The sequence below is a fragment of the Amblyomma mixtum genome, chromosome 10 (assembly GCF_055824585.1).
Source record: "Amblyomma mixtum isolate Tamu chromosome 10, ASM5582458v1, whole genome shotgun sequence".
Classification (NCBI taxonomy): domain Eukaryota; kingdom Metazoa; phylum Arthropoda; class Arachnida; order Ixodida; family Ixodidae; genus Amblyomma; species Amblyomma mixtum.
In genome coordinates, this window is record NC_143021.1 from 29,616,345 (window position 1) to 29,688,215 (window position 71,871).

The window sequence follows — 71,871 nt, forward strand, 5'->3', positions numbered from 1 at the left end:
TTACGCTTTTCAGATGTCGATCAACCGAACAATGCAAAAGTGCAAGTGTGAACTCCATAAATGATGCCAGAACAGAATAAATACTGCCCTTTCTGAGAAGCATGAAAGAGCATTGCATCAAAGTGCACAAAGGTGGGCTGCATAAAAGCAACAACATGAGATGACTCGGACATGGCATCACAGACCCCAGGATGGCTGACCACACACCACTTCCACGGGGCAGGTAGCTATCAGCGGATTTCTTGGTCTACAAAAACGGCTATCCTAACAGGCAGAGGGATGCGCACTGAGAAGCCAAATGGCTATCAACAATATTCAAGTGAGTTAAGCAGAAATCAAGCTGACAATGAGATGAAATCTGTTGCCTTCAGATTTGAGCAGGAACAGAGGAAGATCCTACGCCGTCTCATTCAGTTAGCCTGTTTCAGTGCTTTCCCTAAAAACTTTGAAAATATGAGACACTACACATTTTTGCGCGGCTATGCTCAGTAAATCTGTTTTAAAAGAATACATGAGGAAGGAACCAATCAACAGCTTTACGTACGCCTACATTAGTGCACTGTACTTACAGAAATCAGGTCAACAAGTATGTAACCCCATCAGCTAAAGAATAATCACGCTTTCTTTCTTGCTCTGCAGAGCACCACTTAAGCAAAGCTTCCCATTTGTGCAAACGTTTCCTCCCTAGACAACTACTATTACACTCCACAAAGAAAAGAAGCGGCCAGCACATTTCAAACATACATTTTCAATTAGTCGGCAAGCTAAAACCTTACAATGATCAGGCATAAAAACCGAGCAGTACAAGGTTGTGTCCGATGTCAGATGCGAATGTAAACCCGATGTTTCATGGTTTCGATGATCTAGCTAGAACTGCCAGTGAAAGCCGCGCGCATCCTGTTCGTGCTCAATTCAAGTGAAAACATTTCTGGCATACGTTTCGCGTAGACAAGCTCATATGCTGCCACAAAAATATTTTTTAGCCGCTAAGTTTCGTGGAGTTCAACGTGCCGAAGCAAATCGTTCCCGCTTATTTCACATAGCGATTTGTGGACGATATGCGAACGGCAGGCGCGGTACTTGCGACCATGGTACTCAAGTATGTTGACATTCGAGAAATTATCAACACACACCACCTTTTCCTTACGCAGAACTGCCAGTTGTCTTGCTGAACTTACCGAAATGATGCTCATTGCGTGAGAAGGTTCGCCGGCACTCAGCAGGGATGCCTGCCTGAACATATGTCACTTTATGGTTCGTTAGCATTTACAGCACCTGGCAAAAGCATACGACAGGTGCAGCAGAGCACAAAAAGGACAGTAATAACACGACACACATCATTTACAACACATTTCATATCCGCGCCACGACCCTAGCACTACGTCACACAAAAGAGAACAGAGGGGAGGGAAGAGAAAAGCGCACGCAGCGCCATTACTGAAATTTTGTTGCAGGCGAAACTACGCCTTTTAATTAGAGAAAGACTAACAGTGCACAAAATCACAAGCACCAAATTTTAACTTTTTTTAAGTGCCTTGCTTTTTGACAAAAAAAAAATAGATCGTTGAGTTTTCGGCAGTGTCGTCATCTGTAGCGCTGTCACTCAAGCCTTCGCAACGGCGCGTCATTTGAACTCGCTGGTTTCAGCGTGCGCGTACGAGTCTCGTTGCGGGTCTGCACACAAGCACCTGCTGTTGAGCAATGCTAAACTTTTTTTTACGATGTAGAAAATCCATTGCCTCAGTGGAACAGAAGTGGCAAAGAAACAGATGTGGTCTGATTCAGTTGAAATATAACTGCCACATTCCCAAGAAAATAAGAGTTTCTCCAGTTACTGCAGGTGAAAAACTTGGTGATAAATGGACAGTTAACGGGCAAGTGGAAATAGCTCATCATGACAAAAAGCGCAAAAAGATGAAGAATAAGTGAAAGACTGTTAGTCTTGTGTCTTTTCATTCTGTGTCTTTTCACTCCATTCATTATGAAACCTTGACATGGAATAAAGTGGGTAAATAAGCTTCCCACTCAGTGATGGGCAGTGAAGTTGAGATACATTGGAAACTGATGATGATGCTGGGTTTTCTTGACTCAAGGGCATCTAAGGCCAAAGAGCGCCAAACACAAGGTTTTTGGTTGGCTCAGGCTAAAATATGTACTGCTCGTGTTAAAATCAATACCGGGTGTATAGAGCCCAAGAGTAGTGAGTATGTTCATGATCATAGTGTGTCAGGAGGGTGTATAAGCCAGGTAGAATGGCCTAAAGAGGTGTATAGTGGCAAAAAATTGTGTTAAGAATTGTTGCATATAAAAGACGAAGCCAGGTAGCCTCAACCGCAGCCCTTGGTTGGGAAAGAAGAGCGAGGCATCTAGCAACTACGGCTAAGCTCAGCCTTCTCCTTAGCAACGAGGAGGGGCTGAGGTTGCTTGGAGTATGAGATCGCTTGTAGAAAGCCTACATATGTTAAAATTTTGGAAACCCTATCCAATGAAAGCATGCAGTCATCACCTAAAAATAAAGAAGGGTGCAATGGTATTTTATATGTGTATAGCTCTGGGAAGTGCTGCCGTCTTTGTTTCGAATCTCGGGCACATGATTGATGCACGGACAACTGAGATGTGGGCTCCACATCTCGCGCACTGTGGTGCCGGTGTCCTTTAAAAGATGCAAGTGCGTGATGTATGTATGTCTTATCCTCAGTGTGCAGAGAGCAACTTCTTTGAATCTATTGTTTTTCCGTGGCATACCTTCCAATCGTTGGTTTTATTGTGTGCAGTTTGTTCTTGGTTCATCCCAGTCCTGCTGTCACTCATTGCGGAGTATAGTCCTCTAATATGTGGCCTGAGGTCCTGGTATGGAAGTTGGTTAACATTAATAAGACTCAGTTCAGCGGCTGACGCAGCAAGCCTATCAGCTTCTTCATTTCCATCTATGCCACAGTGACCTGGTACCCAGCATATTGCAATTTTAAGGTTCAATGTGCGCACAAACATAAAGCATTTCAAGAGGGAATTCATAATGGGGCTTTTATAGGGTTTCCCAGAGGACAGGGCTACAACCACACTTAAGGAATCACAGTAAATAACAGAGGTAGGGATTTTCTTTTGCAGGATGGACCTAACAGCCAGCAGGATACCATGACATTCTGCAGTAAATATGCTTGTGTGTCTATTCATTGTTTTTGTTTCATAAAATTGACAGCTGCGAACTGCACATGAAACTGAAGATGTTTGGTTTTGGTTTGATTCGGTTTTATTGGGGTTTAACGTCCCAAAGCTACTCAGGCTATGAGGGACGCCGTAGTGAAGGGCTCTGGAAATGTCGACCACCTGGGGTTCTTTAACGTGCACTGACATCGCACAGCACACGGGCCTCTAGAATTTCGCCTCCATCAAAATTCGGCCTCCGCGGCCGGGATCGAACCCGCGTCTCTCGGGTCAGCAGCCGAGCGCCGTAACCACTGAGCCACCGCAGCAGGGCCAAACTGAAGATGTCTTGGAGTCATCAGTGTAAAACTCTGTGCACTGATACTTTGCTTTTAGGGACATGAAGTGCTGTTTTATGCCAATTGGTGACCCATGCTTGCCAACCTCACAAAATGATCTGTCACAGACAACTGGATGCACTTCCCAGGAAGCAGTCACGTCTTTAGAAGAAGTCATTAGTATTAGAGACTGGTATGCTCATTTCTTGGAAAAGTGCGGCGACTCTAATAGGTGAAGGTGGAGTTTCAGACGGTCTTTTTGAAAACAGCAGTGTATTGGTCGGGTTTCGCATAAGCACGCTGCATGGATGGTCAGCATGAGATAATACCTTGGTGGGGTATGCTATACTTGTAAACTTCGCCGTAGTTCAAGTGACTATCAGTCCACCTTATTGTACAAACTAGCAATTGGGCTTGTACGGAAAGCGCCAGTAGCCAACCGCAGACCCCGGTGGTACATTGCATCGACCATTTTTAAGGTGGTTCTTCGAGCTGACTCGTACGCTACTCAGCCATAGTCATACATGATAGAACTACGCCATTTAGAAGATGGTTGGTTTATGGGGTTTAACGTCCCAAAGCGACTAAGGCTATGAGAGATGCCGTAGTGAAGGGCTCCAGAAATTTCGACCACCTGGGGTTCTTTAACGTGCACTGACATCGCACAGTACACGGGCCTCTAGAATTTCTCCTCCAAAGAAATTCAACCGCCGCGGCCGGGATCGAACCCGCGTCTTTCGGGTCAGCAGCCGAGCACCATAACCACTGAGTCACCGCGGCGGCCCATTTAGAAGACTCAGCAGGCAGTCTCGATCTGTACCCCACGACTGGTGTGACACGATTTTCAGAAGGTTCAGTGCCTTCATGCATTTAAGCCTTAACTGCTCAATGTGTGTGACGAACATAAGCTTTTCGTCGACTATGACGCCAAGAAATTTGTGGTCTTTTTGGACAGCAATACTCTGCCCGTTCAGTGTGATGTCGGGTTCAGGTCTAACACCACGTTTTTTTTTGAGAGGAGTACACTGACTGTCTTTTCTGTGTTGAGTTTAAATCCGTTCTTGTGTGCCCACTTTGATACTTTGTTCACAGATGGACAAATTACATGACTTGTAGCTTATTTACAAATCGTCAACATAAATAGTGTAGGATACTGATCTCGGTAGGATGCTCAATTAATTCATTTTGACCATGAAAAGCGTGCAGCAAAGAACGCCGCCTTGAGGGAAACCATTCTCATATGAAGAACTGCTTAGATAAGGAATTCCCTACATGGACCTTGAACGTTTGTTCAGACAGACAACTCTGAATGGTGATCAAATACATTGGAAACTGAGTTTTTGATTCATCATGATTGTGCAGGATAAAGGGTTCTCCCAATGATCTGCCATTATCCCTGCGCCATGCACTAGCCACAGCCACCAATCCCAGCTGATTTGCTAACCTCTGCATCCGACTTCTGGGCGTCCCTTGCTAGTTTAGTTACCTAGGAATCTAATGTGTTAGCTGAATAGACTGATAGTTATCTATTCTCTGGGTTATATGTCCCGCCCTAATCCAATTTTTTTTTCTAATTTCTTGTTTATCATTAACTTAAAACTGTACTCTAATCCACACTGCTGTCTCTCAAGCTTTCCCCATCATTTTACTCCTAACAACGGGCTGCATTGTCCCAGTTATTTTAAAATCTGTTCTGCTAATGTCCATTTTTCATCCTCTCAGACAAGTGATGGCAGGGTGCAGCTGTTAACTATCTGCCTTTCGATCTATATTTTCTTGCAAGGGTTATTAGCAAACTGTTGTTCGTTACACTACCTGTGCAGCTGCTACATCGCTGCTCACACCAAGCGTGTGCCCCGATGCTTGACCCGCATGAGTGAAGTGTAGGCATCAGAAGAACATTTATTGCACTCGAAGCAAAGCTTTTACAGCCATGAAAAGGAAGGGAAGGAGGGAAAGTGCACACTCCTATCACTTGGTGCATACATGCACAACTAGACTGTGCTGCACAACGATAAGCTAGTGCGGCTGTCCGTGGTTACTACAACAGTGTATTCCAAATATACCCCTACCTGTCCTTATTTTCGAGGTAATTTCTTTCTCATGGTCCAGATCCAGAGTGACTACTTGGCTTAGATGCTGTACAATGTCAGTGCATGTTAAAGGACCCTAGGCAGTCACAATTAATCCGAAGCTCAACCCCATGGCATCTCTAGCCCCACAAAAGACAGGTCTCTCATAGGCCATGTGCAGCTTTGGGATGCTAAACCTCTGCATACCATACCAATATCTCTCTAACCGTCGTAAACTGTTGTCCTTTTCACGAACTGTTAAAAATTTTCCTCGCATAATTTTGAGCCTACCACTGCACTTTGTTTAGGTCTTCAAGCATGCACTGTAAATTCATCCTCTGAACATCAATGTCTGACTGGAATGTGACAATTTGATTGGGACCTGAAAAGGACATTTGACAGCTCAAATGGGAGTCGAATTGCAAATCCAAAATCAATTGGGTTGTCCAGCTTTAACTGTAATGCCAATTTCAATCTAATTGATACCAAATATGGTACCATTTATCTTTCTTTACAGGGACACATTCGTCTGCTGGGGGCTCTGTTGAATTCATAAGATGTGGAGGGGGTGGAGCAGAGGGACAGTAGCCTCGCAGAGAGGTTGCGGAGTAAGGTGGAGTGAGAGGCTGTGCATGAAGCCAGGTCTTGACAGAATCGCCTACCAGGCTCTCCACAATCGCGACACACTAGAGCGCAAGTGCCTTCTGGATACATTTAACTCTATCTGGGAATCTGGTGCCAACCAGACAATTGGCTCGTTGCAGTTGTCACCCCCCATCCTCAAGCATGGCAAGCAAGAAAGAAACCCTCTTAACTATCTACCCATACATCTCACCTCTGCAGCTTGCAAGGTCATCGAACATAAGTTTCTGCGCTGCCTCACCTGCTTGCAAGGGCTTTTAACTTTTTCCACGAAACTGGAAGCAACTTTCGGCAATTTCGCTGATTCTAAAACAGCACAAACAAGACAAGGACGACGGAAGGAAACGTACAACAACAGCGCTCGTGTTGTACGTTTCCTTCCGTCCTCCTTGTCTTATTTGCACTGTTTTAGAATGAGTACCTACCAACTCGCCCAGGCTTCTACTTTGGCTATTCCATTGCACTGCCGACTCAGTCAACGATGTTGTTTCTAATCTCGAACAGTCCCTACGTAGAAACCACACAGCCTTCCTCTTTTTACTTGAAATCCAAAGTGCTTTTGACCTCATCCCACACTCCGCACTTTCACAACATGGAGTCTCGGGCCATCTCCTCCTTCTTCTCCGCCTGGACTTTTCACGTCAGAGAAGGACATTGCCTAAGCTCCAGCAGGACCCAACCCAGGGGAGTTCCTCATGGTTCTGTTCTTTCACCTTTGCTCTTTAACCTAGTACTCTCACCCCTTCCTAAGGAAACTCCCTCTGTCGTCCACACAACTACATATGCTAAAGACATCGCTCTTTCGACAACGTCAGACCTTGAATCTCTTGGCCTCTCACACTCCACAGCCAAATCCAAGACCGTCCTGCGGCTCGAAACACCTTCCCCAACCTCCTCCTTCGCAGCGCCTCTATTCCCTGGCTTAGCAAAGTCTGATACCAAGGCCTACTCATAGACTCCAACCTAAAACAGGTAACTACCACTTCTAGATCTATTGCAGAATTGCGCTAAGTCAACCGTGTGCTCCAACAGCTGAACGAAGGTTCTGCCAGGGCTCTGCAACCAGCCCAACCTGCAGAGGCTGTACGTCCTATGAGACATTAGAACACATCTTTTACTGCCCTTCTTTCTCTATACCACTTGCTTCCCTTCTCCAAGGTTGCAGAAACCTAGGTTTACCTGCATCCAGCTTCGATGACCTACTCTTTCCCAAATGCAGCAGGTCCTCACACTTATCTGCCCTCCTCATCTTTTCCCCCTGCAGGGGCATCTGCAAGATGTAGATGATGGTGCGTTGCGACGCCATGCCTTTCCGAGCATCCGCAGGGACATCCCTGCAGGGGGATGATGGCAAGCAGTGTGCCACTACGGACCAGAGCACCCATGTTTAGCCGTGCGCGGCAGCGCCGTGTCCGGGGAAAAGGAGATCCTGAAGGTTGAGCCGATGTCGAGCGTTTAGACCTTTAAGGCGCCTCGGAAGAGGCAACACACTACTTTGTGTTGCCTCCCGACCCGACCGGGGGAAATCGACAATCACCTTTTCCTATTCTCTATCTTTCACTTTCCTATCTCTTTCTCAACTCTCCTAGTGGTCCTGGGAGACTTCAACACACCCCACACCACATGGGCCTACAGCACCACCGATACTGCCCAAGGGGCCGCTCTACACGGTGCAGTAGATGCACTGGGACTAGATCTCCTCACCGACTTCACCTCTCCCATCCGCCCGCACAACCACATATCCAACGATACCTCCTCCGATCTCACTTTCACCCGAAACATTCCACGAGCTGCCTTGACCAACCTAGGAGAGGCCCTAGGAAGTGACTATTTCGTCTTGTCGATCAGTATCCTGTCCCCTCAACACCAAACATCAATGGGCACCATCCGCATCACAAGCTGGAATAAATTACGGGTGACTGCACCCCAATCATTATCCATAGCAGATATAGCAAAATGGAGCCAATTCCTATATGAACATCACTTCAAAAACAACCGCTGCCTTCAACGCATAGTAGAATACCCCTCAGCTTACAACCACCTCCTACACATCTGGGAGGCACGGCATGGCCTCCTACATAGATGGTGACGACAAAAGCACAATCGCACACTTAGCGCCCCATAGCACACCTCATGGAGCAAGCCCAAGGATACATCTCCCAGCTGTCCACCCAAAATTGGCTCCGGTTTTGTGTTCCGCTCAAGGGTACACTAAGCACATCCGAAACCTAGACCATCCTCAGCGCCTCCTCAACATGGACACCACCAAAGCCGCCACCCATCACACCCTGCAGACCATAGCCCACACCTGTAAGGGCTCCGACCAAGCTCTGCTGGACGAGCTTCAGACAGAATACTTTGGTACCCACCACCTGCCCCCATCCAATGCTCCATACACCAGCCTCCCCAACCCAGACTGGATGCCCCCATCACCTATGTCTATGTTGCTGTGCGGTTGGCCACCAGGTCTAACGCCCTGGAAGTGGACAAAATTATGAATGCCATCATACATCACCTCTCCAGGGAAAACATTCAGGCATTTACGACATACCTAAATGAGCAACAATGGATCCCTGGACAGCTCCCTCCAGAGTGGAAATATGTGGAGGTCATCCTCATTCCCAAGTTCAACAAACCTCCTTCAGTTAAGGCACCCTGCCTCATTCATGTCTTGCCTCCCGGTCTCGCAGGGGTAGGTCTCGCAGTACCCCAGTTGGCACAGCCTGTCAAATATGCTGCTCCGCTTACCTAGACGAAAATTCTCCGTGCAGACAACTGTAGTTTTTCGCCGATTCCGGACAGTTCAAGCAAGTTCTGATGTTTAAACCAATTATTGAAAAATGCAGACTATCATAAGCTACGTTATGGCCAGTGCTCAAGTCCAAACAGGTAAGTAGTTTGCGCAGGAGAATTTTTTTACAACCCCGACTGATAAATACGGAGCACCCTGTATATCAAGATATACCACTTCTGTAAACAGCAGCTTGCATGCACAGTCTCCTATCAGCCGTGAATGTAGGTTGCAATGCAAGCTGGGCTAGTTGGAGGCAGCACATAAAACTGCACAGTGTGAGAAATTAGACAGCAATAGAACAAACACATATGCGTGCCAGCACTGTCTTGTAGCTGTGACAAAATAATATCTGCAGCCTGAACTTGTGAGGCAGTGCTGGTATGTGTATGTGCTCTTTCTACTACCATTTGGTTTCTCATGCTGCACGCAGTATGTCATCATGGGCGTCCGGAGGGGGGGGCAAGGGGGGGCGGTTGCACCCCCCTGGAAAATCACTCACTCGAACCGTGAGTGATGGCCGCACACCAGGGGCGGTGGTGCGCTCAGTCAAAAGGGTAAAAGCAGCCCCGCATGGTCACATCTGCGAAATGCCGCGTCCGGGCGTGCGTCGTTCCGCCGTTTTCAAACAACGCCATCGTTAGCTCTACTGAAGGGCGACCTGTTCCAGACATACAGCGGCACCGGCGAGCATGTGTTTCGAGCCGCCTTGAGATGGGTGTCTGTTTCTTTGATCTCTAGAGAGATAGCGACACGGAGGCAGACAGTGCACGGGGCATCTTGTTTTCGCCTATGTCGTTACGCCGGTCCCCGATGAATTCTTAAGGACGGAAGGAAAAATCAGCCGTGTCCACCCCCGCTTTGTCGGGCTGCTCAGGGGCAAGCGGGCGATGAGTTGGCGCCGCCGCCGCTCGCTGTCTCCTCCGATCCACGTGTAGCGCAGTTCGGTAGAAGCGCCGCTTTCAGAATCTCCGGCAAAGGGGATTAGCTGCTTTTGTTCACGGCGACGCAGTCTCCCGAGGCGCCCCCACACCAGCGTTCTTTGCGTCTTCTGTGAAAACCAGCGCCTTTGGTCAACGCAGCCCGATGGCGCCTGCCTGGCTCGCCTGTCACCTCTGGCTGGGCCTCAAATCACAACAGCGCCCATGTACTGTGCGTGTCAGTGCATGGTAAAGAGACCCAGGTGGTCGACATTACCCGGAACTCTGTACTACTCCATCCCTCATAGCCTGAGTCGTTTTGGGGCTCTGAACCCCATAAAAACACAAAAACAAATTTTCCGACCGGAGTGGCGAGTGTCCCTTCCCTTCGGAAGTTGCGCGGCGTTCCTTTCACCCCCAAAGTGCGCATTCGGGGATACTGCGGCAAGTAAGCCCTCGCACGTGTGCGCGCCTCTGTGTTTGTGCTTGGGTGTTTTTAGTGGCCGGTTGTCAGCGAAGCTGAGAACAACCAAGACAGCGGACGAGAAAACGACGAGCGGCGAGCAGTGTGTGTGGGGTTGCTCGACTGTGCGGATGCGCAAGCAAGATGGAGCGAGGTGTATGAAGCTGCGAGCGTGCATTTATCTTGTAAATAAGTTTTCGTTGTATATATAGTCATCTTTTGTTTTCAACGTACGCGTTCAACAGTTTTTCCAATCAATGTGTATGATGAGTGTGCACCGAGAGCGTGTAATGAAGCACAGAAGTGAATTTATCACACGTGTAATTACGCAATTCGCCCAGAAAAATCCGAGGCGCCTACAGTTGCTGTTCAAGGAAGACTGACTGAGTGACTGTAGTTGCGTGTTTGCGAACATATTGTGCTGTGTGCTGGTCATCAATCCGGGTGAGTCGAGAACCCGTATGCAGGAAGACTGAGCACTCTTCTCCACGAAGTGATATAGCATCTTTTTGCATTTTTTATTAATTTTAGTTGTTTCTTCGTTGATAAACTCCAATGTACCTCTCCTAGCCGCGCTTTAATTTGCTGTTTGTAATTTTTCTTTCATGTGTGCATTTTGTTTAATTTTTATTTATATATAAATAAATAAATTTACTCCGCAAATAGCGCCTTTTTGCTACGAACATACCCCCCCCCCCCCCCGGGGCACCAACGGGGCCCCCCCCTGCAAAAAATTCTGCGGACGCCCTTGTATGTCATCATTGGAGCAATCGATGCATTGCTGTAGTCCTCGCAGAACATTTTCAGAAAACATCATCCTCCTTGACAGAAGGAATACAACTTGCTTGGATGCTGTCAGTGCAGCACAAGGGCTTGAAGAAGCTGATCTGGACCTGCAAGCACACAAAAGAGCCACGACAGCTGCCCTGCCAGTAGAAGTGCAACTTTCCCCTTGTGGTTACCCATGCTTCCCGACAACTTGAATAAGTTTTTGTTTAGCACAGTGAAATGCGTAGTGGATGAAGCAATTGCACTGACCGCCACAATTAAAGTATGCAGGTTTTTATGCAGTTGATAAAAAATTATAGCAACCGAAACAGAAGGAATTGCAGATTTATACCACGACCTAGAATAAGAAAAATTGGAAGGAACACTTAATCTCGGCCCTAAGGGTATGACACAATAGCGTTATTGGTCTCCTGGGACTCCTCATGCCCCTCCTGGAGCAGTGGTGCAGCGGTTGAGCAATGCACCACTGCACTGCGATGACAGGTACTCCCAGTGGTGAGCCCCATGTTGCTCTTCCCGAGCGACCAATCATTAACTTAACTGCCAAAGTAGGCAGTTTGCTCACTATCCGCTGGGCAGGTTGTGATGACGCCGCAAGGTCACGTGACCAAGGTGGCCCACCTGCCTCCTAAGTTGCTCTATGGGCACCACCTGCCCGAGCCATGCACGCGGTTTTTCGCACATAATGCCGACGCTGACACCGGATTTTCTGGTGACCGTGGCGGGTGGCCGTTAAATTAATGATTGGTCGCTCAGGAAGAGCAATGTTTGTCGCTCAAGTCCCACCGGTGACAGCACCTGCCATAGAAGAGCAGTGGGGCACCTCTAAACCACTGCACCACTACGCCAGGAGTGGTATGAGGACTCCCAGAGATCTATGAATTGTAAGTATAGAATGATGTTCAGCATTTATGGGAAAGAACCCACTACGTTCAACTCATCGCGTCATACCCTTAAGGTGGAGCTTTCAATTTCTACCTTACTCCTCCAGCAGCAAGTGCCCATTTCCCATTGTTGAACATGACGGCCAAGTAAATGAATGAATAAATTTAATTTTACATGACTGGCACATTCATATAAGTGGAGGAAGGGGGGTGCTAACAGCCAAATAAAGTTTGATTTTCATATATAGCTGCTATGAAAGAAATTTTTATACAGGTTACTGGAATGTTCATTGTATTTTACTGTATCATGCATGTATTCATCACATTCTTAAATATACTGTAATACACCTTAAGGACTAACTTAATATATGCACCCAGATGAGATTTCTGACATTCAGTTTTAGGACATTATTAATGTAAAGCACAGCGGGGCTCAGCTAGTTGCTTTAGAGCCAGTCATAAAGCATTTCATGTGAGTATCCTCAACCAATCAAATCGCTACAGTACTAGTTGATTTACTGACCCCTGTTCATGAATGTGATTTGCAGAACTCACACAGATTATGCGCAAACTTTCCGAATGCAGTTGATCACTCCTTGCATCTACATCTTTACCCCTTTTCATCCCGAATTTTTGTGGCAAGCACAAAAATTTGTGGTGGTTTTATCTCGTTAAGAAGCTATTAAAAAGCTTGTAAACAAATTACGAGGGCAGTAAGTACAGCGGTTTTCAAGGGAGAACCATGTCCAGTATACTGAACACTGGCATTTATTTGTTGCCCTAGGAGTAGCACATTTTCATCTGCACTTTAAGAATTCTAGCTACTTTCTTCACTGTGAAGCACAGACTGTGGTTGGAATTTTTCCGTTTTGCCGCCTGAGTACGAATTGACATCAAGGTTTGAGTAGCCTCCAAACAAAATTTCCTGAATTTCCTCATTAGTGAGTCTTTCCTACAAATAAAACAACCAAATGGTGCTCAGAAGCATATTACTTGCATGACAAACCACATCAGGGTGTTTCTCGAACGATAGTGGGAGTTATGCAATTTTGGCACCAAACAATATTGAAAATCAAATGTAACCTGCTTGCGCAGGGATTAGAACAATACGAACAATTAAATCCTAGTGACCAGTACATTGGAGATAAAAATATTATCACATTGCGAAAAAACTACTCACAACAAGGGCAAACTTTTAACCACATTGTTTCAAATGAAATTTGATTCACTTGCGAGAATTAATATATTTGAATTGGATGAAGAGGAAACTTTAAAAGAAATTGTTTGCTTGAGCACGTCTCGCGTGGCGGTCTGGTCGTGGAAGCTGCCCTCCTAAAAAGATGCGGCCGAGAGAGGAACTATCATGATGGAGATATTCCTCGTCTCTTCCAGAAGCCACCGAGAAGGTTTTGGTTTAGCTTTGTTTGATTTTTTTCATTGCTTTTTTTTCTGATGTCCAGTGTACTGGTCGCTAGGTTGGAAAAGGTTATAAAGCTGCCGATTTCAATTTAAGTTTTACATGCAATAACAAATATATTTTTGAGCAGTAAAATACAAGAGTATAAATTAAAAGTAAATAAAATTCAATAATTATTTTAGTAAAACATGGAATAAATAAACAAATAACTGAACAAACTCCAAGTCCTGCCCCCCAACCCCCCCACCCTCCAAAAAAGTTCCGCAGTCCTTGCCCTCTAATGACACTGCTCTTTTGCAGCTGAGCTACTCGTCACCAAAGTATATATCTGTGAACCCAGATACCTTCTTCTGTCCCAGCGTTCCCCATGAGTGGTGACTATGGACTTCAGACTGCCCTGTTCCTGCTCATGACTTACGCCTGCACCGACCTGCCCACTAGGACTGCTGCTGAGAGAAGCTCAAGATTCTGGCTTACTTCCATGACTGCCACTGATTAGCACTGGCAACTGATCTCTCCAATAGTGTGCTGCCTTCGTTGCCGCCACCACTGCCTAGAACTACTCTAACTGTGCTTACGGTGCACTCGCAAATGCCATACAGAGCTGGGTGTATCGACGGTACTGTTGTCTGCATTGATGGTGGCCTGGCTAACAAAGCTGCTGCTGTCATTCTATATTCAGAGCTTGATTTAATAAAGTTACACTCCAAAGAGTGGAAATCAAATGCAGTTTGAAACAAAGGGGACAGGTGTGTTACTTTATCCCACACAAGTACATGCACCATGTCGTGGTGCATGTACTGCGAAATTGAGAATTGTGGTTTACAACTGTAAGTTCACATCTCAATTCCAAACTATATACTCACCTATGCACAAAAACTTCAGTTCCTCAAAGACCTACATGTACACAGGAGTATAACGAAGAGACGAAGGGGTATTAATAAACCGAGCATGTCACCACTCTGTTTGGGAGGGCGCACTTTGCTGGAGATTAATCTTTCTTGCTAACAGAGCAGAAATATACAACAGAAAGCACAAAAACATGAAGCAGTTAACCAGCTCTCGAGATTTAAAGAATGGTACAACAGCCTAAGAGAGCTAAATAAGACCCTGGAGTTTTGGAAGAAGAATCATCAATGTAAATCGTGCACTAATAAAACAATAATAAAATATTAGATATTACAGTAAATTTAGTCCTCACTTGAAGAAACAGAAGTTTCAATTCTTTGTGTTCGCATATTACCTACAGAAAAACTATTCAGGCGAGAAAACGCATGAAGGAAAACAGCAAAAATGCTACCAATGAAGTGGGCTTTCCTTTCCTCTCTGTAGCACTTCCACAAGAGTATTTCACAGGGTGCCTAAAATACTACAGACACCAAATTTTTGCTTCCTGTTTTCTTTCAAATGATGCATTAGACATTAATATACATGTACCACCGTGCGATATTACCTATGACCGGCAAATAATTTAGAATTGTATTTCTTCCCGACGTTGTTTCGGTTTCATCAACTGAACGATGTCTGTGATGTGTAGTTGGTATCTAGGTCACGTGAGACACGATAAAAACGGCAATACAACTGCTGATACGTAATTTGTTGCCATTCCATTTCTAGAAGCAGGCTGGTTTAAGTGTTGTAGTGAATTAAACTTACGTAAAAGCATGTATAGTGAAGTTTCTTCCTGCTGACGCAACCTAAAGGCCAACTACATGCCACCGCCATTGTTCGGTTGATAAAACCGAAACGAGAACAACATCAAATAAGAAATTCAGTTATAAATTATTTAGCAGTTGCAGGCGAAAGCAAGTGGTGATCCATAAGTTCAATGTCCAATGCATCATTTGCAAGAAGAAAACATGCAACTAAAAATAGGTGTCTGTAGTCCATTAAGAGTTTCAACTTTGAACCACTTGGGCACCTGACTCAAAAGCAACCAGACGAAGGGTTGTCTTGAATTCTAGTATACCCAAGCAACTGCAATACACGGCGACAGATCTGGGGGCATGTTGCCTCATACAGGTTGCAACAGACGCTCTCAAGTGATTGCAAGAAGCTGTGGCCTATGACATGCCAAGTTACCTTCAACAAAGCTATGTTTTGGACACCACCGCACATGAAGGTTTATGGTTTATGAGGGTTTAACGTCCTAAAGCAACTCAGGCTGTGAGGGACGCCTTAGTGGAGGGCTCTGGAAATTTCGTCCAACTGGGGTTCTTCAAAGTGCACTGACATCGCACAGTGCTTCCACACAATACTTTTTTTAGGAATTTTAGGCATTAGGAAACCCGCATCTTTCAGGTCAGTAGCAGAGCAAAATAATCACTGAGTCACCACAGCAGCTTCACATAAAGGGTGCTCCCACAGAACAATAGCTGTTATATATGTACAAGAGGCTGTGTATAGCTTGTTCTATACGACACACTGTCTGCTTATGAATCTAGTACAGACTTGTACAGATCTAAATCTGCTGCTTTCATTCCGTAGGCAAATTACATAGGTGCATTGGTGTTTCCCCAACTTCTCTCTCTGCAAATCACGTAGCGAAAGTGCTCAGAATAACTTTTCAAACAACAGCGTACCATAAATGCAGAGGTGCCAAAATACACACTCCACAATAAAAGTAAATACATTGCGGGCATGCTTTCAAAAATTCAAACTTTTTAAAACTTAACCAGGAGCACGCTCTGAACCTGTGGAAACAGCGAAAGTATGCATTACGCCATACCAATCTCAGCTCACTTTGGTAATGAGGTCAAGGTAGAATCCAGCTGGTGGAAGGATCTGCAAATAAGGAAAGGCGCACGCTGCAGATCAGAGTAATGCTACAAACACGGCCAGTTTGCACAGATGAATTCAACAAACTCACTCCCAGAATTGAGTAAAGCAAGTGAGGGCTCCTGCTGCAGCAGAAAAACAAAGTAACGACATTGGTAGCTGCTGGTTGATACACACACGAATTAATTGTTTCGTAAATGCACTAGATGTGCATTTCCAAAACAATTAATTACAGCAAACGAAACAGTGTAGTGGATTCACTGATACGGTAAGTACTGCATATGCTGCTTGCATGGATGAACTGCACTGGAAAGTGGTTATAGCAGCTGCTGTGAAGTCCACACAGTGGCCGCTAGCTCTCCTCCAAAAGCCATGCTGGCTCAGCGTCATATTTGGTTTGTCTGAATACCCTCTCAGTGCCCTTGGCAGTGGCTTAAAGGCACACACTGCCTGTTACTTATGAATGCATTAATTTTTTTTCTGGAAATCTTTCCCATAGCTTACTCGAATGCATTGGAGCACACGTACAGAACAAGTGTTGGGGAAACTATGGTAGGGACAGGCATCCCAAGTGTTTAGACAAACTCAAAGAACTGTACCAGTGCAGTTATTTCGGTTGTAAAACGATAAATATTTCCATGGGCATCGACCTAGCGCTAGCTGAAGGCTAATGAAGTCACGTATTCCTTGCGGCATCCGTGGCCTTACACATGAGTTACTTGGCAGTGACGGGTCAGAGCGGATAAGCACAATGAATGCATTGCTGCAGTCTCATGCTGTACAGAAGGTTCGTGGCACTCCGAGGTACGCCAGTTATTTTTTTCACACTGAGCCAGCTCATATTTAAACTTAGGCTCCCCGCTGGCCAGCAACCCCTTCTTTCGCTCTTCGGAAGTATCACAAGGAAGCTGATCTCCTGCATTGCAGCACGGCGTGAAAAAGGAAGGAAAACATACAACTGGTCCGCACAGGTAAACGCCACCTACCTGTCGGGAATCCCGACGCTTTCACAGTGCAAGTCACGTACCCCATCTGCTGAAGCTGCGAGGAAGGCAGTAAAATCCCACAGTCCAGCGCGTTAACGCTGGCACACAAAGAAATAACAGATGCGGCCACTGATACAGTAAGTGATACAGAGGCCATGAGCGAAGGCGATGAATCTTGAAAAAGACAAACCTTCGTTAGAGGCAACCGACTACCGATAGGTGCACAGTAGCAAACATGCAACAGTCCTTTCAAGCGCGAAAAAACGACCTCATCGACGCCACTCCGCGGTCTCCTCGCGCGCCTTCACCCGCACGATGTCGCGAAATTTACATCAGAAGACGCTGCATTAATAATCGAGACCGTCACACACTTGCGCAGTCGTGCAGCAGCTCTTTCAACAAGCCACAAGGCGGTGACAGAGCGACGACGAACACTTTTTATCTAGTTGGCGGGCAAGTACGAAACAACATCCATCGCGCCTGCACAATGAATTATTTTGACAGCACTCACCTCAGTCTGGAAAAGGTTGAAGGTAGGACTGCCTAAACCATGAACTGAGAGCAAAAGTCACCGAGCTCGCATCTACCAAAACAGCAGCGGGCCGATTCACGAAAGCGCAGATAGCGCAACGAGGCGCTGGAGCATACACGAGTTCGCCCGTTCTCTGAAACGCGCGCCATCCTCGGCCTCGGCTTAATTTTAGGCGTCTGGGTTTGAGAGTTACATGCCGCAAAAACAGAAAACCGAAAAACCCTCCGGCGTCACATCCGCCAACCGTCCTCCTTTCCACCTACTCTCTGGGCGCGCATGCGCAGTTCTGCGGAGTTTGTTCTCTCGATGTTCAGGTGTGGAGAACGCGCGGCGGCGACGCGTGTGAAACGAAAGCTCGTGGATCGCTTCGCTGGGCGGCTGTTCGCTCAATTCGCCGAATCCCTTGTATGCGAACTAACTCTGGAGCCGATAGCTCTCGCGTGTCGGGACTCCGGAGCGAGGATGGCGGAGAGCACGGCGGTATGGGTGGGGCCGGGCGGCACCACGTCGCCTGCGCAGCCGGCGTCCGGTAACCGGTATGTATCCGCTAATACGTTTCCGCTAAGCTAAATCTCTTTTTGAGGCTTTTAGCATAGTGGAAACGTAGTACCGAATAAGTGTACACGTTTACCGGACTCCGGCTGCACATGAGCGATGGCCGCCTTGCAAAACCGCGTCAAAACCTAACGACTTCTCTTTTTATGTCTGCCATGAATTAGCCTCCTCACGCACGCTCACTTGAGGAACGGTTGATTAATTTCGCATCCGGTTAAAATATGCCCAGTCGTTTGCGGTTCTTTTTTCGTTGACCGAATACGCGCCTCATTTTGGTGCGTATACTGTCTGTACGTTTTGTTCTTCAATATATCTTTGGTTCTACGGGTTCTGCAGTGCATTGTCATCGAGCTTCTTCCTGTGCATTCACTGATCCGCACTGCCAGATATTTATGGTTATCCACATTGGTATTTCCGTGAGACCCTTTGCTTACAGCCTCCTTTTTCTATCTCAAAACCGCAAATCAAGCTTGTCAGCCTCTCTCTTCTAGATTCCTTCTTATCGCTGTACATCTCGCACGCTACCAGCTAACAGGTCCTACCTAATCTGTCTGTTCCAGAAATGACGCTAGGGGCGCATGCGGCTGCAGTAGTCACCCATAGTAAAAAATCTCGGGAAGAGCACAGTGGGATCAAATCTCTGCTGGAAAAAATTGTTGCTGAGAAAAAAAAACACCACCCAGGAGACGAGTGCAAATAAGCGATTTATTGGGACTATCACCCCGCCTTTTGGAGCATAACATAAAACGTAACATAAGAGAAACCTTGTTGAAAAATCAGATACACAAAGACACCGCGAAAACAACACTAGCGCTAGACAGATGGAAAGCGTTTCAGAACGTCCGCCCAGAACTACATCCTATCGACACTGTATTCGGGTACAACTGAAGCAGGAAGCTACTAATCCCTCTCAGAGCAGACTCTCCAGCCAAAGGTGTCGACCGATCTACATGACATCGCGGTTAGGTGGCGATCTCTTTCGCATATCGCCTGTGCTCTGTCCCGCAAGCCCTCCTAGAGTTAACAAGGACTTACCGCGATGTCATGAAAATCCCTCTACACAATTCATAGGTTGGACAGCCTCAGTTGTATCACACTACAGGAACAACAGAACACGGCACACGTGCATGGATATACATACAGGGATTCCTATTGCCTCAACCAGTGACGGACGTTGGGAGCACTCACAACAACCACCGTCCATTTAACCAACCACGCCGCTCTAGAAGGATCAGTTTTATCGCTCCCTCTATTGAATATCGCCGTCACTCCGCTACCTCTACTATCTGATATTGCTTCCAACTTTCAACACTCAATATACATCCCGATGATATCACACTCTAGTCCACCACTGGAACTCCTGGGCATGGACAGGATAGTGTACAAACAGCAAACAACTCTATACAAACACACAGACGCAATCTGTAGGCCTCACCAGAGTGCCCACGAGATCCGAGATGCCTATAATCAAAACTCCCATCCAGGCTCCTTCCACTCAAATAATCCTTTCCAGCAAACCCCTAGGTACAGTACAAAAATTTCATCTTGGCCTACACCTGAAGCAAGGCACGAAGGCAGTGCACAGCATACACCTTCTGCAAACAATACATCTCATCAACGGCTTCTCCAAACAGTCATACTCAAAGATAAAAGATAGTATACACATCTTAAAAGCAGATCATAACCTCACTAATACACATCTAAACTCTGAACACAAAACATGAATAAATGTAAAAGCAGAGCTATAGGCCTATGACGACACGGTAATAGCACCAAACTGCTACTGCTGGGATTACATAACAACGTGGAGGGAGTTCTCAAATAGCATAGAGTTTCCCGCGAAGGCACCGCGTCCACATACTGTCTAAAATGCCAGCCCCACCACCACAAATCATTATTGGGGTCCTGGGCTTGAAGGCAACCGGCACGGGGACATCGCGTCCCCGTGCCGGTGGATGGCGCTCCCAACCCACATACAGTAAACTCGCTGGATCATTCTCCAGTGACTAACATACACACGCTCACACTCAAACGAGCGCTCCACCGTGCCATCTGCGGCGAACCACTCTACCCTCTCTGCATCTGATAATGCGAATGCTAAACGCAGTCTGCGTGCCACCTGTTTCCTCCGCCATCCCTCCCACCTCGAACTGTTGGGAAGGTTATAACTGCGTTTAAATTAAGCCTGCCTGCTCACCTCACTCTATCACAGATGGGAAATAAATCACCGGTTCCTCCTGACTACATCATCATAAGCCAAGCTGCGTCGACGGTAGGACAAAGGCTTCTTCAATTAAGATGGTTTTGTGCCAGCTGCAGCCACCATATCTCCGGAGAGTTCCAAATTTCATCCATCCACCTCAATTTCTGCCTCTCTCTGCTACGCTTGCCTTCTCTTGGGCTCCATTCCTTTAACCTTAAAGGGACAGAGTAGTGAATTATAAGCACCGAATTCTTTTCAGCGCAGTGGAAAGCTTCCTGTATGATGTGCTTGATTCCGAAACACTTGTTAGAAGTGCTGTATGCTGAGTACTCTATGCCGTATTCAACGCCAAATTAAAGTTATAAATGCTTGTTTCTTCGGTACTGCAGTGCACAATTCTCACAGTACGAGACACCATAAACTCTTGACGCGTTTTGCTCAGCAATCGGTCTGTTTAACGACCAAGAGTTAACTTGCCTTCAGATTATACGCCAGTTTCTTCTTGATTTCGACTATTATTAACTCCCATTTCTTCCCTGACCAACTCTGCCCTGTTGCTATCTCCCCCCCCCCTCCCCCACCTTTTCATCAAGTTTTGACTATAGGACCCTGTCTATGCACCGAAAACAAGAAAAAAAAAACGTGAAAACATAAGAACTGCGCGTGGTAGTTCTGATTGGATGGTGATTGGCCCGCTCTGTGCTTACTGCGGGGATTCGAGAACGTCGCTCAGGCGCAAGTACTGCCGTATGTGACGGAGGCAGAGTTCGGGCAGGTCATCCAGCTGCTTTTTCCGGTCCTCGCTGGGATTGCACTCCACCGAATCGAACACCACGCCTGCGAGGCGCACGAACTCGCTGAAGTTGGCCAGTCGGAGGGCGCTCTCAGTTACCAGTCGCTTTGCTCGAGCTTCTTCGATGAGCGCCACCGATTGAAGCTCCTCTACCAGTCCGGGAGACTCGGAGACCTGTTCAAAGGCCTCTGCTGTGTACTTGGCACTGGTGCCGGTGACGTAGGCAGCAGCGCGCTTTGCCAAGATCCGGTTCCTGTGCACGATGTCTTGTATGGTGTTATGCCGGGAAACCCGCCCGGATTCCAATTCTGCAGGTCGCAAACTTTCTGCTGCGAACGTCCCTTTGACAGGCCCTGGTGCTGCGCCGCAAGGCAACGCGCCCTAACGCTCCCTTGACAAGCCACGATGCTGCGCCGTAAGTCAGCGGTGTCTAAGGAGAAGCATCGGCGAGCAACGTGCCTGGACACGTCGCTGGGTGCCAGACAGCGAGGCGCCAGATTCCTTCTCTCCCGGACGCCACCGCGCGCGGCAAAATTTGAAGCGGTTGGCCCGCGCGATCGCTGATTGGTCCTTTCGGACTGCCGTCGAGTGCTGCCTTTGGATTGTCCAGTTCTGAGGGGCCGCCGTTCCTGAGGCTATATAAGCGCCACCGCTGCCGCTTGGATAGCAGCTACCACTGACGGAGTGACCGAGTGACCGACCCACCGTGGTCGAGTGCTGCTCACGAGTGGAGTCGGATGGTGTGACGCGTTGGTGTCTCGCTGGTCGTCGCTGTGCGAGAACAGTCGCGTTGTGTAGCTCTCGGCCCCCGTGCCGATGTTGAACTATATTATGCCCTGTACATAATGTATAAAGCGTTTTCTTAGTCTCACCGACGCCTGACTCGGAGTCTTTGCTACCGCTAAGAGAGCTGGCAACGCTCAGTCACGAAACGGGTGGCGAGCGCAACGGGACCACCTCTATGGCACAACATTGGTGGCAGCGGTGGAATGCCCAAAGTCACAACATTGGATGGCAGCTATGGGATCGACCGACATCAGCTACCTCGGCGCGGTGAGTGCCTGAAGTTTTCCTCAAACGCCAGACTTTCTCTAACACAGGTTATGGTAGCTTAGAGAAATTTGGTGTAGCATTGTGTTAACCTTGTGTGTTTCAAGCCTAGGAAGAGTGTTTTGAAAACCAAGGGATGCTGAAGGGGAAAATAAGGCAGTGTGTGAAATGCTTGCGCGTGGCTAACTAGTAGTGATATAGTAGTGTACGGCAAGTATTTTCTAAAAGGGCAAACAGCAAGAGGCCATTGTGAACTATGGAGGGTTACAAGGTCAAAGAACTTCTCCAAATTTGTGAGGAGTTGGGCATTGATTTGGGCCCAGCAAAAAGAAAGAATGCGATCCTTGCGGTCATGAGAACCGAGGACGTGACGGCTGAGGAAGCCGAAGAGGCCTGGGCTGATGTCATTGAACGGCGTGAGCGGGAGGAAAAGAGGGAGAAGGAACGTCGCGAGGAGGAGAGGCGGGAGCGCCAGGCGCTTAGAGATCACGAGTTAAGAATGATGGAGCTGGAGCTCCTCGAAACCTCGCCAGCGCCTATTCTTGCTTCTACGACAGTTCCCTCTAACGGTCCAAGAATAAGCGACCAATTGCCGCCCATGGTCGTCGGCGAGGATGTGGATAGATACCTCGAGAAAGTTGAGCACGTGTGCAAGGGTAATCACATTGAGGCTCTAATCTGCGGCCCAGAGCGTGGCTGTGAGTCACATGACGGTGACGCTGAAGCGCCAAGCCAGAGCGCAGCGTTAACTGTAAAGTGCGATGCTACAGAGATTACCGCTGCGATCCTGAAAGATGAAGGCGTAGCGCCAAGATGTAGGCCACAGGAGAGCGAGCAGCTGTTCTCTGCGGAAATTGAGACAGGTCGCTCTGAGTTCGCGACGGGTAGTGGCGCACCGATAGCGCCAACTGAGAGTTTGATCGAAGGCGAGGAATGCCGCTCAGCGCTGCATCGAGACAAAGATCAGCTTAGTGAAGGTCAAACTCCAGCGTCTTGTGATAGACTGCCGGAAAACGAGCTATTGTGCTCAAAGGAAATAGCACCGCACGGTTCGTCAGGTGAACCGTCGCCTGGCACTGCTAGAAAAGCGCAGGTTTTCTGGCTGCGTGAGCAAAGTCTCGCTCGGGACGAGTGCATGAATTCTTCAAGACCAGATTTGGCTGGTCAGACGAAGGCTGGTAGCTTGAAGGATGAGTGCACCGAAATAACCGGAGAATCGCACAACAGATCCGCTAGGGCAGTTCCCAAAAATCGGCGGTGTAGAAGAAAAACCAATGTGAATGGTTGCGCTAAAAAGGGAAAAGTGCGGAAGAAGTTTGTACGATCGAGGGCCGGCAATGTGCGTAAGAGCCCGAAATTGTCACCTTGGAGCCCAAGAGTTCGCAGGCGTCGCGTTAAAGGAAAGCCGACTCACCAGGCGCAGGCTGGTCTAAAGCGTACTACGCCGCTGTGGAAGAACCGCAGAGGAATTCCTAGGATTCGGGACGGGCGTGATGGACTCCAGAGAGGGGTGCGCGGTCGCCACACAAAAGAGCGCCACAGTGCACGCGCTAGTCAGAAAGGGGAACGACATGACTGGGACCGAGAAAGCAGGAAGCGCCCCTCTCGCTTTCGGCCTTCCAAGCGCTGCCTAGGCTTTGGACGCATGTCGCGGAGAGGCGTGACTAATCAGCCCCTCGGCTTCTGTGAAGCGTCGGCTGGTCGAGCGGCCGTCCGACCCCGACCGCGCAGGGCGCGGCTGAAGTTTGTGGATTCTAAGAATACATCTTTCTTGTATTTAGTGTTTGTTTTTTTGGTCATTCACTCAGCTGTAAAAAGAAAGATGGAGGCAAACCAAAATTTGAGCTTCGGACTTAGAAACGGGCCGTATTGTTTCTCTAGCCTGATGGGCAGAGTGATTCATGGTTTCGGCGGGTTCGCATTGCCATATCTCGACGATGTTGCCATCTTTTCGGACACTTGGGAAAAACATCTCGAGAACTTGCGAGTCGTATTGTGCAGGTTGAAAGAGGCAGAACGGGCTGTGAAACTAGCTAAATGTCACCTAGGTTGCGGTGAAGTGACTTATTTCGGCTATGTGGTGGGGCGCGGCCGGCGTAGACCTTCCGACATCAAGGTAGCCGCTATTGTAAACTATCCCCGGCCAACCACTAAGACGGATATAAGGGCTTTTTTAGGTTTAGCTGGATATTACCAACACTATGTGAGAGACTACTCTGACCTTGCGAGCCCGCTAACAGACGCGCTTCGAAAATCGGAGCCCGTTAAGGTGACGTGGGACTCGAAGAAAGAAAATGCGTTCCAAATGTTGAAACAAGCATTGAGCCATAAGCCGGTTCTAACGGCGCCAGACTTTTCGAAAGGTTTCATCATTCAATGTGACGCGAGTGATCGCGGAATGGGAGCGGTGCTATGCCAAGAAGATGCTAGTGGTCATGAACGACCAATTTTGTATTTGAGTCGAAAACTAAGTTGTAGGGAAGAGGCATACAGCACCTCTGAAAAAGAGTGCGCCTGCCTTGTGTGGGCAGTTCAGAAGCTGGCTTGTTATGTCTCCGGTTCTAAGTTTGTTGTGGAAACGGACCATTGCCCCCTAACCTGGTTAAGTAACATGTCGTCTAAAAGCGGCCGTTTGCTGAGGTGGAGCATGACCCTCCAGCAGCACAATCTGGTTGTCCGCTATAAGAAGGGAAGGTTGAACGCGAACGCCGATGCTCTAAGTCGTGCATTCTAGGCCTCGCTTCTTTCAGTGACCTCCTCATTACTTACCTTCTCTCGCTTTGCAGCAAACTATCATGTTCGAAGGAAGAAAGGGGCAAAAATGAATGACCTCATTTGCTTCCTCAGTAGTGTGTTTTCGGTCCAAATGATTTCAAGGGGACCAATCTGATTTTCATTATCATTGTTGATTATTAAGTGCTCCTGCTATTTTGATGTGTTGATACTTTGCAAAATGGTTGTTTGAACCTTGTGTACCAGATCGTACACATGCCTCTTGTTGCAGCGGGAATAAATGGGGACAGCAATTTAGTTAGGTTAATTTGGATTATGGCTTTGTCTGGTGTTTGATGGGAGACAGAGGGCACTTGCTTGTGTTGGGTGTTGCCTTTTGCCGGTCGGTTTTGTAGTCTGCAGAACGACCAACCATGACCAGTGGCGAGAAGCAAGGGGATCGGAACGACCTCAGCGAAGCTGGTCGAGGTGCCTTGGCGACAACGAGGTCAACAGAGCTCCTGGCCTGCGAGTGGGGCCTGGTGCTCGTGAAGTTACCTGGACTGGACGTGAACTTGGAAGAGCCTGACGAAGATGCGCGCCTGGCATCCGAGCCACCTGGAAGCAGCTCGTCTTCCCGGCGCCTTATCTGATGGCGGGGGTGCTGTTATGCCGGGAAACCCGCCCGGATTCCAATTCTGCAGGTCAGGTCGCAAACTTTCTGCTGCGAACGTCCCTTTGACAGGCCCTGGTGCTGCGCCGCAAGGCAACGCGCCCTAACGCTCCCTTGACAAGCCACGATGCTGCGCCGTAAGTCAGCGGTGTCTAAGGAGAAGCATCGGCGAGCAACGTGCCTGGACACGTCGCTGGGTGCCAGACAGCGAGGCGCCAGATTCCTTCTCTCCCGGACGCCACCGCGCGCGGCAAAATTTGAAGCGGTTGGCCCGCGCGATCGCTGATTGGTACTTTCGGACTGCCGTCGAGTGCTGCCTTTGGATTGTCCAGTTCTGAGGGGCCGCCGTTCCTGAGGCTATATAAGCGCCACCGCTGCCGCTTGGATAGCAGCTACAACTGACGGAGTGACCGAGTGACCGACCCACCGTGGTCGAGTGCTGCTCACGAGTGGAGTCGGATGGTGTGACGCGTTGGTGTCTCGCTGGTCGTCGCTGTGCGAGAACAGTCGCGTTGTGTAGCTCTCGGCCCCCGTGCCGATGTTGAACTATATTATGCCCTGTACATAATGTATAAAGCGTTTTCTTAGTCTCACCGACGCCTGACTCGGAGTCTTCGCTACCGCTAAGAGAGCTGGCAACGCTCAGTCACGAAACGGGTGGCGAGCGCAACGGGACCACCTCTATGGCACAACATTGGTGGCAGCGGTGGGATGCCCTAAGTCACAACAATGGTCAGACGCTCGTTCATCATCTCGGCGCCCTCGTAATAAAACTTCAGGCTTTGCAGGGCGTAGTTGTTTTCAAACTCGGGCTTCAAGAGCTCTGAGACGAACTCTGTGAAAGCGTCGGGGCACGGGGGTTCTAATGTGAATGCGCGGATTGTCCGGCTTCGCTGCAGAAGGCGGGCCAACGGTGCCATGTCAAAGTAGCCTCTCCTCGCGAAATGGACCCTCAGAGTCCTGATGGTTGAATTGCTGCACACTGCGTCGCATATAGCGGATGCGCATAGATTCCAGCATTTGTTACAGCACTCGCGCTGAATACGCAGTGTCAGTTTTTTGATAAAACGCGCCCTTTCTATCAGCTGGACGATGTCCGTTGATGCTGGATCCGTTTTACCATGGACGCACAGAATCGAGAAAACTTTCAGCTGGATTTTACTGGTCGTGGTCACTTGCGTAACAGCGGCTTGGAGGATGCTGAAAGGAACAGGTTGAAAGTGGCCCCTCCTAGACGGAGTGTCTTCTGGGTAGATGACGGTGCTCTTCCCGTTGACTACGACCCTTTTCTGCGCTTCACTTTCGGTGAGAGCGCTGCATATCGGCAAGGTGTTAGAATGCAAATCATTAATGGTGAGCAGGTGCAGAGTCTTGTTTCTGCTCATTGCTTGCAGAAATCCTTTGCATTCCAAGAGACAAAAGCCCCACATTGAGAATGTCAGTTGCTGGAGGGCCGTACCGTCGGCCAGTAGTGCCGTTATCCATGGTCTCACGCGATCGCTTACTTCTTTGTGAGCTTTGCAGCACTTTGGGCAGTACTGCATAGGAAACAGATCGTCCTCGGGATATCGAAGTTCGTTGCTGACCGCATCGCTGTCTTCGATATACTGGTAGGCGAGGCTGAAATACTTCAGCGACTTGCTGCTGTTTAGAAGGCACTTAATTGGCTTGGCATAGTCCGACCTGAGCCTGTACAGCTCTAGATCTAGCCTAGTCAGCACCGCGTTCTCAGATAGGGCCAGGCTTAGTTTCCTGACGTCGATTTCCGGACCACTTAGTGGAGCAGTTATCTTCAATGACGTCAGAGTCGTATTAGCCCGCAGGTATGCAGCAAGGCCGACGTACAGGTTACCTGAGCCAGAGCGCCGGTTGCCGCGGCCAAGAACTTTCTTCGTCAGTGACAGCTGCGTGATGCCCGTGTTTTTGAACAGCCCTTCCATGAAGGCATTGACTGGTGGATTTTCTACAGAAATGTCGGCAGCACAGAAGAATCTCAACGAGGCAGTTCCTGTTAGCATAGGTGCGAGATTGGCGACCAGAGCGCCTTGTATGCACCCGTGCAAGGAGAGAGATTCCAGCCGCGTCAGTGAAGCTATGGCTTCGGTGAGGTGTCGCCATGAGAAGAGTAGCCTGGGGGATTTAAACCCCAGCGTGATCCTCTTCAAACCTCTGCTGTCGCGAATTGCGTGACAAATGGTGTTTTGATGATCCGAAAGGATTTCGTCGTTGATGGTCGCTTCGACAACGCAGTGGTGCTCGGCTAGCAAGTGGTACAGATGCATCCTCATCAACACCTTCTCGTTCACCGTGGTCATCTGCGTGAGGCGCGTGCCGTCGCTTGCCGTCACCAGGGAGAGCTCCGAGGCAGACTTCTCCTGCAGTTCCAGCCCGATCATCCAGAGGAAGCTGTTCCAAGCTTTCAAGCTGCCGAAGATTTGGCACAGGCGGCCTTCCTGGCTCGTGCATGCCTGGCGGTGGTCGACGCTTAGACCAGCGTACCGGCTGAGGGCCCCGGCCATCTTTTCCAGTGCAAGTGGTGTTGGACCCCGGACACCGCAACCTCTTCCAGCAGGTCTCTTTCCGCAGAGCCACGCTTCAATGCTTGTCCTGGTCTTGATTCCGTTTGGTTACCGCTGTAGCGCCGGCGCGTCGGAGCCCTGCGAGACAAGCATCAAGGGAAGGCTGAGCACACTGCTGATATGTGAATGACGCGATACTGCTCCTGAATGTAGACGGAGTATAGAAGGTATACGCACAGCACGGGGAGCAAAAAAATAAGATGGCTAGATTATAAATTTCATCGGGATGGGTGCTTGAAGCCAGATCAGGAAAGGGCTAACTGATCTGGAACGGGAGAGGTCTTTTCTCTTTTAAGAGCGTTAGCTATTCACCACGTTTCTCGATTTCTTGGGGTCTGCTACCACCTTTCTTCGGCGTGAAATTTTCCAAGTCCGAGGAATTCAAGACGGCGGCCCCCATAGTAAATCGATATAGCAACCCAATTTATTTATTTATTTATTTATTTCGAATACCCTCAGGGCCCGGGTTGGGCGTTACAGAGGGGAGTGGAATACTCAACATAATTAAGATAAAAGCACAGGCACATTATATATATATATATATATATATATATATATATATATATATATATATATATATAGGGGTGTCAAAAACAGTGCAAAAATAGTAAGGAACACCAGAAGGTAACAATAAACATCCAAGAATTCAATACAAGTACTACAAGTAAGGAACACCAATATATAACTGTAGAACACAATACAAGTAGTAATACGGGGGTAAAAAATAAATAAACAGTGCGTAACGATTAATCAGGAACACCAAAATGAGCTTTTAAGGCATTTTTGAACAATGTAACATCAGTAATAGACACAAGATCTTCGGGAAGGTGGTTCCACTCTGTTATTGAGCGCGGGAGAAATGAATTATGAAAGGTATTCGTGTGGCATGCGAAAGATCCAATTTTATGACGATGGTCCACGCGATGTGACACATAAGAGGGCCGGTGGAGTAAAAGATTGTGAAGTGTGTCGTGGTAGTATATTTTATGGAGCAAACAAAGTCGCTGTATCTGACGTCTCAAGGAGAGTGGAGGTAGGTGTAATGTGTTTTTCATGTTAGTTGTGCTGGCAGTACGATGATAATTACTGAGAATGTAGCGGGCAGACCGATTCTGAAGAGCTTCGATGGTTGTTACCAGATGATCAAGGCCGGGATCCCATACAGAAGCAGCATACTCAAGCTTTGGACGGATAAGTGTTTTATAAAATTGTAATTTAAGAGATGAAGAAATGTTCGCAAAATTACGTTTCAGATAGCCTAGAGATCTGTTAGCGTTGCTAGTTATATAGTTGATGTGCTGTTCCCATGATAATTTGGATGAAAATAAGACGCCCAAGTATTTGTAAGATGTTACCTGTTCAAGCGGGGAGTCGTGAAGAATATAAGAAGATACATTAGAGTTAATTCGAGATACATGCATTAAGTTACACTTGTTAGAGTTAAGAGTCATTAACCAATCCTGACACCATGCAGTTACTGCGTTAAGGTCTGATTGCAGAATCTTTTCGTCATTAGGATTGGTTATTTCACGATAAATTACACAGTCATCTGCGAAAAGGCCAGCGCGAGATTGAATTTTGGTGGGTAAGTCATTTATGTAAATTAGAAAGAGCAAGGGAGCAAGAACGGAGCCTTGTGGCACGCCGGAAACAACGGGGACATTATTGGAGTCGATTTCGTTAATCGTTACGTATTGGGAGCGATTAGTAAGAAAACTTCTCAACCATGCAAAAACGTTGGGATCCAGGTTAAGTTGGTGTAATTTAAAGAGGAGTAGAGTGTGTGATACCTTGTCAAAAGCCTTAGAAAAGTCTAAAAATATGCAGTTGACAACACCGCCGTGGTCGAGGACGCTGTGAAGAAAGTGAGTGAAAGATGCCAGCTGCGTTTCACATGAATAATATTTTCTGAAGCCATGTTGGGAACTATGAAAAAAAGATTGAGAATCAAGATGGGTAGCGATTTGGGATGATATGATATGCTCAAGAATTTTGCATGGAACACATGTCAAAGATATGGGGCGATAGTTTTTAACATCATGCTTGTCACCATTTTTATGTGTGGGAACCACCTTCCCTACCGCCCAATCATCAGGAACCAAGCCGGTGGATAAAGATTGGTCGAAAAGTTTTGTTAAGATGATAGATGAATAAAATTTGGTGTTTTTAAGGAATTTTGACGTGATACCATCAGGACCAGAAGCAGAAGAGAGCTTCAGGCAATCAATAATCTTTTCGACACCAGCTGGATTAACTGTGATGGGAGGCATTGGCGATAGCGGAGGTATGTCGAACAGAGGTTTAGGGACGTCTGCATGACTAGAGAACGATGCTGCAAAAAAATCGTTGAATGTAGAGGCACATTGTTCATCTGTTAACGGTAGACCATCACTGGAGTTAATAATCATCCTATCGCTTTCAGGGCCTTTTACTGTTCGCCAGAACTGTCGAGGATTAGAACGTAGCAGATTGGGGAGGGTGTGTTGAAAGAAATAGCGTTTGGATTCCCGTAAGGCGCGACTGTAACTAGCATTCGCGGTGCGATAGGCTTGCCATCGCTCTGATAGTTTTGAGGTTTTAGCTAGGCGGTATAAACGCTTCTTTTTATTGGCTAGTCTTCCGAGAGCTTTATTATACCATGGTGATTTGGTGCACTTAATTACTCGTATGGGGATGTGCTTGTTGATGAGCTCGGCTGTTTTGGTTTTATACAAGTCCCAGTTTAATTGTAGGCTGCGATGTTCAAAATTTCTCAAAAATTCGTCACAAAAAGAAGATAATGCACGATTAATTTCGTCGTAATTTCCTCGGCTGTAATTCCTAACAATCTTCATTTTTTTTCCTGCTCGGGGGGCAGGGAATCCGAGCGTAAATTCAAGGAGTGAGTGGTCGCTAAGTCCTGGAAGAATGCTGAGGTTTGAAATTGATTCAGGGCATGTAGTTAAGATAAGGTCAAGAGTGTTTTCAGAATGACTAGTGCATCTTGTAGGCAGTGTGACGATTTGAGAAAAATGGAACGTTGAGCACAAGTTAATAAAAGATTTAGATTCTGAATCAGTAGGAAGACTACTGGGGCCATCCACGCCCCAGGAGATATTAGGGTAATTAAAATCACCCAAAAGAAAAATAGGAGAACCAGGATACCGAACACAGATTAGATTAATGACATCGTGTAGGTTGTTAATGAATTCGAGGTCTCTGGGTGGTGGACGATAACATACACCGACTGTGATCTTCCTGCCTTTTATGTTTAATAAAACCCACGTTATTTCTAGATTGCTTGTCACATGTATTGCGCATGAGGATATGTTATGGTCTACGGCAATTAGTACTCCGCCACCTGGCCTGCAATTTCTATCATTACGGTAAAAGTTGTAGCGTTTGTTACATTCTAAAATTTCATGGTCGCGTATTTTGCTTGAGAGCCATGTTTCTGTTAGTACTACTACGTGGGCTGCACAAGAATCAATAAATGAACTTAACTGTTCACGGTTTTTCAGGACACTTCGAATATTAGTATACACAACAGAAAGCTCATTAAAAGGTCCACGACCCCTCTGTGACCGCTAAGGTGATAAACTAGAAGGTTGGATGACGCCACTGGGAGAAGGGCTAGAGAATAGCGCAAGGTCAGCGACAGATTTCTGGGTGGTCACAGCCTTGTTTAGTTGAGATTCAATGACGGTTTTCGTGGTAGGGTTGTAGGTGTAGCACTTCCCGTTCATGTGGAGCCTTTTATACTTCAATTGGTATGACGTGCTGCGAGTCTTGGCAAATTGTAAAAGCGTTTTTCTAGCTAGCCTAGTTGAGGGACAGAAGTCTTCGCCGACAGAAACCTTGTTCTTTTTTATCGTGTCTCGATTGGACAGAATTAGATCCTTAGTCTTGGAATGAACAAACTTGGCGATAATGGGCCTGCAAGAATTCTCTCCGGCACGTCCGAGCCGATGTGCACGCTCAATGTCATCGGAGCTTAAAGAAGAAAAGGCTGGTAATTCGGAGAGTACTGAAATTAACTTTTGTTCAGCGTCCGATGGGCTTTCTTGGGGCACTTCAGGTATGTTATAAAAGATTAGATTATTGCGCCTGGATCTATCTTCGGCGTCATCTAGGCGTGCGTGTAAGTTAGCACATTCCTGCTGGAGGGTTTCAATATTTTCTTGTGTCGCCAGCATATCAGTTTGCAGAGTGTCGATAACAGACACCTTTTCTTCCAGGCATGTTAGCCGGTCGACAACTTCTGTCAGTTTTTGACCTAAGCTATCTTGCTTATTGCTAATTTCAGTAACTGAAGCTTGAAGTAGCTCTTGGCTGTTTTGCACCGCGACAGTTCTTGAGTGTACGTCGCGAAGCAGCTTTGATATTTCTTCTAGATCCATGCTTTGTGTATTAGCCCTCGTACCAGGGCCAGGGCCAGGATTTAGTTCAACATCACCAGCAATTAGTAATAACACTTTCACGACATCAGCACACTCAGATATCACAGAAATAAGCACTTCTGGGCTCGGAAACAGCAAAAGGCAACGATCTCCGGTTTTCTTGCTATAGAGAGACGGATAGCAACTGACCTGCACAATGAAGAAACGGTTGGCATAAGTAGTCCGCATCGCCGTGCTGTCTCCGAGCCCACTGAAGGGTCCCTGTGGCGACGCTTCGTTTATATCGTCGGGCAGGGATGACGTCACTGTAGTCGATGATGTGAAGGTAGTTGGCGGGATCTTTAAAGCCGCAGCGCTGTAGATTAGACTGTCTTGCTCTGTGCTGTGGCACGTTTCCACTGGAATCCAAGGCTCGTGATAAGGCGCGAACAGGACGGTGCTTTCGTTGAAGGCGGCGTATCCAGAAGATGCCAGGAATTGGTTATTTATTGGTGACGTCATTATTATATAGAATTGGTGATTGATGACGTCACTGATTTTGCGACGTCATAATTTAGTCACATCAAATCAACTGAAATTTTATTAGGAACCAAAAATATTTACGATTAGGGCAGTTAAATGCTGTGAGAAACAGTTTGAGGAGCCCTGACCTCCTAGCACACGGGGCAGCATAGAAGCGTGCGGCTAAGGAAGTAGAATGCATTTGGGCAAAACACATACATGACAGGCTCGAGCAGCGCTAACAAGAGCAGCTGCCGAATAGAAGTGACAATCATTTACGACGCAGTTTTGTGCGGCTATCGCTCCTTACGACATCCGGCCCAATCCCCAATGCACGCGGATTCCAAGCGGCTGCGCGACACGGGAAGAAAACATGCTCGCGGGACAGTGCTACTGCTATTTGGACCTCAATCACGGCGTGTGGCGGCGTTGCACCGCAGCGCCGCGGCTGTGCGCATGGGACAGCTGAATCGTTTTTACGCCCAACTGCACAAACTACGCGCCTAAAATGCAAAAAAAGTTGTTAGAAAGACGGTGATGCATGCATATCTTGTAATGGCGCTCAAAGTGCTAGGAGCCAGTAGTGGCAGATAGTAGTAGGATAGTAGTGATAGTACGCGCGGATAAGTGCGAAGCTATCGGCGTGCGGGCGGGCGCCGGTGGTGGTCAGTCAAGTTGCTCCAGAAACGCGGCATTGTCAACGCCGAGTTCGCAACGCAGAATTTGCGCCTGGCGTGGCGTTGCCTGACGTTGGCAACGGCGCGCCAGTCCGACCACTCCGACTCGGCGCACATACGCGGCGCACGACGAAGGACATACGCAGAACGTCCGACGCCAACGCCAGCGTCGGCCTTTCTTTCTCGCCTTCCCGTCGGCCGCCGCGCGACCGCGCCGCCCCGCCGTAATCCCGACGGCCCGGCGCCATCGCTCCCTGCCGCAAGCCGCTGCTGTTGGGGCGCCTATGGAGCGCCTATAACTAGCACATGACGGCACTATCGCTGTCGAGCCATTCGCCCGTCCCCGCTGAAGCCTGACCGCTGCTAGGACTCTTTGGATCATTTTCTTAAGCGCGATGCCTACTCCACATAGTAATTAGCCATCCAGTGCAGGCTACTACTGTGAAATTATTCGATCCCCCAGCGACCGGATGTGACTTCGGTAGCGTTTTACCGACGTGACGCCGCCGTGCCGCGCGCGAGCCACGTCGGAGACCACTCCGACGTGCCGCGCTCACGCCACGTCGGAGACCACCCCGAGGCGCGGTAAGTCGCCATCACAGCGGGTACGGTAAAGAAGGGACAAGCATGAGTCAAAGCGAACTGCCGTAACGACTGAGCGTTACGCTCGCGTATGGCGGCGAAAAAGCACAAAACAGACAACACACGAAAATGAGTGCGGGAGGAAAGTTCCGCTCACCTCGCGTGGCACCGGGACCATTGCCGCCACTTCCGTCTACCCAGAATGCACCGCGCGCGCCTCCCACGCCTCTCCTCCCTTCTACCCCCTTCGCCACTCGCCTCCTCTCCCAGCCGGTTTTCGAACGAAGAACGTCTGCGCATGCGCTGCCTCGCTTCGGAGCGGCTGACGACTCTATGTGCGGCGCAAAAGTGGTGTCCACACCGGCGTCGAAGAGTGCGCGGGAAAGCGCTGCAGCGCAGCCTTGTTTTGATGACAAACCGGTTGTCGTCCCTGCTTCTGGAAGAGCACGTGAGGCACCGCTGCCGCCGCTGGAATGCAACTTCGGTAGGAGCCAAGAGATGGCGACACTGACGCTCCCCAGTTCGGGCGCCGCTCATGGGCATCCCCGCTCTGCGGCACGCGCCGTGAATGCATGGGAGCGTTGGGTTGCGTTGCGCCGTTGTTGCGATGGCGGAGGCGCCGCTGCGTCGGCTGCGCAGCGCGGCGAAGTGGGTTGCGTGAGGTGTGCGTTTGTTTGCAGGCGCGTTGTATGAAGTTGTATGCTACAGCTTGTTTTTTTTTTTTTTCAAATCAAATCAAAAATTTATTTTCAACATTACAATGTTGATGGCTTCCGTGACAAAAAGCTGTGAGGACAGCTGACTAGGTCAGGGAACCATTTTGGCAGCAGCGACTTCATATACACTTCAATAATTCAAATACAAATGAAATGTGCAACAGAATACATACATTGTCTTACTTACTGAGTACAATAGTTAAAATGCAAGTGAATATTGTAATGGAATACACGGACTTCATTCATCAACTTAACTACGCCACAAAAGAACAATGTGCCCTACAATAAAACTACGCAACAAACGAATAAAAATTAGTACCATAAAGCGTTTTACCCATGAGATCCCGATGAGAAGGCAAACACACACACACTCACTCTGTATGCCCAATTTCACAATTACCACTCAAAATCATAAAACAGACTTAGAAAATTGCCCAGAAACAAACATGCTGCGCAATGCAGTGCGCGTTAGGGCAATGGAACCAGAAAATTGTGTTTTAATCTTGTTTACTAGAAATGGTACGTTGTACGTTAATGTTTGCAGAAGATAATTAGTGCGTGGCCGCGGTACAAACCATTCCTCAGACGCTCTGGTTCGATATGTGCGAGTTTGCAAAGTAAGAGTACACAGCTCCTTCAGGAACTGCTGGTAAGATACACTTCAGAAGTACAGCAGGTATAGTAGACGGTAATCGTAAATCTGTTGTATACTGACCAACTTGAACTGAGTAAAGAGGTCATGAGTGTGGTGAGAGTATGAAACATTAGCAATGCAACGAACAGCTTTCTTTTCGAGCCTATGTAGTATAGTTATGGTTTTTTTAGTAGTCGTGGCCCAAATTAACGTGCAGTAGTTAATGTGGGACCGAAAGACGGAGTGAAAAACTTGAAGTTTAATGTTTGTTGGAAAAATATCTCGAGATCGACGTATTAAGCCAACAGCGGAAGAGAGTTTTTTCACCAGTTGCTGTATATGCGCATCCCAAGTCATACGGTGCGATAGTACCACTCCTAAAACCTTGTGCTCTTTGACTATATCGATTGTAGAGCTGCCCAAGCGGAGCCCGCCAATCAAACTTACTGGTTTGTTTTTTGAAGCAAACAGAATGGCTTTTGATTTTTTAGGATTTATTCTTAAACAGTTTTTGCTCGACCAATCAAGCAATTTGCAGAGAGTTTCATTAGCGGTATGCAGTAGGTGAAAACTATTATCTGATGTGAAAAACAAGCTGGTATCATCAGCGTACAAAACAAACTTGACATGCTTATCAATACGAACCACATCGTTCACATAGATATTAAACAAAAACGGTCCCAAAACGCTGCCTTGAGGGACGCCGCATGGTATTTCTTTAAAGGACGACAGACTGCCATCGATAACTACAGACTGCATGCGTGTTGCAAGGTATGACTTTAAGAGTGAATGGGGTATGCCCCGAATGCCATAGTGATACAGTTTATTAAAGAGAACAGTATGGTTGAGGCAGTCGAAAGCTTTGCTATAATCTACAAACACCCCAAGCGTTAGTTTATTTGCATCCATGTTTTTGAGTATCAATTCCTTTTGAATCAAAAGGGCAGACTCGGTAGAGCACCCTTTTCTGAACCCATGCTGACATTCAGAAAGAAGTTTATGCTTGGTAAAAAAGGGGTCGAGACGAGACAGAATAACTTTTTCAAGACCTTTTGAAAACACTGGGAGAACTGACACTGGTCGGTAGTTGGCAGCATCATTTTTGTCGCCACCTTTATATATAACTGAAACTTTTGCGCGTTTCATGTTTAGTGGAAAAAAACCCGTCTCCAAAGCAAGGTTATAAATGTGTACGAGGGCTGGACAGATGACGTCGAGGACGTATTTGACCGGTCGGACCTGGATATTATCTATGTCAAGGCTTTTACTGTTCTTTAGTGACGTAAATATGTTGTAAACCTCAGCTGTATTAGTTGGCACCATAAAAACAGTGTTCAAGAGGTTGTCGTCAAGGACGCAAGACGTTACAGAAGGAGCAGCATTGTTAGTCATGGCAGTTATGTAGTGGGTGTTGAAATGCTCTGCTAGAGCACCTTCAGTAAGCAGTTGACCTTCGACAGTCATCTGAAACTGATTAGGCGCAGCTGTACGCAGGCCGAGTGCGTCGTTCACAATCTTCCAGATCCGATCAGGACGAGATGTCGAGGCATCCTGAATCAGCTGCTGAAAGTACTGCACTTTGGCTTTCCTTAGTTCTGATGTGATTCGATTGCGTAGTTTCTTGAACTCTGCAAATATGGAAGGCTTACGCGTTTTTAAGAACAGAGCGAAAAGCTTATTTTTATCTTCAATCATTTTTACCTGCTCGATGCCGATCCAAGGTTTTCTTATCGATCGACGCTGCCTAACAGATTTCAGTTTGAAGCATGCCTTGTAATGGGCAGAAAAAATAGTCATAAAAGTGTCGTATGCTTTATCTGCAGTACTTTCTGCAAAATCCTCAGACCAGTCAGTGCTAATAATTTTGTTCCTAAAATCATCGAGACTGGTGTCATTTATAGATTGAAAAATGAACTTTGAACGAGAAGGTTTGCGACCCACAGCGACGTCTGAATAAGCCATAAAAACAGGACAATGATCACTCAGGCTGCAATTGACGGTTCCGGCTGCGGTTACTGGTGTGTTGCTGTTCGTAATCAATAGGTCCAAAACCGATGCAGTTGTTGATGTGACACGCGTTGGTGTTTTAATGACGTTTTGAAACCCACAGGCTGCAAGTTTGTTGTTCAGTTCAGTAGAAGAGGTATTACCTGCAGTAACATTAATATTAAAATCTCCACCAAGAACTAGCCGCAATCGTTCGAAGGATGCATATTCGAGTAGGTTATCCACAAAGTCGATGAATCTTTTAACATCGCCTGAAGGAGGTCGGTATACGACAGCGAAAAGAGTGCTCTCTTGTTGCAAACAAAGTGCTTCATAATGTTTGGTGATATCGGTAAACTGGGACACCTTCTCACTTGATAAACTGTCAGAAATGTACATGCCAACGCCGCCACCACGCTTGTCGGTTCGATTGATAAAAAAATTATTATAACCAGGTAGCAAAGGCGCACAGTTGCTCGTTGTGCACCAAGTTTCAGTTAGCATGATAACATTAAATCGGAAAAAAAACTGTTCAATGAAAAGAGCAAATTCATCGTGTTTTTTTGCCAGAGAACGGATGTTAAAGTGAATAAAGGATACTGTGCTTTTTGCAGATGAGCACAGTTTAGCTGTTCTAGGTTCAACAAACTGCTGATATAAGACATCAGAAAGACTGAACATTTTATGGTAGCTGCAATTCGCACCGCTTCATTAACAAAACCATTCAGGAGATCTTAGTAAGGTCGTCCACAGACTCAATGTGAACAACATCGCTACCCTCAGTTTTCCGTGCCAATATTTTGCCATTGCGTGTCCACACGAACCGCCATTCACATGCTTTCTTACGTGCAATGGCCGATGACAGCAGCTTTTTCAGGCTTGGACACAAGTGTTCGTTGACGAACACTGGAGGGCTGCTTGCAGAGCTATCTGTACCGTCAGCACGGCTGTCAAACAATCCTAGACTTTCGTTAGTGATGCGCTTCTTCCTTGATTTTTCTAGAACTTGGTCACGTTTCTGGCGACTTCTGAACTGCACAACAATATTGCTCGCAGCGAACTTTTTTGTTTCTTGATTTTCGCTCAGCTCAACAATGTCGCTCTGTCGAGCATTCCGCGCTGACACACGATGGCAGGCCTCAATATCTAAAGGCGAGACAGGTTCGCCGACAGCAGTGCCAATTTTACTAACAAGCTCGACAACATCCTCCGTCTCTGTTTGGATTACACCTTTGATCTCAAGGTTGCATTTCCGAGAGTACTGGTCGTTGTGAACAAACATTTTTTCAAGATCTTTTATGCGTTTCTCATTTTCCTCACACTTCTTCCGAAGGCACTCATTTTCATTCTTAAGCTGTTTATTTTCGGCAAGGACCTCCCCCAAGTCTTTTCTGAATTGCTCAAGATCCTTATTAATATACTCCATACTTTTGACCATTTCTCTCATCTCAGCCCTCTCCTCCCGACTGTCGCTCCGGGCGCCCTTTTCAGATGAATTAGGGCCCTTTCCCATTCTAGACAGGTCCTCCTGATAGAAGAGCTACCGCGAACAAGAATCGACAAACAATTTCAAAGAAGTCAGTGTAACGGCAATGCAACAACACTTCAGCAGCAGCAACGACGCCCTTACTAAAAAAAAAAACCAACAACAAACAGACTGCAACTAACCTGCGTAGTCGACAAGGCAACTGTCAAAGTGGTGCCTTCAGGCGTCGTCGGTGCTGCCATATTATATTTGTAACAAATATAATCTGATGGCGAGCACTGTTGTTGAAGGATGTGTGCCCTTTCTTTTTTTCTTTTTTCATTGTGACCCATCGATACGCCGCATTAAAGCAACATCAGGGTTTCGAGTTGGAGCTCCTGCCAGCATGGATCGTAGGTCCCAATACACCGAGAAATTTAACACGGGTGCACCGTTCTGGGCGCCTTTCTCAACTAGTTAGTACTCTGTAGGATTCATTCAGTTTCTTTTTTAGCTCCAGAAAATTGAGCGCGTCTAGCACTTCACATTTCGCAACTTTTCTCGAAAGTGTCGAACTTCCGAGGATGGGCTGCGAGGCGCATAAAAAAAGGCTCCAACATTTTGCGATTATCCGGTTATGAAGCTTTTACTTCCCCCACGCGCAACAGAACCAGCAAAGTCATCGTCTACATTCGACGTGAACTTACATATGTGCATCATTCGGTTCCCCCACACAATGACAACCAGTATGTTTGCCTCACAGTGAAGAGCCGTGACCTGACGTTTACGCTTTTGGCTGTGTACATGGCGCCGTCAAGCCGCTTTGACGAAAAAAGGTTGAGTGATTTGATGCAAGCCACCTCCGGTCCATGGGTGATTATAGGTGACTTCAATGCTCACCACACCATGTGGGGAGGCGTTAGGATGAACCTTACTGGAAGGAAACTCGTCTCCTTCGCCTCTGACCACGGCCTCCAGTGCCTAAATGACGGAACCCCGACGTATATTCGAGGGGTGACCTATAGCAGCTGCCTAGATTTGACTTTCGTTTCGCGATGCCTAACCAACAACGTCCAATGGTTTTCGGATGTAGAAACCCATGGCAGTGACCACATCCCAACCTACCTGATTTTTACCGGCCATTGTACGTCCCGTTCTGCCACACGTATGCAGCGCATTGATTGGACAGTTTTTAAAGCGCGTATGGAGGATGCATGCATGGAAGGATTCTCGACAGGTCTTGAACAAAAAATTAAGGAGGTCATGGAGAGCGCAACGTGTTGCTACAACCCCGTCGCAAAGTACACCGACTTTGATATTGAATTACAACGACTGCGGGCACTACGGCGCAGGGCAGAGCGCAGATACCGACGCACAAAGTCGCGCTTAGACCTCAGAGATGCAAGACGCCTGCAGAAGAAAATCCAGCGCAGAATTCAAGCCCTGCAGACACAACGTTGGAGAACATTTTGTGAGACACTTGACCCACGAAAGCCTTTGTCACGCGTTTGGAATGTGATCCGTGGCCTTCGTACGTCCCCTCAACAGCGCCACCCGTTTAAATCCCTCGCGCTCCACCAAAAACGCAGCGAGGTCGCGGTAGCCGAAGAATTTTGCGCAAGGATAACAGGCCAACCGAACCCATCCACAACGCTGCACTGCAGTGATGTTCCACCCTCGCGGGATTCACGAATGGATAACTTGTTCTCCATGGAGGAACTTGACGCTGCGCTGGCTTGTTGCAGAAGGTCGTCATCGCCGGGGCCCGATGGCGTGACATACTCCGCGCTCGCCAACCTTGGCCAAGAGGCTCGACGGGTTCTTCTGGACTCATACAACAAGTCATGGTGCGAGGGCATAGTTCCTAATGCATGGAAGACCAGTCGTCTCGTACCACTCCTTAAACCGGGAAAATCGCCACTCGACATTTCAGCATACCGACCAATTGCACTCTCCAGCAGTGTCGGGAAAGTCATGGAAAGAATGTTGTTAACACGCGTGGAATGGTACCTAGAGCGATACCAAGTTTACCCTGCATTTATGTCTGGGTTTCGACGTGGCCGCTCTTCCATTGACAATGTGGTTGGCCTTGTATCGTCCGTCCAGCACCAAAAAAACTTGAAAAGATTGACTGCGGCACTATTCTTGGACATAAAGGGCGCCTACGACAACGTAACGCATCAGGCCATTTTGGACGCATTAGAAGCTGCTCAGATTGGAGGCCGCATGTTCAGCTGGATACGCAGCTATTTGTCAGGGAGGTCGTGTTTTGTCCAGACTGAAGACGGACCAACCTCTTCGCATCTAAATTCGCGCGGAGTCCCGCAGGGTGGAGTGCTGAGCCCAACTCTTTTCAACATAGCTCTCGTCGGCCTGGTTGACTCATTGCCACAATCAGTCCAGATCTCAATATACGCCGATGATATCTGTATTTGGGCATCAAGCGTGACCCGTCCCCAAGTTCGTGCGAGACTACAAAAGGCGGCAACGATACTGACGTTATACCTTCGTCAGCAGGGCCTAAATATTTCAACCGAGAAATGTTCCCTCGTGGCGTTCACGCGAAAAAAAATGACAAGTTACCCCATATATATTAATGGCAACGCCATTCCCTATGAGAAAAACCATCGCTTCCTTGGCGTTGTTATCGATAGGAACCTCTCGTGGAGTCCCCATCTTTACGACATGCGAAAGAAACTGACAGCGATTGTTCATATTCTCTCCTTCCTCGGGGGAAAGTCCTGGGGTGCATCTGTACGCTCGATGCTTCAACTGTACCGTTCGCTGTTCCTGGGATACATGCGGTATAGCTTTCCCATTTTAAACAATATCAGAAAGACAAACCTTCAGGCACTTCAAAGTGTTCAAGCGCAAGCTCTACGAATCTGCCTTGGGCTACCTAAATGTGCCTCAACGGCAGCCACTATTCTTGTCGCTGGGGAGCATCCTGTTACTTCACACATTGCTGTTGAAACCATGAGAACACACATTCGGCACCTCACGCGAGTTCCGAGTCATCATCTTGCAGCTCTTCCCGTACTCAGACCACATACTGCATTTGCAAATGTAATTCAAGCTCACCGTGCCTATCTTCCTTCGCAGTTCGCCCACCCATCAAGATCATGCTCACCCATATGGAGTCTCCATGAACCCCAGGTGCACCTATCTATTCCTGGAATTAATAAGAAATCTGATTTATCATTGCCTGCTCTCAAGCAACTGACACTGCATCATTTGCACTTTAACCATACACACCGCATACATGTCTACACAGATGGCTCAGTGACTTCAACAAGCTCTGCTGGGTCTGTGGTGATACCGGCCAGGTCTATTTTAATGAAGGTGAGGACTACCTATCTCACCTCTTCAACTGGTGCAGAACTAGCTGCCCTACGGGCTGCAGTTCAGTTCATTAGTCAGGAATCTGCACATGACTGGACAGTTTTCACCGACTCTAAAGCAGCCCTTCAAGGCCTGCAAACTGCACTACGCCGTGGGTCACACGAACAACTCGTTGCCGAAATCCGCAAGCTCTACCATGACGCCACAGTGAAAGGACATAACATAATTTTCCAGTGGCTGCCGGGCCACTGCGGCATTCATGGCAATCACCAGGCTGACGAAGCTGCCCGTTCTGCCCACAATGACGGAATCCCCGTTAATATTCCCGTAACGAGAGCTGACGCAGCGTGTGGGCTTCGTTCCTTGAGGCTGGAGCTCACACTTTCAGCGTGGAACTCTGGTGTGTTGTGCAACCGTCGCCTCAGGACTTTGGACCCTGGACTGCGCCTCCGTCTTCCGTGTAATGTAGCGCGTCGTGAAGCAACACTACTGTGTCGTCTATGGCTCGGTGTTGCCTTCACGAATAAGTATGCCTTCCGGATCGCGATGGCCGTCAGCCCCTCTTGTGTGAACTGCGCCTGTGATGAGACAATCACCCATATCTTGTGTGAGTGCCCTGCCTTTGTAGCCGAAAGACATAAGCTGCGATGTGCTCTGGACCGCCTGGACCCTCGCCCTTTCACAGAGGCCAAGATCCTCGGTCCGTGGCCACAACAGTCAACTGCCATCAAGGCTTACAAGGCACTCTTTCGCTTTTTGAGAGCGACTGCCTTAATTGACAGACTGTGATTATTTCCCGTTACTTCTCCCTTTCCTCTTTAATTCCCCTCATTCCCTTCCCCTGTGCAGGGTAGCCAACCGGAATCCTTCTGGTTAACATCCCTGCCTTTCCCTCTCTCTCTCTCTCTCTCTCTCTCACTGAACCGGGACAAGAGCTCGCAACGGAAAGAAAAATCATTTGAGGCTAAGGAGAAGAAAATAATGGTGCAGTGTATGTGCTTACAGTACAGCGTGGTGTGTCAGTTGTTACATGGTCTCACAAAACTCTACATTGCCTTTTTTTTGCGCGAAATAATTTTTTCATTTTCAACACAATGTGTAACCGTGGCGACATTGTATAGTGAATCTTTTCGCTTCAAAACAGCCCTCTCCGTCTACTGCGGGCGCGATGAACGCGACAGAGCAAGGGAAAACCCGGCTGTGAGATTGTGGCCTGATACCTCCAAAGAGGCAGCAGTGCTTTTTTGCCCTATAAATATCTGCAATATGATTCCCTTGTATATGGCTAGTTTATTATTTGCGTTTTATCCAACAATTTTACTGTTCTTTTTTTATTTGTAGAACGGGACCATCCATCGCTGAGCGGTTGTGTGTGTCCTGGATTCTACAGGGTGTTTCACGTAACTTGAACCAGGGATTTAAAAATAGCGGTAAACCGCAGCCCGCTGAAACTAATGATACATTGTTCGCCATCATGTGGCGCTCCTCATAATCTTTTTTTTATTGCGCTTAATTAGATAATTAACTAAATGAATTATGTAAATTCTCAAACATTCATTTTAGTGCCAAGACCGTTACGTTAGGTTGTAGAGCAGGTTTATAAACAACCGATCCAGTTTATTCTAGCATCGTATCTCGTACGGGGTGCTTTTTTTCGGCATCTAAAAGCCCGCGAAATATGAAAAAATACCACGTGACTACGCTCATGCGCTACCAAATTGCAGCGCTCTCAACGGCGCTTCGAGCAAACTGATCGAGCCCGCTGACCGTGGCGAAGTGAACGGCAGCCGCTCTTAGCAGCGTCTTAAATAGCAGACTTAAATAGGTTGACACAAAATTTTTGTTGCAGACAAAGAATAGTAGTTCTTTTCATGGCCGTAAGGAGATGCCTTCAAGCAAGTTCCAATTACAGGCGTTGAGTTGAACATATTTTTATGTTCTCCGAGGAATCGTTCCGGATTTCTACATACTCGAGTGACGTCGAGGTGTACTCCAGTTATTGCGACGTCACCAAAACCAGTTATCAGGAACAACTTGTGAGTGCCGGCGACGCTGATGTCATCAGTATTGTGATAGTCCAGGTTGGCCAGCCGACCGTCACGTCACGGTACACTTCAGTGCTGGCGCCTATAGAGACCGAAACTGCCTGTACAAAGTCGTTCGTAATCATTAACGCTGCTCATTGGTGTTTTGGGCTCATTTTCATAATTAATATGCGCGTAGACTTCTTTCAAGGAAAACAAACGGGCACCCAAAATATTTGTGTGTACCTCTTTAGAAATAGATCGCTCCAGATACGGAGTATCCACGTGCGACTACGACCTGTTTCAGTTGCTTTGTGGCTTTTGCACATTCCGAACGGGTGTGGTGCTACCATCAAAATATGGATGAGGCAATGGCAACTCGTCGCATGTACAACGAACGACTACGGTTGATGCAAACTGTAGATAATGTATAGTCAGTAACAGAGCGATTTAACCAAATTTCAGCTCACATCACTATTTTCCATAGGCTGGCATCATTAAAACTACGCAATGAACCTGATTTCTGGTGAAATACTTGGGATGTTTGTCTAGAGGAAAAGGACGTGTTTAGGCCTTGTTTCGTAGCACGAGCAGTCTGCAGCTACGGCTTACGGATTATAACTGTGACGTCATTTAGATTGAAGAAAACAAGATCAGAGTAGTGGGCCGTATTTTCTGCATCGTCCACTCTGTCCGTCCTGATAGTGATTTGTTTCACGTTGTCGTGTGCAAGCGTCTTCATGCTGGCTACTTCAGCCCTTATGGCGGCTAAACAGGAGCAGTCTTCTTTAATTTTTTATCCTTTATCTCAACGAGTTTTGTGGCTGTTCACCTGGTTGCATAACGCAACCTCAAAACTTCATCCATGTAGCGCTGACCATTTTTTTTTAACGAATCTTGAAAAATTACTTTTCGATACCCTGTAGATCGGATTCCGAACAAACTGAAAGCATGCGAAGTTGAAATGGTGTGGTGTGTATATTTCACACCACTCGCCGCTACTGGCACAGGATATTTCTCACCTTCAGCGCCATTTTGTTTTGAGATTATGCTGTTTTTGAAGCCATTGTAATGATCGGAGGCCCAGCCAGCGGAGAACGGCGAGCCAGTCAGGCGCCGTCAGGTATGCGGCCAAAAGCGCTGCTGTTTCTCGGCGTTGGCGTGGACAAAAGCTCTAATACCCTTCGCCGGCGATGCTGAATGCGGCTCTGGTGCCGGACTGCGCTCCTGGGGACTGGCAGCGGAAACAGGCGAGCCAGCCGGGCGCCATCAGGCCACTTCGGCCGAAGCGCTGCTGCTCGGGGAAGACAAGAGACACTGCGTGGGGCAGCTACTGGCGACGGCGTCGGCGTACACAAAGGCGTCTAATCCCCTTCACCGGGGAGGCTGAGTGCGGCGCTTCTCCTGGACTGCCCGTGGACCGACGGACGAGACCTAGTTGCGACGACGGCGGGGGCGACGGCGCCGCCAACTCAGAGCCCGCGTGCGCCCTGGGCAGCAGACAAAGCGGAGAGGCGACACGGCTGATTTGTGCCTTCCACCGAACTGAAGAGGTCACCGGTGTGAGCGGTCAGCGCTCGCGTCCCCATCGATCAGGATCGTCACTCAGCAGCGAACGACCTTTGGGCCTGGTCAAACAGTTCGCGACTGAGAGACGCCAAGTTCCTCCTTGCCCGCGTGTGTGTGTGTCTGCGGTGTGCGCGGACACGTGGGGAGGGCGGAGCCTAAGAAGCGGCCCATTGGACGCTCAACCAGAGATCCGATTCCCTAGCTGGGTGCCTGGGGAATGTGAACTGCATTTAAGCAGCAATCTGTGGGGTGCCATGATCGTCCCCCATTTTCTGACTTGGTCTCCTTGCTACTGTACAAAATGTAAAATAAACCTTCAAGTTTGCTATTCCTCCCGAAGGCTTCCCTCCGTAGTCTGGCTGCTTCGCCCTGATGCGGTGAAGACCCTGGTCCCGATCCACGAGCACATCACCATGCTCCAGAAGCAGTTAACATGAATTAAAATTATATTAAGACATAGTCTTAAAGCGTGTGCTCTGTTTATACGCAAGTCGCACTTCATTGCAAGCGATGTGTGACAATTATATACAACCTAAAAAGAAATGCAGGATAGAAACCCCCACCGCTTTTAATCCGCTATAGTAAGATTCAACGCTGGCTCCCTTGAGCGGTAAATGGCCCTCAACGGATGCATTCCAGCCAATGGCAATGACCGATTTTAATGGCTTTGCGGATGATCCGATGGAGACGCGGTTATTCCCCACTCATCTGCCACCTCCTGCGATTTCACACTAGCAAGTCAAATAGAAGAATTGGTCGACGCCATTAATTGGCTGGAGAGGCTCCTCGTACGAGCATTTGCTGCTCCGTTCCTTCGTGAGAAAGCATTACTTCACGAGGTCTAACTGGCTCACAGATTTTGTGCGAAGCTTGACCTTAAACGTGGCCTTGAACAAACTATAAATAAATAAATATTGTCGCGACTAGAATTCGAACCCCCGGCGGCGCGAACTCAGGAGCTTCGCTGGCCACAGCACGAGAGCAGTATGCTGTCGCAGAAGACGCTCACGCCTAGCATTGAACAGCAACACACTCGTATAATCGCATTGGACATCGTCGACTTCATCAAATAATACTATATAGAACTAACACCGACGACCTAGCAAAGCAAAACAATGAGTGAATCAGGCTAAATAGATGCCTTCGTACGTCTACTCAGTTTAACTACGTCAAAACCCTACCACTTTTTTTTTTATCTCTGCCATGAATAACCAATTAGCCTACTCTGGCACGCTCTCTTGAGGAATGGTTGGATAATTTCGCATCCGGTTATAATATGCCCAATCGTTTGCGGTTCTTTTTCCGTTGACCGAATACGCGCCTCATCTTAGTGCATATGCTGGCTGTAAGTTTTGTTCTTCAGGATATCTTAGGTTCTTCAGGTTCTCCAGTGCATCATCATCGAGCTTCTTCCTGTGCATTCACTGATCCGCACTGCCAGATATTTATGGTTATCCACATTTGGTATTTGCATCAGACCATTTGCTTACAGCCTCCTTTTTCTATCTCTAAACCGCAAATCAAGCTTGTCAGCCTCTCTCTTCTCCATTCCTTCTCATCGCTGTGAACATCTCGCACGCTACCAGCTAACAGGACCTACCGAATCTGTCTGTTCCGCAAATGACGCTAGGGGCGCATGCTGCTGCAGTAGTCAGGTGCACCTGAAGTGGAGGTCTCAGGAAGAGCGCAGTGCGATCAAATTTGTGCTGAAAAAATTGTTGCTGAGAAAAAAAACACCAAGCAGGAGACGAGTGCAAATAAGCGATTTATTGGGGCTATCAACCCGCCTTTTGAAGCATAACATAAAACTTAACATAAGAGAAACGGTGCTAAACAATCGGATACACAAACACACCGCCAAAACAATACTCGCGCTAGGCATACAAAAAGCCTTTGAAAACGACAGCCAAGACCACATTCGATCGGCTCTCCATTAGGGTACGACTCGAGAAAGAATCGAATAATCCCTCTCAGAGCAGACTCTCCAGCTAAAGGTGTCGACCGATCTACATGACATCGCGGTTAGATGGCGCGATCTCTTTCGCATGTCGCCTATCCCCTGTCCCGCAAGCCCTCCTACAGTTAACAAGTATTTACCGCGATGTCATGAAAATACGTCTCCACCATTCATTGGTTGGACAGCCTCAGTTACATCAGACTACAGGAACAACCCAACACGGCACACGTGCATGGATATACGAACAGGTATTCGTATTGCCTCGCCCAGCGACAGGGACGCTGGGAGCCCTCACAACAACCACCGTCCATTTAAAGGGAGACTGAAGCACTTTTTCTGAAAATCAGGCTGGCAGCGGCGTACTATAGTTTTTCATGCTGTATACTGGAATATCGCATCCATATAAGGCAAAAACAAGCGCGAATTGCCTTTTTTAGCAGAAATATGCGGCCTCACACCGTGCGGCGCATCGCCGCCCGTGAATGGTCAAGAGGTCGTGACGACACTTGGAGGACTGGAGAAGCTGCCGATGCGGATCCGGCACTGCGTTGAGTGCAGATCGAAGCTTTCCGTGGTGTTGTAAAAGCGAATATGGCGACTATTTTTTTACTGACCTCCAAAGAAAAGTATACTACAGTTTAATTCCAAGTATCACCTGAAACCAAAAAAGACGCCAGCAAAAAATTCTACGCCTAGCACAAGCATACGCCAGTGGGAAAGACAAGTATGCAGACCATGCGTAAAAGGTGCCAGTACAACCTCGGCTCGTATTCTCGGAAAGGAAGGGGTGCGAACAATACTCGGACGCCTCCTGGCTCGTCGGAAAGAGCCTCGTCCGAAGGAAAAGGCCCAAAGCGCTGCGTACAAAAAATCCTGTTCTCAGTACTCGGCGTTGTAGGTTGGGGCAAGAAAGTATTTCACGGAAACGATGAAGTAGCACAAAGTTGATGCCAAAATGAGCGAAGCGCAGTGGCCAAGCACTGCGAGGCATGTGACCACAGGATAGTGACGCAATCATTGTGCGCTGGAAACAAAGCCAAATACGCGCACAAGACTGCTGCTTCACTCGTGGCGCGTTCAACAGATGCCGGAAAATATTAATCGCTCCCTCGGAAACGTTAGCCCTTCCTAGATTTGCAGTGTAGGTTCAGTGAAGTGGTGGCCAACTATATGTGTGTTTGTAAAAGCCAAGCTAGCTGCAACTCGCCCGCTGCCACAACTTGATGAAGATACCGAATAAGGTTGCGAAACATGGTGTTTTTTGCACTTGGCATTCATTTCTCTCTTAAATTTGCATCCAAAATCAGGACGTCGAACGCTGTCGAACGCTTTCATTTTAATCGCTTAGCTACGATTAAACGAGATGCCGCATATGAAGAGCTTCGATGCTTGCTCTGCTTTATTGTGCTTTGCTTTGCTTGCTTGGTTGCTTGGACACGTCGAACCGAGTATAAAATCACTAACCGAGCCTTGTTGAGCATGCCTCAGGTGGTCTGGCCGCACCTAAGCTGAGGAGAGAGACTCATGCTTGAGCCTCTATAAGGTTTCTGCAGGGGCTGAGTGAGCATGGTTCAACTTTTAGTAGAAGCGCTTCTTCGGAATGGTGACAGATGCGCGAGAAAATCGAAGGAACTGTGTCATGGTTCAGCGGTGCCTTTTCGACAGAAATCTCCAGAGATCACATATAGGGACAAGCTCTGCATGTAGCCGCTCTTACAAAAGTGTTTCGAGCACAGTACGCTTCCTTTGGTCGGCTTGAATTCTTCGTCATAGCAGCGAGCGCTTGCGCTGCGAGCTTGATCTTGAAGAAAACAGTGGAATACGACACAGTGTCGGCCGTGGTTGCTCGAAGACACGAACGCTGAGGAGTACCTCGTGTTGAACCTGATTCTCAAGGTCGGCTGACACGCTTTACACGTGACAACGCACGCAGTAAGAGGAACAACGCGCGCTGAAAGCTCGCTCGGGTGGGGTGTGCCGAAGTATCCCCGGCTCCTCAACGTGACGTCACATTGGCCGACATCCCTCCCCGCTGTTCTCATCTCCTGCGCTCCGCGATGCGCGGGAGATTTAAACATCGCGTTTTCAATTGGTGATTGCGCCCCTGTTATAGCCAAAATCGAAAAAATAATTTCACAGACGTGATCAGCAATGACATTCCTTCAAAACCCAAACAATTAACTGATTCGAAAATCGCCTCAGTATCCCTTTAACCAACCACGGCGCTCTAGAAGGATCAGTTTTATCGCTCCCTCTATTGAACATCGCCGTCACTCCGCTACCTATACTACATGATATTACTTCCAACTTTCAACACTCAATATATATCCCGATGATATCACACTCTTGTCCACCACTGAAACTCGTGGGCACGGACAGCATAGTGTACAAACAGCAACCAACACTATACAAACACAGACGCAATCCGTAGGCCTCACCTGAGCGCCCACGAGATCCGAGATGCCTCTAATCAAAACTCCCATCCAGGCTCCATCCACGCAAATAATCTGTAGTGTTTGTATCACGATAAGCAAACGGCGAACTCACGGCCACGTGCCGGTATTTGGGCACCGCCCCCTTGCCTGTCTGTATCTCGATATAAGCACATGCGTGTTGGTTTGCACGGGCAGTCGTCGACCAGCGGGACGCGCGGTCTGACGGCCGGCTGACAATAAACCCGAGTTCTTGTTGCACCTCGGCTACAGTGTCGTTTCCCGTCGCAAGACACGACATAATCCTTATCAGCAAACCCCTACGCACGCACAGTACAAACATTTTATCTTGGCCTACACATCCAGCAAGGCATGAAGGCAGTGCACAGCATACACCTGCCAAGAATACATCTCATCAAAGGCCTCTCCAAACAGGCATACTCAAAGATAAAAGATAGTATACACATCTTAACAGCAGATCATAACCTCACTAATACACGTCTAAACTCTGAACACAAAACGCTGAATAAATGTAAGAGCAGAGCTACGCCTATGACGACACGGTAATAGCTCCAAACTGCTATTGCTGGGATTACATAACAACGTGGAGGGGATTCTCAAATAGGATACAGAGTTTCCCGCTAATGCACCGCGTCCACATGCTGTCTAAAATGCCAGCCCCACCCCAACAAATCGCTATTGGGGTCCTGGGCTTGAGGGCAACCTTATAAATGAGCGCGCGTTCATGAGTTTGAACACAGACTTCGCGTCCCCGTGCCGGTGGATGGCGCTCCCAACCCACATACAGTAAATCGCTGGATCATTATCCAATGACTGACATACCTACGCTCACTCTCAAACGAGCGCTCCACCGTGCCATCTGCGGCGAACCACTCTACCCTCTCTAAATCTGCCAAGCCGCCTATTTCTTCCCCCCACACACACCTCGAACTTTGAGTTTGAATTAAGTCTGTCTGCTCACTCCATCACAGATGGGGAAAGAAATCACCGGTTCCTCCGAACTATATCATCATCATCATCAGCCAAGCTGCGCCCACGGTAGGACAAAGGCTTCTTCCATTCATCCCCAGACGGTTTTGTGCCAGCTGCAGCCACCATATCTTCGGAGGGTTCCAAATCTCATCCACCCACTTGCCTTTCTGCCTTTCCCTGCTACGCTTGCCTTCTCTTTGGCTCCATTCCTTTACAGAATACTGAATTTTAAGCTTCCTGTATAATGTGCTTGATTCCGAAACACTTTTGTTAGAAGTACTGTATGCTGAGTACTCTATGCCGTATTCAACACGAAATTAAAATTATAAATGCTTGTTTCTTCGGTACTGCAGGGCACAATTCAAACATTACGAGACACCATAAACTCTTGACGCGTTTTGCTCAGCAATCGGTCTGTTTCACGACCAAGAGTTAACTTGCCTTCAGATCATACTCCAGTTTCTTCTTGATTTCGCCTATGATTAACTCCCATTTCTCCCCTGATCAACTCTGCCCTGTTGCTATCTCTTCCCCCCCCCCCTTTCTTCACGTTTTGACTATAGGACCCTGTCTATGCACCAAAAACAAGACCAAAAAAGAACGTGAAAAAAAAAAATGGCTGAGGTTTTACTTGGTTAACCCTGGTCAGATGCGAAGCATATTGATGGCTAGGCTTGGTAATACATGGCTTTCCTTGGTTGAATACTTGGTCATTTTAATACAACCACTAGAAGCCTTCGTCGTGGGGGAAGACAACGGCATGGCTACAGCGGAACGCCGACTAACCCCGAGACGCGCGTTTGGTGGGCGCCTGGATTGCCATGGAAGCCGCGTCCGCCTGCCCGGTGGAGCGAGCGTTTCACCTACACCGAGTGTGAACGCGCGTTCGAAATGCGCGGGAATGCCGCTCGAGGACATTCCGGCGATGGCATCGTTCTCCCTCTCCCAGCGCGTGACGGCGATCTGTCGTGACGTCATGTGTCACGTGGTATGTCACGTGGTGTGTCGTCACTGTAACACGTGGTCTGCACGGCGTGCAACCACAGCGACGGCGCGAGGTGGACCCTCATCTTCCTCTGTCGTACGTCATGTGTCACGTGGTATGTCACGTGGTGTGCACGGCGAAGGGCTGTAGTGTACCTCTGTCTTCCTCTGTCGTGACGTCATGTGTTACGTGGTATACCACGTGGTGTGACGTCACTGTACCACGTGGTGTGCACGGCGAAGGGCTGTAGTGTACCTCCGTCTTCCTCTGTCGTGACGTCATGTGTCACGTGGTGTGACGTCACTGTACCACGTGTGTGCACGGCGCATAACCACGGCGAAGGGCTGTAGTGTACCTCGGTCTTCCTCTGTCGTGACGTCATGTGTCACGTGGTATGGCACGTGGTGTGACGTCACTGTACCACGTGGTGTGCACGGCGCATAACCACGGCGAAGGGCTGTAGTGTACCTCCGTCTTCCTCTGTCGTGACGTCATGTGTCACGTGGTATATCACGTGGTGTGACGTCACTGTACCACGTGGTGTGCACGGCGCGTAACCACGGCGAAGGGCTGTAGTGTACCTCTAGTAATATGCTTCGCAGAAAAAGTTGGAGGCTTATCAAGGTTAAGCCCAGTGGATGCGAAGCAGCTTTCGTTTTGCATTCTTATTATTAACGTCCTTAGCGTTTGGAGGCATCTTGACCGCATACACGCCCGGCGCAAAGACGCTGGCGGTTGCGGGCACAGACTGACGCGACGGCGGGCGCGCGCCGCTTCATCCCTGGCGTGACGTCACATATCACGTGATGCAGCGATGGTGGCGCCGTTGCCGCGTCGCGCGCGACGGCGCGAACCGAAGCGTGGAGGCCTCCGCCGGGCGACGTCCGACGGCGCAATATGAGGCCCCATCTGCAGCCGGTGTGACGTCATCACGTGACGTCACATCATGTGATCTCACTTCAAGGTCAATGGTGACCACCACCGGGCGTCGCGCGAAGGCCCGAAACCTACGTTAATATGCTTCGCATAAAATAAAAACTGCGCGTGGTAGTTCTGAATGGATGGTGATTGGCCTGCTCTGTGCTTACTCCGGGGATTCGATAACGTCGCTCAGGCGCAAGAACTGCCGTATGTGACGGAGGCAGAGCTCGGGCAAGTCAGCCAGCTGCTTTTTCCCGTCCTCGCTGGGATTGCACTCCACCGAATCGGAGACCACGCCTGCGAGGCGCATGAACTCGGTGAAGTTCGCCAGTCGGAGGGCGCTCCCAGCAACCAGTCGCTTTGCTCGAGCCTCCTCGATGAACGCCACCGATTCGAGCTCCTCGATCAGTGCGGGGGACTCGGAGACCTTCTCAAAGGCCTCTGCTGTGTACTTGAGAGTAGTGCCGGTGACGTAGCCAGCAGCGTGCTTTAGCAAGATCCGGTTCCTGTGCACAAGGTCTTGTATGGCCAGACGCTCGTTCATCATCTCGCCGCCGTCGTAAGAAAAGTTCAGGCTGTGCAGGGAGTAGTTGTTTCCAAACTCAGGCTTCAAGAGCTCCGAGACGAACTTTGTGAAACCGTTGCTGCCCTTTGGTTTCAATGAGAACGCGCGCAGGGTGCGGCTTCGGTGCAGAAGGCTGGCCAACGGTGCCATGTCAGAGTGACCTCGCCTCGCGAAATGGACGCTCAGGTTCCTGATGGTTGAATTGCCGCAGACAGCGTCGCATATAGCGGGTGCGCATGGATTCCAGCAGTTGTTGCAGCACTCACGCTGAATACTCAGCGTGAGGACCTTGATACAACGTGCCCGTTCTATCAGTTGGACGATGTCCGTTGATACTGGATCCGTTTCACCGCTGGCGCACAGAATCGAGAAAACTTGCAGATGGATTTCCGTGAGGTTACTGGTCGTGGTCACTTGTATAACGGCGGCTTGGAGGATGCTGAAAGGCACCGGCTGAAAGTGGCCCCTCCTGGACGGAGTGTCTTCTGGGTAGATGACGGTGCTCTTGCCGTTGACCACAACCCTTTTCTGCACGTCACAACCACTGAGAGCGCTGCATATCGGCAAGGTGTTACGATGCAGATCATTAATGGTGAGCTGGTGCAGAGTCTTGTTTTTGGCCATTGCTTGAAGAAATCCTTGGCATTCCAAAAGACAAAAGCCCCACATAGAGAATGTCAGTTCCTGCAGGGCCGTACCGTCGGTCAGCAGTGCGTTTATCCATGGCCACACGGGATCAGTTACTTCTGAGTGGGCTTTGCAGCACTGTGGGCAGTACTGCATAAGGGACAGAACATGGACGGGATCTCTACGTTCGTTGCTGACTGCACCGCTGCGGTCGATATAGTGGTAGGTGAGGCTGAAGTACTTCAGCGACTTGCTGCTGTTCAGAAGGCACTTAATCGGCGTGGCATGGTCCGACCTGAGCCTGTACAGCTCTACATCTAGCCTAGTCAATACCATGTTCTCCGATAGGCCCAGGCAGAGTGTTCTGACGTCGATCTCCGGGCCACTTTGTGGAGCAGTTATCTTCAGTGATGTCAGGGTCATATTGGCCCGTAGGTATGTACCAAGGCCGACATCCAGGATGCCTGAGCCAGAGCGCCGGCTGCCACGGCCAAGAACTTTCGTCGTGAGTGACAGCTGCGTGATGCTCGTGTTTTTTAACAGCCCGTCCATTAAGGCGTTGACGGGCGGATTTTCCACACAAATGTCGTCAGCACAGAAGAATCTCAACGAAGCAGTTCCCGCCAGCACAGGTGCGAGACTGGCGACCAGAGTGCCTTGTATCCTCCCGCGCAAGGAGAGCGATTCCAGGCGCGTCACTGAAGCTATGGCCTCGGCGAGGTGTCGCCATGAGAAGAGTACCCTGGGGGATTTCAACGCGAGCGTGATCCTCTTCAACCCTCTGCTGTCGCGAATTGCGTGGCAAATGATGTCTTGATGATCGGCGAGGATTGCGTCGTTGATGGTCGCTTCGACAACGCGCTGGTGGTCGGCTAACAAATGGTACACATACATCCTCACCAACACCTTCTCGTTCTCCGTGGCCATCTCCGTGAGGCGCGTGCCGTCGCCTGCCATCACCAGGGAGAGCTCCGAGGCAGACTTCTCCTGCAGTTCCAGCCCGATCATCCAGAGGAAGCTGTTCCAAGCTTTCAAGCTGCCGAAGATTTGGCACAGGCGGCCTTCGTGGCTCGTGCATGGCTGGCGGTGGTCGACGCTTAGACCAGCGTAGCGGCTGAGGGCTCGGCCCATCTTTTGGAGTGCCAGTGGTGTTGCACCGGACTCCGCGACCTTTTCCAGCAGGTCACCCTTCACAGTGCCACGCTTGAAGGCTCGTCCTCTTCTTGCTTCCGCTTGGTTACCGCGGTAGCGCCGGCGCGTCGGAGCCCTGCGAGACAAGCATCATGGGAAGGCTAAGGACGCTGCTCAAGCGTAAATGACGGGAAATATGCTCCTGAGTGCAAACGAGTGCATTCAAATAAAAGGTGTCGCACAGCAGTGAGGAGCAAAAAATCATGTGGCTAGATTACAAATTTCATCGGGATGGGTGCTTGAAGCTAGAGCAGGAAAGGGTTAACTAGGCTGAAACGGGAGAGGTCCTCTTTCTTTTTACAGCCTTAACAAGGTTAATGATTACGAAAATACTTCACATCCAACCGCTTCCCCTTTGGGATCCACATGGAGGAAACTCAAAAGAAAGGTCGCTGAACGTCCTCCTGTTGCCTGCAATGCTGCTCCCTTAAACGTAAGAATAGTATGATCGTGCCTCTCGCCAACAGTAGGCTTAAAAAGCCACAGCCTCTGCATCATCATCATCAGCCTGACTACACTACCCCCCCCCCTGCAGGGAATAGGGCTCTGCCAGGCGTCTCCCTTTAAACCTGGCCTTCGCCATCTGCGGCCTCCTTAGCCCAGCAAACTTCTTAATCTCATCCGCACACCTAACTTTCTGCGGCCTTCTGCACGCTTGCCTTCTCTTGCATTCGCATTACATGTCCTGCCCAAGCCCATTTCTTCGTCTTGATTCCGACTAAGATGTTGACACGCGTTAGTTCCCTCATCCACTCCTTAAAGGGATACTGAAGTAAAATCTGAAAATTGAACAAAAACGCTGAAAATAGATTCTATGAATGTGATTACAACGAAATCTAGTCGTCACTGCGCATGTTTTTCAGCGGATGATTTTGTTTTCGATGTTTCATGAGCGCGCGCCAAGCCCTCCCGGCTAGCGCGAGGTGAAGAGCGTGACGTCATGGCACCCTCCCGCGGCGACAAATATGGCGGCGCCCTTCGATGCATGAAACCTGGCTTCGGACTGGTTGCGTTGTTGTTACTGGCTTCTTCAGCGCGTTCACTGGCCATAAATGAGTCACCGGTCTTTCGCTTCGTCTCCTGTCGCCCATAAGAAAACTTACGAGTAATAAATTTGCTTTATTTTTTATTTACAGTGACGATTCTGCCCTCTTTAGGCTAAGAGGGGTGTCGGTTTGTTGACACCAATGTTTCCCCTCCTAACCACCAGATGGCGCCACTAGCCTGAACATCGTCGCGCTTCTGTTTTAAAAGTGAGAATGTTAGAAATGGCGTAAGGCCCGGAAAAAGCAGCTGCATTTAGCGGACGTAAGCGTACCTACGGTTATGGTATGTAGACAGCATCGATTAACATTTTGACATATCTGTGTTCGCCGTGAGCAGACGACAGACATGGAAAAGCCGCGAGTAGCGATGGCAATCATGCTTCTGCGGGAACGGTGGGTGCGCGGGTATAATGACGTCTAGTCGCAGCTTCCACAGGCGGCCGCCAGGTGCAATGATACGGCAATAAATCGCGAAAAAAAGCGTGTTATCCGCCTTTTTCGCTAAAATGCTTGGCATATTTATCAATTTTAGCGGTCAAGCTCTTGTTTACATGCAAAAGAGCCGCCATAGCTCGCTGCGTTGTCCTTAGGCTGAACCCTCTTCGTTAGCCTCCACGTTTGTGCCAGGCACGGTGTAAGAAGTAGCTACTTCTTACACCGTGGTGCCGGGTGAAACCGGGCGCCTCTTATTTCGCGAAAGCGCTGCTCTCACTGACCGCTATCCGAGCTTCAATCCCAGATTCGAGGGTAACTAAACCCGCGACCATCTGACAGGCTCGAGCAGCCCTAACTAGCGCAGCTGCCCAATCAAAGTGGCAATCGTTTACGACGTAGTTTTGAGCGGCTGTCACGCCCGACGACTGCCGGCCAAATCCCCGATGCACCCGGGTTCCAAGCGGCAGTGTGACACCGGAAGAAAACTTGCTTGCGTAGCTGGACTTCGTCTGCTACGTGTACCTCAATTATGGTGGCCACCATACCTCAATCATGGCGGCCGGCGGCGTTGCACCGCAGAGCCGCGGCTGTGCGCCAGTCATGCAGGAAGGAAAGAAATAAGGAGAGGACCTGACGTCACTTTTTGTGAAGCCGCCTCGCAACCGGAAGTTGGCTCATCTCTCCTCCTCCGTTTTTCTCTCTCCTCGCAATGTTCCTCTCGCGCGCGGCTCGGGTAGCGCCGCGTCGCTCGAAAGAGGAACTTTTGAATGTGTTGTGCGTAGTTGCGTTCGCGGCGTCGTCAGAGTGTTTTAAGCATGAAATGCTTTTAGCTCCCTTTGTCGGCAGTGTGGTGACGTCACGCTGAGACCGAGAGCCAACATCCGGGCACTGAAATGAGAACATCCGGGCACCGTACGAGATTTAACGAGACTCATACGTGATCTGTTAGGGGCTTTGAGAGAGGGCCGCTTAAAGCAAGAGGGGAGCTCCAGGCCGAGAAGGGCTTTGGGCGGAAAAACTGCTTCCGCGCCGTCCCCAAGGATGGCGCTGCGGTCCCACACTCACGCATGTAAAAGACCGGCCTCTGAGCCTTCAGCTCATGACGTTTCCCCCTTTGGCAGGGAGATGTATACACGCTCGCGGAGTATTCGAACGCGCTGCATATACATTCTTCTCAGGCTTGCGTGTCGTAGTGTCTGCGTACGCTTCTGCATCGTCCTGCATTTCAGTGCCGCCACCGTCACGGCTGCTTAAGCCGAGCAATGAAGCCTGATGAAAAGAGAGGTAGGAAGCGTCTTGCGGAAAGCGATCGCTTCGCGAGTGATACGCCACAGAAAAAGACTGCTCGTCCCTGCCGAGAACGCCATGATTATGCGGCCGCTCCCGAAAGCGACAAGGCCGCCACGGTTCGCGGCTGCCTACCTAAGCCCGCACTATTGCAGGCGATCGCTTCGATGCAACAAGAAGAGTGTGGTGTGGTGTGTTGAACACTAGACCCATTTCAAGATTTTGACTAGTACCATCTACAACCAATGCGTTATGCCCGTAAACATTTCATGCTTACTCTACGCTCGATTACCGGAGAGGCAGAGATTTTTTGAGACGGCCGCGGCGTGGCAGTGGAGTGTCATAAGTCAGGTTAGGTGTTTTACGCTGCAAGCCGCGTGCACGACGTTTCAGTTTCTGGAGTGAGCCTTTAATCGAATCATCTGCTTACGCCAAGCGAAACGTGCTGCGCAACGTTCACTTGCGCGCTTTGTTGAAAAGTAAGCTCCGTCGAAGTAAGTGGGCTGACACCGTGCACCCTTGGCGTCGTCGCATCTAGTCCGACTTACGAGTGGTGCAATACTTACGCTGTTATTGAGAGACAAGCGTGACATCGAAATGAAGTGCAGAATTCATCTACCGAGTGTGTCTTTAAGCGCAGAATTAAGAATGCTATTAGTACGAAATCTGCGTGCTGAGAGTGCAGTACGGAACATCGCGATGCAAATACGTGCATCATACCTCGTATAATGTCCTGCTTTGCTAGCTCTAGATATTGATTGAGCAATGGTTGATAGGGGCAGCTCGAGGAGTACATTCACCATAGTAAAAACTGGACAGCAATTGGTTATCGAAAATTTTCGTGAAGCTTACTCAGTTAAAGAACTGTATACTTGTATTTTGCATAAATCTCCGGGCTGACTACATAGTAAGCTTTTTCAAATAAATTCATCTGTCTGTCTTCAAATTATTCAGGTACTTCATTGAAAATTGAAGATGGGTATCTTATGTAATTTGCACATTTTGCTATTGCATTACAGATATATTGCTTTCTTCAAATGTTCGCATGTGTGCTTCTTATGTTGTGCTGGAGAATGCTTGAAGAACACTCGTACATTCTGTTCAGCTGGCATGGCATGACTGTGGTCATCACAAAGTGAACAAGGGAGGAAAGAGCCTTGGGGGTTCTTATGAATGCCAATGTTTCGACAAGAGCATTGTCTTCGTGTGGGCGAAGACAAATCCCTCTCGTCTAAATGCTGGCAAGAACCCTGAAGCTACAGCCTCCCTTGTTCATTTTGTGTTTTCAAGGAACACTTTTGATCTATGCGCAGTTGTGTAAAGTCTTTTTTTGCGGAGGTCATGTCCTGAAGCTGTGTTGTAGCTATAAGAGATGCCACACTAAGCACCTGTCACCAATTTTTCTCGCCCATCTGGGGTCTTTAACACTGTCTCTCAGCACATGGGCATTTTTGCTTGTCTCCAATGAAATGTGAATGCTACAGCTGCGATAACACTTGGAACTCATGCTAAGCAGCTCGATGCTGTAGCCTCTGCACCACTCCAGCCAGTGAAGAAGCATTTGGCTTTCTTTAACAGTCTTGTGCAGCATTTCAAGCAATTAAGGTGAATATAACCAGGCATGTGCACTTTATTGCTTTGCTCATGTCTGAAAACTTTCACATATTTTATCACAGTGGTAATTCGTTCCCGTTCTCTGTATACATGGACATGGTACCTGTCTCTTGCATTTGTAGCGGGGCATCCTGTGTTTGCAGGTGGCAGCTAGATTTATTCTGTCAAAGTCGAGGACGTGCCCCCCCCCCCCCCCCCTAATTTCGTGTAGAGTAATGCATTCATACACGCCTTTTCAGACATTTTTTTTCTATACATATTTTCACTCTGGGCTATCATTTGCTTTAGTAGGATGACTGTACACTGCATATTTAGATTTATTGCTTACTTATGGCCCGTCGGCACCAAACATGCATGGTCTAGATTTTTCAACTGCGTTAGCAGCAGTGCATCCTGTGTTTGTAGATAGTAGCAAGTTTTGTCCTTCAAATTATGAAATGTCTGCAGGCCACTATTATGAACACTTTGCTGCCGGAACAGGATATCTGCAGAGGACAGCCAACAATTAACATTCATACTTGCATATTTTACCCGAAAAAAATTGTTCTACTTTAAGTGTGGGGTACCAGTATGTTTACAGTGACATACTGATATCGTAGCACTACACTCCATATGTGTTCAGTGGCTCTTTATGTTGGTTGAGAGAGCATTATACATGTTTTTTCACCAATATGCATTTGTGCTCAATGCATTACTTTGCCAATTGAAGATATTAAACAACCACTGCATTGAAAGACAAAGACTTCCCATATTATGTCGGCCACACTCGTTAGACTATAGCCAGCACAAAATAGGTGACCATGCTTGAAACTAAGGGAAAAATAATCTACGTTGGATGTGCACTACATGTGATGAAGACGCATGAATCAAATAGCCCATATGTGCGCGCAGCAGCACTATGCCAAGACGTCCCTTGTTACACAAGGCTTCGAGTTACGCTGTGTTCTGCAGTGGTTGCACGAGCACATAATGCTCGGAGATGTTATGCGAATAAATTCACTTGATGAGCTGGAAAGTCCTCGAGTGAGATTTTATTTCCGTCTTGTTTAGAATGTGCTGCAGAAGACACACATGCCCCGCCGCGGTGGCTGAGTGGTTACGGCGCTCGGCTGCTGACCCGAAAGATGCGGGTTCGATCCCGGCCGCGGCGGCTGAATTTCGATGAAGGCGGAAATCTAGAGGCCCGTGTGCTGCGCGATGTCAGTGCACGTTAAAGACTACAGCGAGTTCCGGCCAGAGGGGACAAGCAGAAGTCGCCTACTCGTAAGAGCGTTTATTACTCATGAAGAATACACGCAGCAATAAGCAAAGGAGACTAATTAGGAAGATGTATTACAGATCGCTGAGAGTTTAAGTTAAAAGCTCAGTCATACATTGATAAGCATAAGCTCCAAGAAGCACGAGCTACTATTCAACCATATGTTGCTTTCCTCTGTAATTCAATTCAATTTATTTTCCAGAAAGATTCTGGCGGGTTTACAGGCAAAAAGCTGTTCCTGACAGCCTGACAGAGGCCTACAAAACCGCCAACGAGGCAGCCGGTGATGAATTGATGATGCAGAGTATTAAAGAAAAATAATATGTTTTACTCAAAATATATGACTAGAAACGTGGATAATAGCAAACTAACATAATATACATTAACAAGAATTACAATTTCAAAGTTCTCACCAGTTCTACAGCAAGCAGTATTCACGAAGCACCGATTATAGCTTCAAAGAAAATTTACACATAATGTTTAGCATACAATCATGAGGCAATCAAAAATAAAGACCTTAATGCTAAGCAATAAGGAGCATGAACAAACTCTTCACCAACAAGACAACAAGATTTGTGCATCCCGACAGAACCTCCCCGCACGATGACCTCGGAGAGGATTATAGGCCCTTTCTGGGAAAGGGTCGGGACGGTCGCGGTGGGGACGGATACGGGGCCCGGTTGTCAGGGAGTGTGTTGTGCTGTTTGGACTTGCCGTGGTCGGTGATGTAGTGTGCCGCCTTTTCTCCTCCATGTAAATAAATGGTGGTTGTTGTGTTGTAGAAAAAGAATGCGTGTGGTGGCGAGTGATTAAAACGCCGAACGGATCACTCCGTTACTACACTAATTTCTGGTGCCGAAACCCGGGAGAACGATTCTGCAACATCAACGGACCACCAAGATCGACTCCTCGAAAGACATGGAGATCTCGAAGAGGAAGAGGAAGGCCCTGCGAACTCAAGCAACGCGTCTGGTTGTTGAGGCAGAAGCATTGCTGAAGTCTACCGCACCGAACGCCGAGGATCTGGAGGTTATTATCGAGCGTCTACAATTGACTCGACGTCAACTGAACGATGTAGACGCCGCGATCGAGCCTTTGATCACCGAACAGGAAGCCGACGCAGAGTTTGCAACCGTGATCGAATACGGCGACAAGATCGGGACTTCTCTAGCCAAGCTGAAGTCTGCAGCGAAACGCAGCACAGAAGGAACGAACGTTGGCAGCATTAACTCAAACGAAGATCGAAGCACAACGACAGGAACGACTGCCAAGACAAGACTCCCCAAATTGGAACTCCTGAAATTCAACGGCAAAAGAAGGAATTGGCAGCCATTTTGGGAGCTATTTGGAACATCGATACACAAGAATTCGGACCTATCACCAGCAGATAAATTCCAGTATTTGCGATCTGCACTGACATGAGACGGAGCATCTGCCATCGAGGGGTTGCAACTGACGGCGGAGTGCTACAACCACGCCATTGACATCCTAAAGCAGCGATTCGCTAATCAAGCCATCCTCATTCAGGACCAGATGGAGGGCCTCATGGCTGCCGCACAGGTGTCATCGACAGGCAGTGCCCGCACTCTGCGGCGCTGGTATGACAGCCTTCAGGCTCACATGCGAGGCCTTAAGGCGTTGGGTGTAGGAGACGAATTTTACTGCACAATGCTCTACCCTCTTGTACTCTGGGCACTTCCCTACAACCTGAGCCTGCTGTACAACAGGATGATGACTTCGAAGGACGCAGAGGGCTCCAGCAACGGCAACGCCTCAACCACCGACACCAGCTCCGAGACAAGAACAGAGTCAGTGCATAAGAAAGAGCTGCGCGCACTTCTGGAATTCCTTCGGATCGAAGTTGAGAGCCGAGAAAGGGCGGGCAGGGACCAACTCAACGACGCAACTGGTAAGCCCATGTCCCGTAATCATGCGTATGAACTGGCGAAGAGTGCAGCATATCCTGGCAAGCCTCGACACTCGTCTGCGGCAGCCCTGCATGGCACAATGAAGGACGTAGAATGCTTCTTGTGCAAGTCAGAACAGCATGCAACGGAGAATTGCACCACCGCCAGGGAGTTGCCGGAGAAGAAGCGCATGCTACGTGAGCACGGCCGATGTTTCCGATGTACGAGGCCAAAACATACGGCAAGGATGTGCAAGAGCTTGATTCTTGCAGCAAGTGTCGCGGCAGGCATGCCTCAACGATGTGCGACCCGAGCTTCATTCCCAACCGGCGAGACGCTCGACCGCATGAGAGTCAGCAGGGCAAAAACGAAGGCGCTGGTCCAGTCAGCCTACAAGCAACGCAGTGTGGCGCGACACCGGCGGTTCTGCTCCAAACTGTGACAGCATGGGCCGAGAGTCAGAAGAAGAGAAAACTGGCTAGAATTATGTTTGAGACTGGTAGCCAGCCCTCCTTCATTACTGAACAGCTATCAAAGGAGCTGAACTGCAAGCTGCTCGGTACCGAAATCCTAACAGTCGGCGTGTTTGGAGACCGTAAACAAGAACACACCTTTCGAAGGGTTCAGCTGACTTTGCGAAGCAGGCGGAATAACAGAAGGTACGCGATTGACGCTCTCGAAACACCGACTATCTGTCAACAGGATCTCCCAAGCCCAGACTAAAGTATCATACAAGAATTAGACCGCCTTGGCTGCAGTTAGGCGATGACCTGAACGAGCTAGAGCAGCGCTCAATTATTATTCTGATCGGATCGGACCATTACTGGGGAGCGGTGACAGGCCAAATTCGTCGTCTAAAAGGCAGCCTGACCGCGTTAGAGACGATGTTCGGATGGGCGGTGCAAGAAAGAGCAGTTCGTGTTCTCCGGAACTGAGTTGCGCCCAGGCGATTCTTCTGCGATACACATTTGAGGAAAACAACACACCGGCAGAAAACCCAAGCGAGAACAAAGTAGTACGAAGGTTTGAGAACACCATCACTACACGCAATGACAGGTGTGAAGTTGGCCTACCATGGAAGCTAGCTGGAAACGAAGATGTCCGACGATGAAGGTTAGATAACCTACGAAAAGAGCCCCATCGTCCTGCCGAAGGACCATCGGTATTACACTCTCCTGTCGGTCAACGTGCACCGAAATATGCTGCACGCCGGAGCAAGGGACACACTCGTGCAACTGCGTGAGAGGTACTGGGTCCTGCGCGGTAGAGATCTCGTGAAAACGGTGGTGCGTGCTTGTGGCATTGTGTTCCGTGCAACACGACGGAACCACCCATTAAACATTGTTCCCTTCAAACCACATATAGATTGTTTTAAATTTTCTTTTTTTCCTCTAACTGTTGAAATTTGGACTGGATTGGACGGCTCACTTCGTTCATTGCCAATTGAAGAGTTTGTTGTTCAGTTGCCTGACAATTTGACCCGTTGATCTGTTTTTAATACTTCTGTGTTATCTATTTCTATGCTACCCATGTTATATGTTTTTCTCATGTATCTACCCACTCCTGCTATGTCTCTCCTCAGAGACAGCAGTATTTATAAATAAAAATAAATAAAATTTATTCGGACAACGCGCAGACCTTCAAGCGAGCAGCAAAAGAACTGAACGAACTGTAGAACACATTGCGCCACACAGATGTCGTGGACCATTTTGCAGGTGCATGTGAATTTTGCATGTGCAGCTGGTGATACTCAGAGAACCCCTTCCCCGCCTGCTGTGGAAGCTTGGGAGAGTGGAGGAAGTGTTTAACGGCAGGGACAATAACGTACGTTCTTGAGAGAAAGGAGTGTCGCGCGGCTGAGTTCTCCGAAGGCCGGTGCGGCAGAATGCACTCCACGCATTCTGGGGGGGGGGGGGGGGGGGGGGTTAGAACGGGCGCTGGTAGCCGCACAGGGCATTACCCCTTTGCCCTGAGACCAGTGGGCGCCGAACGCGCCGAACCTCCCCGCACGACGACCTCGGAGGGGATTATATGCCCTTCCTGGGAAAGGGTCGGGACGGTCGCGGTGGGGACGGGAAGGAGACGGGGTTGTCAGGGAGTGTGTGTGGTGTTGTGGACTTGCCGTGGTCGGTGATTTAGTGTGCCGCCTTTTCTCCTCCATGTAATAAATGGTAGTTGTTGTGTTGTAGAAAAAGAATGTGTGTGGTGGCGAGTGATTAAAGCGCCGAACGGATCACTCCGTTACTACACCTCCAAACATTTAATCTGAGCGCGTTCTGGCTGCGCGTGTGAAGCAGAAACACCGAACCAGTATCGAATAGCGATGTATGCACCGCACGCTGTTCCCATGCACATGCGAAACCTGCTGAAAGACAGGCAGAAATTTCAGTTATCAATTCAAACTTAGCAAATAAGTAGCCCCTGTAACAAATATGCTTGCATTTGCATCGCAGCAAAAACCGGTGCTACAATTTTCAGCCCCGTTTCATTGGTCCCTACTTGGTGCTCAACCAAACTTCTCCAGTGAACTACCGCGTCACTCCTGTTGAACCTCCTACGGACCGCCGTTACCGCGAGACTGAAATTGTACACGTTTCCGCCTCAAGCCAATCATTCGGCGCTCTGCATCGGACTAACCGCGGCCAGGCTGACTGCTTCTGCCCGCGCGGGTAGTCAGTGTGAGCACTTCATTCACTTTCGTCGTCGTCGCCTCTCTGGCTGCGACTTCATTCTCTTTCGCCTGTTAATTCCCATCGTCATCGCTTGGGGCTGTTCGCTTGGAACACGTCTCTGGCAGAGGGCTAGAGTAAACGTCTTACGTGAAGTCTTCCCTTACAGTGTCCAGGGTGGACATTCTTAGGAACGGGGTTTTAGGATGAGCGCGGCGTGTATGACGCGAGGGAGATGCCCTCGAGAGTGGGTGCTCGCAGATGTCTGATCATCCGGTCGACATTACCAACCGTCCGAGGGATTTAGCAACCGATAGGGAGCGTAAACGCGCTAAACGGGAAGCCGATCAAGAGCGGGGGCTTCGAAAGCAGAGTAGCATAACTGGCCCCCCTGGGACAGTGGACACCTCTCAGAAGCCGCGTGGCGGTAGTGACAGATATGTGGGCTGCATGCGTTGGCATAGGCAACGTTGTGGCAGAAACACGCCACTGGAGCACGCCCGAGCACTCGTCACCCGGGCAGTGGATGGCTTGTCCTCGTCCCGAAGTGCGAGGGACCATCTCCTCACCTATTCGCAACGCCATCCCCATTGAAGCGCGTGTATTTGAGACCTCCATGTAACGAGCGCTGGTTGACCTTGGTATAAAGAAGTTGCTGGGCCGACTATCGGTTACTTGGGCTGAGTTACGAATTATTTCAGAAAAGTTTCACGACAATAAAGCATGAACTCACATAAGAAGAATCGCAACGAGCGACCGCAGTTGAGATAACGCGTCGTGTTCCAGCGCCGTCAGCGCACCTCCATTGCTTTTACGGTTCATTTCCGCAGCTAAATATTGCGAGGACAGCAGTCGCCATCAACAGGCGGTATGGCGTTAAAGCGAAAGCTTTTAGAACGAAAGGCATACTCTAATGCGTGCGCACTGTACTAAAAGCCTCTATTACGTGTTTGCCAAGCACAAGAACATCCCTTGAGTGAGGCGGTAGGAAGAAAAACTATTAACATCTGTGCCCAACAAAATTTTAGTAGAAAAACTCGTTCAGCTTACCGAAGGCAGGACAGAGTCTGACGTCGCTGCAGTAGGCTCGTCCACTGTAGCCGACGTGCTCCACCTTATCGCTAGGTCTTAGCAGCACTGCGAAGCGAAAGACTCTGAGCGCTTTGTGGAAGAGGAAAATTATCTGGCGGCGAGGGTAAGGAAGCCATGCGCAGGGCATCGCCGCTGCATACGTTCGCATGGCTTGGGTAAGGGCATGGGTAAGGGCAACGCTGAAGCCCCTCTATTGGCCGTGAGATAGAGAAGAGTCGCCGCCTTGCGGCGCTGCGACGAACCCTCACCAGTGTGGGTGGGTCAGACGACATACTCCAGCCAGCAGCGTCTGCGTGCGCACGTGGTACCCACATTGCTGGCAAATTTGAGTGGGTTGAGCATCGGTGGCCGTGCCGAAGCAAAAGGAGGGGAGCGAAGTTCGCGGTGCTGTGCATTGTCCGGGTTCGCGATATGGAATGCCCATCGCGTTTTTTTCTTCTGCCCTCTGCAAAACTGCAGAGAAGGCGGTGAGTCACACTCGCTAGATAGATAGATAGATACTTGAGGCCGTACCCTTTGTAACGGGCGGGCACCACTAAAGTGAGCACCCAGACCAAAAAACAAAAAAACACAAAAAAACGAGATGAAAGCGCACAAGAAAGGAGAGAAAAAAAAAACGCAAAGTTCAAAGCAAGGAGTTCGCTCATCGACCGCGTTCACATCCGACTCTGCGGTTTCGCGCGGTTAGACACAGTGCGCCACCAAAGAGTCAGTCGACGCTTGGTTCGCAGCACACCCTCGCTCTTGTGCTTGGAGTTGTCTCCCTCGTCGTCCACCGCAGGGTCGTGAAAGCCGAGCGCCTGAGGGAATGTGGTGCCCTCTGTCGGCATCGGATGGAGTCTCTGGCACGACATCACCAGGTGCTCGATGGTCTCCTCCACATCGCCACACGCTCGGCATAGTGCTGCCTGTGCTTCTGATGTTGCATCGAAGCGACGGCGGTACACCAGTGTCCGCAGCGCTCCGGCCCGGGCCTCAAACAGCAGTGTGCTACCAAGGCCGTTGTCAAAGATCTTTTCGGGTCCGATGCTGTTCTTGCACTCGCGGTACACAGCCAGTGTCGGTTTTTCAGCGAGCGCCTGCAGCCACTGCTTATTCTCCCGTTCTTGGACCCGTCTCCTTGCCTCCTGTTTCCACGCCGTTGCTGATTCGGCATTTATGGGTGTCTGGAAAAGGCCATACTTGCCTTCTATCCGGTGGAGGCGCTTCACCCATGTAGTGCGTAGGCATGTCGCAGCGAGATATTCAAAGACCCGCCTAGCCCATCGGGCGCGGCTCATGAACTGGAGTCGACCGCGGTACTCTAGCTTGCTGCATGCCTCCCTTGCCTCAAAACTAGACCATCCAAGGTCGCCTTGGATGGCTGCATTGGCCACCCGTCCATGACAACCGACTGCAGTGCGGCCGACCTCTGTCTGTCTGCGCTCTAGCCAATTCCTGGGGGCTGATGGGAGGCAGACCACCGCGTTGGCGAACGTGAGTCCTGGTACGTGCGCGAGCTTCCAGAGGTCGCGGACCATAGTGTACTGATGGCACCCCCACAGGCACCGACGTCTGAGGATGCACTGCGCTCGGAGAGCAGACTGACGGACCTTGGCCTCGTGCAGCCTGAACATGTCAGTCTCAGCGCACAAATTTATGCCCAGGTATTTGTACGATGTGTCGACTGTCAGGGGCTCTTCGTTCAGCATCAGCAACAGCTGATCAGTCGCCTCGCCCGCCAGCTGAACAACCATGCATTTTCGTTGGTTGAACTTGAGTCCAAGGCTTCGCAGCTCCACGGCACAAACGTCTAGCATTTTCTGTACATATTGTGGTGTTTCTCCCATAATTACTATGTCATCAGAAAAGGCAAGACCCGGCAGTCGGCTGGAGTTGTCAATTCCTCTGGTGCTGTACTTAAAGCCGAATCCCAGTTTTGCCTGTAGAAGTGCCTTTTCCAGTCCGCACACATACAGCAGGTAGAGGAGGGGAGACAATGGGCATCCCTGCCGAAGCCCAGCGTGATAGGGGGGCGCCGTATAGCGGAGGATTCCGAAAAAAAAAACGGGAGAGGTCAAACTCCATCCGGCAACGCATACGTCAGGTCGCATCCCGTTGTGCACGTTCTTGCGGTGAGGCGGATCCGCGTCGAGCGGCTTTTGTCCCATGTCTACAGCGGCGCGCGTTAACAGCTTGATGCGCGGTCAACAGGAAATTGCAGCAGGCTTGATAACAGTTTGTAAGTAACAATATTAAACAGATGGGCCTTGAGGTGACTATCTTCGAACCAGGGTCAACCGGAAGCTGATATATCTTGCACCGTGAGAAAGCGAGAATGTTGGCGCAGCTCACGGGAGGAAGGTAGGATCCTCCGAAATCGTGATGGTGGAAAGTGTACATACATATTTGTGCAGTGTTTCTCGAGATGAGCTATCCTCTTTCCCCAATCATTGATCGGCTGTGTTGTCCGTTCACGCTTGTTGATTTATGATGTTTTCCTTTCCCCAAAGATTTATTGGGGGGATGTTTGTAGAGTTACCTGACTTGTTACCGTCCCCACCGAGGGTTAGGACATTGGGTTCAGAACCAGCTGTTTCGGCAGGACCGAGGGCTGGTTTAGTCACGTAAAACTACGAGTCAGCCAAGTGTAAATAAGTTTTCTATTAGCTTTTATATTGCTTTGTTTTATTAATTTTAACGAAAAGTTAACCTCTCTAGAAGTGTCCTCTAGCAACGTGATTGAGCAATATCGAATATGCAAGACGTCAAGCATCCTTCAATAATCATCATCAACGCAATTTCCCCCTACAAGATTGAGAGGGAAAGCCTAAGGCGAAACCCTTTCTTGGCGCATGGGTGACGTGGACGGAAGTTGTAGGCGCAGGCTGTCCGCAAGAACTGTCAATCACAAGTTGTGTGGTGATAAAACACCATGTAAAAGTTGATCAAGTAGCAGTTGATATGCTACATATACAGGGCCTGTTGTGAAAGTAGTAGGACTGGTTTTTTCCTGGGCGAACGGGCGGACGAGAGGCTGTCTGCGCGTGCAGGATCGTTGAAAGGGGATATTGGGAATGCTGGGGAAAATCGGCAGTAGGCTCTCGGCCGTTGAAGAGAGGAGGTCGCTTGTACTGTGAACCCCTGTCGAAACGTCTCGTCACGCAGAATCGTCGAGCGTTTACTGGATCAGCGATACGCGATCAAATTTTTAGTAAATCTTGGTAAAACGGGCAAAGAGACTCACAACATGATTAATTAGGCCTACGGTGACGCTTCCATGGGTAGATCAGGTGTTTTTTGAGTGGCACAAGCTTTTCCGAGAAGGTAAGGAAAGAGTGGAGGAAGACGACCGCTCGAGACGCCCTTCGACCAGCAAGACCAACGAAAATGTGTAGCGAGTGCAACATTTACTTAACAGTGATCGTAGAATGAGTATCAGAATGATTGCTGATGACTTGAGCATTCCTCAAAGCCAAGTTTTTGAGTTCGTGACAGAAAACTTATCCATGAGGAAAGCGTGCGCGAAGTTGGTGCCGGGAGTATTGTCAGAGGAGGAAAAGGCCAACCGGTAGGATCTTCTTCATCATGTGAATGAAGACCCCGATTTTTTTGCCCAGCACAAGGTGGCAGCGCTGCCTCAGCACTCCTACAGCTTCGACTTGGCCCCGCCAGACTTTTTTCTATTCCCGATAATAAAATCGACACTCGAGGGGAAACATCACGGATCGGTAGAGGTCATGGGCGTCCGGAGGGGGGGGGGCAAGGGGGGGCAAGGGGGGGCGGCTGCACCCCCCTGGAAAATCACTCACTCGAACCGTGAGTGATGGCCGCACGCCAGGGGCGGTGGTGCGCTCAGTCAAAAGGGCAAAAGCAGCCCCGCATGGTCACATCTGCGAAATGCCGCGTCCGGGCGTGCGTCGTTCCGCCGTTTTCAAACCACGCCATCGTTAGCTCTACTGAAGGGCGACCTGTTCCAGACATACAGCGGCACCGGCGAGCATGTGTTTCGAGCCGCCTTGAGATGGGTGTCTGTTTCTTTGATCTCTAGAGAGATAGCGACACGGAGGCAGACAGTGCACGGGGCATCTTGTTTTCGCCTATCGTTACGCCGGTCACCGATGAATTCTTAAGGAGGGAAGGTAAAATCAGCCGTGTCCACCCCCGCTTTGTCGGGCTGCTCAGGGGCAAGCGGGCGATGAGTTGGCGCCGCCGCCGCTCGCTGTCTCCTCCGATCCACGGGTAGCGCAGTTCGGTAGAAGCGCCGCTTTCAGAATCTCCGGCAAAGGGGATTAGCTGCTTTTGTTCACGGCGACGCAGTCTCCCGAGGCGCCCCCACACCAGCGTTCTTTGCGTCTTCTGCGAAAACCAGCGCCTTTGGTCAACGCAGCCCGATGGCGCCTGCCTGGCTCGCCTGTCACCTCTGGCTGGGCCTCAAATCACAACAGCGCCCATGTACTGTGCGTGTCAGTGCATGGTAAAGAGACCCAGGTGGTCGACATTACCCGGAACTCTGTACTACTCCATCCCTCATAGCCTGAGTCGTTTTGGGGCTCTGAACCCCATAAAAACACAAAAACAAATTTTCCGACTGGAGTGGCGAGTGTCCCTTCCCCTCGGAAGTTGCGCGGCGTTCCTTTCACCCCCAAAGTGCGCATTCGGGGATACTGCGGCAAGTAAGCCCTTGCACGTGTGCGCGCCTCTGTGTTTGTGCTTG

General features: G+C 48.9%; 3 protein-coding genes and 1 long non-coding RNA gene across 4 annotated transcripts; all 4 read right to left on the reverse strand.

Moving 5' to 3' along the window:
- Positions 1–11,126: 11,126 nt before the first annotated feature.
- Positions 11,127–17,787, reverse strand: LOC149325484 (uncharacterized). Its single transcript, XR_016286289.1, has 3 exons — positions 17,736–17,787; positions 16,189–16,244; positions 11,127–11,263 (listed from the first exon to the last, which is right to left on the reverse strand). It is a non-coding gene; the product is annotated as an uncharacterized LOC149325484 (long non-coding RNA).
- Positions 17,788–21,217: 3,430 nt separating this feature from the next.
- LOC149325485 (uncharacterized) lies at positions 21,218–28,261 on the reverse strand. Its single transcript, XM_089564301.1, has 3 exons — positions 26,482–28,261; positions 25,087–25,093; positions 21,218–21,581 (listed from the first exon to the last, which is right to left on the reverse strand). The coding sequence occupies exons 1-3, from the start codon at positions 28,259–28,261 to the stop codon at positions 21,218–21,220; spliced, it is 2,151 nt and encodes a 716-aa protein (XP_089420427.1).
- A 25,386-nt stretch (positions 28,262–53,647) lies between these two features.
- LOC149325486 (uncharacterized) lies at positions 53,648–60,347 on the reverse strand. The gene is made up of 2 exons (XM_089564302.1): positions 60,340–60,347; positions 53,648–55,943 (listed from the first exon to the last, which is right to left on the reverse strand). The coding sequence occupies exons 1-2, from the start codon at positions 60,345–60,347 to the stop codon at positions 53,648–53,650; spliced, it is 2,304 nt and encodes a 767-aa protein (XP_089420428.1).
- Positions 60,348–67,665: 7,318 nt separating this feature from the next.
- LOC149325487 (uncharacterized) lies at positions 67,666–69,268 on the reverse strand. The gene has a single exon (XM_089564303.1). The coding sequence runs from the start codon at positions 69,266–69,268 to the stop codon at positions 67,832–67,834; it is 1,437 nt and encodes a 478-aa protein (XP_089420429.1). The 3' UTR covers positions 67,666–67,831.
- Between the last annotated feature and the right edge of the window lie 2,603 nt (positions 69,269–71,871).

Excerpts from the sequence above, each read along its gene's own strand:
- LOC149325487 (XM_089564303.1), bottom strand. The coding sequence starts at position 69,268 with ATGCGACCTGACGTATGCGTTGCCGGATGGAGTTTGACCTCTCCCGTT.
- LOC149325485 (XM_089564301.1), bottom strand. The coding sequence starts at position 28,261 with ATGGCCGGGGCCCTCAGCCGGTACGCTGGTCTAAGCGTCGACCACCGC.